The sequence below is a fragment of the Pogoniulus pusillus genome, chromosome 15 (assembly GCF_015220805.1).
Source record: "Pogoniulus pusillus isolate bPogPus1 chromosome 15, bPogPus1.pri, whole genome shotgun sequence".
NCBI classification, from domain to species: domain Eukaryota; kingdom Metazoa; phylum Chordata; class Aves; order Piciformes; family Lybiidae; genus Pogoniulus; species Pogoniulus pusillus.
In genome coordinates, this window is record NC_087278.1 from 17271629 (window position 1) to 17343717 (window position 72089).

General features: G+C 39.0%; 1 protein-coding gene across 1 annotated transcript; it reads left to right on the plus strand.

The window, feature by feature from the left end:
* Window positions 1-14314: 14314 nt before the first annotated feature.
* Window positions 14315-56312, plus strand: SYT10 (synaptotagmin 10). The gene is made up of 7 exons (XM_064155547.1): window positions 14315-14605; window positions 32412-32769; window positions 39697-40261; window positions 51543-51663; window positions 52020-52191; window positions 53613-53742; window positions 54731-56312. Exons 1-7 carry the CDS (start codon window positions 14455-14457, stop codon window positions 54800-54802), a joined length of 1569 nt encoding a protein of 522 aa, XP_064011617.1. The 5' UTR covers window positions 14315-14454; the 3' UTR covers window positions 54803-56312.
* The last annotated feature ends 15777 nt before the right edge of the window (window positions 56313-72089 follow it).

A 72089-nucleotide genomic window follows, 5' to 3' on the forward strand; every position in this document is an offset into this window, starting at 1 on the left:
TGTTGTGGTCTCTATCAAAGCTTATGCATATTTGGCAACTTCTTTGTGGGAGCAAGCAGTTACAATATCTCTGCATTACCACTTTTATTCATTTAGCTAAGCAAGTATGCATCTTAATAGAAAACCCTACATAGGACAGTTTACAGCTGTGATTAGATGAGAGGAATGACATATGAAGTCTAACAGGAACAGACATTTTGAAAAATAGTATTTTTAACAATGCAAAATCCATTCTGATTGAAAAAGGGGGGAAAAAAGCAAAAGCCTTCTCTTGATATTTCATTGTGTGACTGCATACAATGCAAAAGGAAAAAAGTTTCAGCAGCCATCATTAACATTTTATTTTTCAAGTAAAACTGATCACTCTTCCTGCGGTTATTATTATTTTAACAGTATAGGTGTTTATTTAAAACAGTCAAAAACTCTGTTTTCTCTTGCTGAGAAAGCATGCAGATCAAATTAGTCCTGAGCAAAAAGTGTAAAACCATTTCTAAGAAGATTAATTTGGTCTCCCAGTGCTTATAATCATGAATATTTCTGGGTTTGTATTTTACAGCAATCTTGCCCTTTTTATCAGAGATATACAAAACATTCAACTTTAAGGGACCACTGGAGAATACATTTTAAATCAATGAACACAACACAAATTTCAGCTATGAAATGCTTGTGTTAAACTGCCTCTGCATAGTTTATGGACCAAGAAGTACTAATGAGAATTTTTAAGATGCCTGAAGTACATAGATTTTAGCTTGTTTTGACTATGTCTGTATTACAAGTATGCTAGGAGAGCCCCATGGGGTGAAACCATGGTGCTGAAAACCCAGTGCTCGCATGATGCTTTTCAGGTTTAAGCTCTGGGCCCCTGATGAATGAACGATTAATGAATACTCATTAGTGGCTGCAGCACATTAAGCACACTCCTGGATCTCCTCTTCCAGGTTCATTTCTTTGGAAAGGAAACCAATTCATAGCTTTGAAAGTACCCTAAGATGCAAACCAAAACACAAAGAGAGGACAAAGCTGGAATGGACTCCTGAGCTGAAACAAAAATAGAGGTTGTAAGCATACCTTATGTGAGCATTGCATGTTGTCAGAATTTATAATGTAATGCACCTTTATGCAAAATAAACCATAAATAATCAATATTTCTATTTAGGTTGGGTTTTTTTTTTTACATAGTTCTAAGTATTATTGTGGTAGTCCAAAATACAAGTACCTATGCATAAAATACTGTACATGTAGTTCTGGTGGGAGATGTCTCTGCCTATGGCAGGAGGTGGAACTAGATGACCTTTGAGGTCCCTTCCAACCAAAACCACTCTACGATTCTATTCTATACATATTTCAAAGAACATAACCATACTTACTTATTTTCAGGCCACAGTCTTCTTCAAACATAATACACACATTTGTAAAACACATTTAAATGACTTTGTAATAAAGTGTTTTTTGGTTTTTTGTCTGTTAATACAGCTGCAGCACACACTAGCTTCTTTTTATGAGATATGGCATGTTACTTTAATTCCACAGTATGTACTTCTCTGACATGGAGGAGAGATAATACAATAAAGTTTCTTCTAGGATTATCATTAAAGTCAGTATCTAAATCACTAGGGTTATACATTTCGGAGAAACAAAATCCTTGAATTATGGTACACAGTGACACAGGACTGGCTGAACCTTTAGAGTTAGCAGTATGGTGGATTAGCTTCCTAGCTTTTCATCCCTAGAGAAGCTCCTCCTTCTGGAGACAGTTAAGCTCAGAAATAAAATGAGTTTACAATTTCCCTGCTAATACCTAGTTCAAAGAACTGGTAACTTGTTCAAGATGATTACCAGCATTGGTTTAATGGAAACTTATACCTAGAACAGCAGGGATAGTGCAATATTATGAGGTGCACAACATGGTAAAATAAATTAATAATATATATAGCTGGAGTCAGTACTTCTAATCACTCAAAAACACTGTGGTAATGATTCACCTTAGTATGACTGTTTTTCCAGAAGTCATACTCAGTAAAGCATTATCATGCAGACAGAATTTGTTTCTCCTCTAGCAGTTCAAATCTGAATCATCCTTGGGGGAAAGTATAAGAAAAATAACACCCTCATGCACCTCTTCTGTAGGTAAACAGAAACAGTTTTAGCATTCCACAAATATATATATATATATATATATATATATATATATATATATATATGTATTAAAAGATACAAAATTATGATTTGAATAAATAATTATAACTCTGTGACTGGCATTTCTTTATTTATAGCTATAGACAGACATCCCTCTCCACCTATTTTCTAGATTTAATCCAGACAAATTAGATAATAGACATTAATCTCCACATAAACACAGAAGTCTTTCCTCAACAAATACTAACTAAACCATATATTAATGGAATATTTTTGTGTGTATTAAAGTTGCGGACTCAGTTTAGTAACCATTAATTCACAATTGTTCATCAACTATAGAGATATATTTTAAGTTCAAGTAATTTTTATATAAAATTAAAACCATAAAATCCCCATAGCTTCTCTCTTCTATTTATAAGAAAATTTAATATGTATAGTATATGGAAGGCATTGAAAGTTTTCATACCTTAAATTTGTTGCATTTCACATCCCCTTGGAAATGAATGAAAAGCGACAAATTTTGATTCTTTTCTCTGATGTTATTTGTATTGGCATATTTTTAAAACCTCATTTGAATTTACAGTATTTCTTTATGAAATGTAATATAATCCAATTGCTTATCCAGATCCACACTGCATTATTTAATATTTTTTATAATTGTGCAATGCCCACATTCATCAGAGTTATACTGGCATAAAAGCCAGACCAAATCATCAAGGAATGAGGACTCTATCTTCTTTATTAACAGATTTTTTTTTGCTGTAAACAAAGACTGAATGTTTCCTACTTTGCATATTTTAAAATATCTGTACTGAAAAAAGGGAATAATAATTTAAAAAAGGACCTACACACATATATTTCGGACCTATGTCTGGAAAGAAAGGACAGACTTTGTTAATTTAAAAATTGGTGGTTTTTTTTTTTTAATTAGCTCCTATCTAGTTAATCCATAAAAATGAACAAACTGTTTTTTTCTCAAAATATAATAACTTTCTGACATCATTCTGTGAAATACGTAAGAACACACACAAGGCATGACTCAAGTTTTGCAAAGTTTTGTCTTTCCATCCTGCCTATCATATGAAACAGATGTAAATACATAGTAGTCTTGTTTAAGACATGGGAGTCTTCTTGACCAATGTTTCACATTGTTTACTGTCTTCTACACATTATTTTGATCTGTGATTTGTTCTGAGTGCCCTCTACTGAAAAGTAAGACAAAGTGATTATTTAGAACCCAAAGATGTAGCATCTACAAAAACCACATCAGACAGATGTACATTATTTTTAAGGAATACTGACATATATATATATATATATATATATATATATATGCATTGTTGTATGAAAGGCCTTAGAGCAAAATTACTGTTGCAGAGATATGCACAGGTGTACATATATATATAATACAAGGTAGTGTTTGTTCCTTCTGCTTCCAGTTTTCTGAAAATAGTTTTTTCTTTATCATATAGGATTATATAACAGCAGAAATCCAGTGCGTTTGTTGAGAGACATCTCTTGAGAGCTTGCTTCAAACCCCTGGAAGTCTACAAGAATCTTATCAAGTGCCTTTGAATTAGTCCTAAGTAGGTACTGTATACTAATCAGTTAGACAGCTTCAGGAGTATTGTGATGCTATAGGAAAATAAAAAAAAATAAGAAAGCCAAAGCAGTAGGTGACTGAAATTTGGACATTGCAAAAATGTGTATTATATATGTTTATATTAAAAAATAAAATGCACGACTTTCTCTGTAACAGTTAACTGTTCATCTTGAATGCTAATTGAATTCTTATTTCAACCATCTTCACATCAACTATGAATCATCATGACTATATTCAATTGAGATTAAACAATATTCAGAAATTATTATTGTATTTTTAAAGTGTTGAATTAAATATTATTTATTTTAACCAGTACTGAACCAGTGCACTCTCTCCAACATACAGTAATGTGATTTATCACCAACTCTTGAATCAAAACTAAGTGCCTCTGAACTTTATCAGCCAACTTCATTTATTCGCTTTCTACTCAATACACTGTTCACTAATATACTGGTATCAATCTCAGCCTCCTCTTCTAGACTGTTTTTCTGCTTTAGTTTCTATCTTAAAATTACCTTTTATGCAAAGTTTGCTGCTTTTGAGTTTTGGGTTTTTTTTACTAGTCAGAGCAGGCACAAATTCATGCATTCATTTATTTCCCTTGTACCTACCTTTTCTTTGATTCTATCTTTTCAAATGTTTTTCCTTAGTCCCCCTGAAGAACCTCTTCTGGTTCATAATTCTCACCACTCAAGTTGTTGACTGACTACAGTTCACATTCATGACAGTCTTTCTTCTATTTTACACTTTATTTTCATTAGATGTACTCACCAAATACCATGTAAATATTGTGTACTGCAAGTTTTTTTCCTAATGTTTTATAATAGATTCAATAGATGTCAGTCTCTGTTACATCTGCATGATGGTTTTTCCATGAAAACCACTTTCAGTTCATGAGCTTGACCATTACTTGATTAGTTCACTAGTTCCTAGTCTTACTGCCCTCTCTTAACAGGATCAGGCTATCTTACTATTTATAAATGATTTAATCTTATCTCATTTATGAAAATTGCTACAAAGATAATTGATATTTAGCTTTGTTCCTCATACACAAATTGTGCAACTTATACACAGGTACATTTGCAAGCATGTGCTGTGGTGGGCCTGTAGGCCCGAAAGCAGGCTTATTTATGCTTGCTCTGCCTGGACATGTCTCTCTGCCTGCACCAGGGGTAAACGAGCACAAAGGGGCACGACAGACCGGGGCCATAAAGTCAGTTGCCCAGGACACCTGATTGTGTAAGCCCCCACACGCCCAGCTCGTGTCTCCCTGGTGTAAGCCCGTGTGATCCCCATATTTGGGATAGTCCAGGCAAATGCCTTTTGCCTAGTATGGTAAGGTTTGGCTGACTGCCAACCTAATTGGTTATTCTAGTGGCCAATGAGATAATTAATTCTCGGCCCACATTTAATAAATAGGGGTACACGGGCTCACATGCAGCCTTCCCCACATTACTTGTGGCTCTGCCGTATTGCTTGCTTGCCTGCATACTTCCTTGCAGCTTTATGCATGCCTTTATATGATTGCCTGGTGTGTGCCATTGCCACAAGTTGCCAGGAGCAGACCCACTGGTCTGCATTCGATTGGCCTGAGGAGCAGCATTAGACCCGTGCTCAGACTGCACGGAATCCTGCCTCTGCACCTGGAGAGCCTGCCTGCGTACTCCTGGAGAGAGCCGACAGCAGAAAACAGCAGCAAGGTCAGAGACTCTTATTTCCCCTGAAACCAGAGGATTCCAGCCTCAAAGTCCACAGGCAGAGATTCTGAAGAATTGGACACTTGCAATAGGCTGTGACATAGTGCCAGAGGGTGTTTTTTTATTAATCCAAATTGTGAGTAAATACTTGAATGCCTCTGTAATTTCTATTACCTCTGCCATAAAGCAGAAAGCAGCTTTCAGCTCAGCTTTGCTGGGCAAATAGTATTAGACCCCAGGCAGCATTAAGCTGCAGGGAAAACTCTCTTTCCATTAATAGTTTGAATGTTTGCTACTTATTAGTAAGTTTCTGTAGATATATATTTCCATAATGTCTTCATAACTGTGTAAAAACAAATCCTTTTAATATTAAAGTTCAGTAGTTCTGGGTGGTGAGAGTTGGAATATTGGAAGTTAATAAATATATACATTTTTATAAAGATCTTCTTGCATTAATTAATTTCTCCCCTCCGCCACAACCAGCATACAGGCAGAATACCCCATCCACGACAGCATGCAGACACACACAGTTATTTTTTTCTTTTATTAAGGCTGTTCCAATCCAACCTATTCTAGTTCATTCTTTGAATAGACTTCATAGAGGGCACATTTATACTCATTACAAGTAATTCCACATAACCACACAGCAATACCAGATAGATCCATTGATATGTTTCATGGGTCAGATTCTCATACTCAGTTCAAACACTGCTGTCACTCAGGCAGCTTAGCAGATTAATGAATTTGTGATTCCTTCTAACTTCTCTAACACATTGCCATGCAACACCTAGAATATGTGGGTTCAGGAAAAGAATAGACTTCCAAAGTAGTTCCTCTTAGTTGACAAGGGTTGTAATTTCAAAGCCATTATATAAACATGTGGCTCTCTATGTGGCTCGATGATGCCAGTTGTACATGTTGCCCACATGGGCCTACACACATGTAGTATTACCTTTTGACTGCTAGGATCACAAAACCTGCATGAATCATCTGTTCATTGGATGGATAGCTAGTCACTGCCAGGGAGCTTCAGAAAGGGTGTGGTCTTAACCATATTTTTTAAGAGACCAAACCCTGCTCCTGTATGATAGCTCTATCTGTGTATTCTTTCTCAGGCAACTTAGAGAGGAGAATGTCTGTCTCCTGGTGAGGAAGGACAGTATGCAAATACCAGTATCTATATCAGTACTTAATAATCTAGTTGCTATAATAATACTAGGATCTGAAATGGAGCCTTTGTTTGTTCTTCAAGTCCCAGATATCAAGAAAAGCTGCCTGTAAACATTAGTGAACCACATGTTTTAGAGATTCAGATGTACTAGCAAGAATGTCTGGCTCTGCTCCCACCACTTAGTTTATTTAGACATTTATTAGAATTTGCTGGAATTCATTTATTTAAATATTATTTTTATATATATATATATATATATATATATATATATACACATATATGTCCTGTGTTTGGTGAGGATAGGGCTAATTTTCTTCACAAGAAGTTGGGATAGCCAGCTGAACCAATCTATGGGCTATTCAATTCTTTTTTATTGTTATTCTTGTTTGCTCTTTGTATTGTTCCCCTGTGCTCAGCAGTGGTGAGGTCACACCTCGAGTATTGTGTTCAGTTCTGCGCTCCTTACTATAGGAAGGACATCAAACTGCTGGAGGGTTTACAGGGAAGGGCAACAAGGCTCATGAAGGCTTTGCATGATGTTAACACATTGTCCTCTGACTGAAAACTAATTGGAGAGATGGAAAAAAATCCCTGAAAATGCTGATTATGCAAAATTTAAATTGTGTTAGTTAGAATTACCAGAGATTATCTCTTTTCTCTCACTGAAAGAAAATAACTAACTAAATAAACGTACATATTATTAGAGACTAGAAAACACTCTTCTAAGCCTAAGACAATTTATTTACATGACCCAGAAGGAAAACAGATTATCTCAGAATCAGCACATGATATATCACTTTATTATGATTGGGCACATTGCTCTGGTCTCATGGTCTAGACAATGCATTATGCAGCAGTTGTTAAAGCATGAAAGACTTGAGCATAGCAGGGAGGATCTAATAAAGTGTCAGTTACCACCAGCAGGAAGAATCCAATAAAGTGTCAGGCACCACTTTGGTTAAGGATGGCCAAAGAGTACTGCATTCCTGCTGCCACCATCACACCTTCAAAGAACCTATCTCACTGGGCAAGTAGCAAAAATGACTTGTAGGATGTGTGAGACATCCTGTTAGGGCAGCCCTCCATTTTTTATCCTAGTAGAGTAAGGGCAGGTGGTGAAAAGAGAAGGAAGATAGCAGGGCTAGACTTATGCACAGTTGAGTATTAAATGATACATTCTCACAGTAAAAATAAGTTTTCTGAGTTAATTTTCCAGCATCTGCTATGAACAAGGAAAGTGAATCATGAGCCACTGGTTAAAACATGAGGATTAAATTCAGTTCTGACACAAATGGACAGAATTTCTGTTGTGGGTAAACGGCCTTGTACCCACTTTAGCGAAAGGTGAATTGACCATAACATATAGGAAGCTCCAAACTAGGTATGACAGAGATAATTAAGGCATAATGGCAAGGGAATAGAACAATGTCACAGAATAAAGGTCTCCTGGCACTCAACGAATGCTGAAATGAGGCTCATTTATCATGAATGAATGTTGAGGCAGAGCTAGTGTCTTTCAAAAGCTTGAAGCTTTACTCTTTTGACAATGCTTAGTAGCAATTATTTGTTTATTATTATGTGGAACTAAGTGATTGATATAGGTGCAATAATTTTGTTCAGTGGGTACTGATAGTACAGGCAAACACGTGTTCAATAAACAGTTGAACTATTTTATTCTAATTAGCTTACACAGGAGATGTCTAATATATTGTATCAAAAGAATGTAGTCCTTCAAAACAAATGTTTTTCAAGTTTTGCATTACCACAAATTACTTCCATAGGTTTCATAGTGTTCCACTGGGACCTAATCATACACATTCACCAAACAGTGTTGCTGTGAGAGGGATAAAAAAAAAAATTCCTTAATTCATTTGGCTTTTAAAATGAAATGTTTTTCAAGTAAAATTTGGGGCTGTTATAGAAGGCATTCTACTGTAAAATGATCAAGCACAGAGAAAAAGCACCAGAATAAAAATTGGAGTCATCAAACAGATTGGTAGTAGTATTTGGAAATCCATAAGGAGCATACTCATAGCCATCTCACTAGAAGCTGCACCGAAACATAAGTTCATTAGATGCAGATGAATAGCCTGAATTCATTAGCAGAATCTGTTTGCATCTACTATTGAAGTAGCAAAACATCTTATTTCATAAAGGCTTACAGTTAGCTTGTATTGTGAGACATATTAGTTTGAGGAAGGTAGTCTTGATGAAAAAAAAAATTAAAAATCTGCTGAGAAATGAAAAAAAAATCATAATTCTATTATTCTGAGTCATTTAAACCCACCTGCTTTGCAAATCACAACATTATTTCAGCACGACTTCTTATGTACAGCTGAAGAGACTTCTCTATACCATTCATAACCTCATTCCCTAATAGGTGAAACTAAAAGAAAGAAGGGAAGGTAGCAAGAAGAAAAAAGGCAACAATTTTTTTAGGTTGCTACCATTCAATACAATAGGTTATTTTAACACACCACAACACACACACATACTTGAACGCAGTGCACTCTTTGTGACTTAGTCTTTCTTCTGTTTCAAACAATAGGTGAAAAACTATTAAAAGGAGGATGGCTGTTGTGATGCAGGTGATATAGACAGCTGCCACAGGGCAGAGATAAAGACAGTCTTCAGCTGAGAAATAGCAGTCATAAAAGGCTTATTAGGCCTCCAAAAGCACATATTTGGTTAAAAAACAAACAAACAAACAAACAGGGGAAACACTACAGATTGTTTTTCTCACCTCTTCCAACATGTAATTAGCCACCCACAGAACACGTTGTGTCATCAGCCTGGAGCCACCTCCTCACAGAGCACCAGATCTTGTTCAACCAGTCTCACTCACTGTCTCCATTTAGGACTGAAGATTAGCCAAATGAGGTTTTTCTAAGCACTCTCTAAGCACCCTTTATTTCCATCCAATAATAGGAATAATAATAATAATAATAATAATAATAATAATAATAATAATAATACCTTTGGTGTATCAACTGTCAGGGCCCTGAGCACTATCATGTCACATCACTATCACATCACATCATCCTCCCCCATGCTCTGGTGCTTGGGTCTGGTGGCCCAGGACCTAAGTTCTGCCTCCCTGGACCACCAGCCTCTGCCCCAGTGGCACTGCAGCAGGGCAGTCTTCACCTTCCACAGCCCTGCCTGGCAATGGTTTCCACCTGGTTGAGCCCATATACTGGCTTATTTTCAGCCCATATCCTGGCTTATCTTCAGCCCATCTCTGGCCATAGGCCCAGGACTGGGGCTGCACCCAGTGCCCCACAGCTGCCCTGCTCCTGGATGGAGGGTGGGAACGGGCCCTGTCTTTAAGCTTTTGCCCTGCTGCTCTCCAGATGAGGCACTACCATGATCCCTAAGTCTATCACCTTCAGGAGGTTGCAGCCTTTCCCAGAACTCTGTAGCAGCACACCTGTATATTTTGCGCTCATTAATCATTGAACATCCACAGTTTCTTTGCACATAACTGGGTAGGTAAGCATTAAAATTCTCACACAGAGCAAATTATGTGCCATACCACATAGCCATTCCAGGACAAGCTCTTGGAATTTGCTGACTTCACAATTGTTTCACTATTCTTTCTGCTCACAGAGCTACGGAAAAGACCACACAACATGCTACAAATCTACAATTACCAGCAAACAATTCACAAGATTCACTCTGAGACAGCAAAAACTTCTCCATCACATGTATCACTTACAAAGCACATCTTGAAATTAAATTATCCCTTTACCCTCTGTCCCTAACTAATTATTCTCAAAGAAGAAGAAGATATAAAATCTCCATAAATTATTTCATGCTATGCATCTTCTAAAAAACATTTCCACAGAACTGCATTTGTTACTTGCTGCTGATTCCCAGAAGTTTCTTCAGCTGCCTGTGCAGGTCCTCTAGGTCTCTCTTCGCTCAGATTTATAGTCTTAAGTACCAACTACACCAGATTATCAGGTACCAGGTAACTCCAGGTAATTTCTAATATCATTTGTACCACGGAACAAAAGTGAGAAGGGTAAACTGAGAAAAATGATAGGGAAAAAATAAGGGACAGTTAATTTTTTTCATATTACTTCTTAAACTAAGATGGGGCTCCTGTTCATTACTGTTCAAATCTGATGGAGACAAGAGAATAAGAGATACCAGAATGAGTTGCTGGCCTCATGTTACAGTTTGTAACTCAGAGGAATTAAGGATGCCTCCCAAAATGACATAGTGAGACAGCCTGAGAGTAGTTTCAAAAGGGAAATTGCTGGTTTTGTGGATACAGGGTACACCACACAACTGCATATTAATTTAAAAATTGTCAGGCTATTGAAAATCCAAACAGTGGGAGCTTAGACTAGAAAACATGCTTTTATGTCCTTTCACACACAAAGTAATTTTCCACTGAAAGAACATTCTGGAGAAAAATGCCATGATTTCTATCCTGAATTCGTAATTTGGACTAAACTCCTCAAAAGAAGTGTGAAGAATTTCCCTCATCAGTAATGTCACCCAACAACAAACACCTAGATCTGACTGAACATATCTTAACAGCAGAATCATTCATCTCCTAGTGGAACTCATCTCATAGTACTTAGGCTGAGAAATACCATTCTGTTGATTTATACTCATGGTGCTTACTGAAGAAAAGGATTTGGATAGTGACACATCCAATAAAAACATGGTGATACTACTTACTATGGCTGGTATTTTCTGTAAGCCTAAATCCATTTTTATAGTGCTCAGGACAGCTAAGAGAAGTACCACTTGAGCAGTCTTTGAATTTTTTTTTTATTATTATTAATCTAGAATATACCTACTTATACTTTTCTATATCTAGGTACTTATCAATGTTATCAACAGTAAGGGTAATGTTATGGTCTTCAGTGAAGTTCTTGTATGCAAAGGTGAACAACATAAGTATGTACCACAGCCTCACTAAAGTAAACAAGCAGGGCGACAAACTGATCCGTGTGAAACTTAGACTCTATAATAGAATCATAGAATAATACAATCGTTTTTGTTGGAAGAGACCTTGAAAATCATCAAGTTCAATGATTATTATCCTGTCACTGCCAAGTCACCACTAAACCATGTCACTCAGCACCAAATCTACACGTTTGTCAAATCCCTCCAGAGATGGTGATTCCACCACTTTCCTGGGTAGCCTTTGCAGAGGCAAAATATTTCACTTATGGACTATGTGATCTATCCATGGGCACAAAACCAGTCTGTAGCAAGGATCTGAAATAGAACAGCTTATATCTCTGACTTTAAATGCAGATACTTTACTCAAGTTAAAATCAGTTTCTGCTTAAGACTTCATTTATCAGTCTGTATATGTACCTCCTGATAGCTTCTGCTAGAGTTATGAATATGTTTCAAAGATAGATTGCTTAATTATTAGTTGGTGATGCATGACAGAATTTTGGAAACAGGACTGTAATGTCACATCAACCGTAATGATGTTAATATTTTGAAGTTTGGAAATAGACATCAGTTGCCTTCACTCTAGTGAAAATATGCACTTATTTTCTAATTGTTAGCAAGCCTATTGTCACAAGATGGTCATACAGATTTAGGTTCCTGTAAGGGCTAAATGACTATTGAAATAATACTACACAGTTCTGTGGTCTGACTAGTTATAGCCTACACATTCTGGGATTTGTCAGAACATTTTTCAGAAATAACAGAGCTTTGACAATGTTAGTCTCAGGAAATGCATGAAATAGGGAATGATTTCCTTAGTAGCATCCAATGTTTTCAAAATATGCAGCTCTGGAAAGGCTTTATGGAACAGAATTTCTGTTGATGATGCAGCTTGTATACAATAATCTATTACTATCCTAGATAAAAAAAAAATACATGTACATAAATTCATATGCATAAATGCTTGAGACTTCAAAATGCCAAATGGTTTATTTTCACAAGTATCCATACTATGTAAAGAACAGAATTTCAGAATGGAAAGTAGAATACACATTTCAGTATTATTTCATAATTTATAGTTCCTGATTGAATGTTATAAAGTCTTCAAATTTTAATCTTTGCAGATTGTTTGAGAGAATTATTAATTTTCCACGTAACAGATACACATTTTGAAGTATGGAGGGGAAAAAAACCAAAATACAGCAGTACACAAATTAACTCCTTATGGCTTATGAAACCAAGACACCGTAGCAGCAGAAGTGCAGGCAGTAAACTGCCAGGATACTGCCCTTCAGCTATGGCTAATTTGAATTAATCACTGAGACAGATATGTGCCATCGAAGTAGAAGCACAAATATAAAAATGTATCATGATTTCAGTAAGTATAAGAAAAACCGAGCAGTTTAAATCTTATTTGGCTACATGAAACAGTAACTAAAACAACCACTAGCAGTATAAACTGTACGATTTTAGAAGTATGCTCAAGCACAGGCAGTAGTTACTTGCTACTTTGTAATCTATTAAAACTCCCAAACTTTATACAACTCGAAAGAGACCGGACAATCATAAACGTTGTTTTAACCCTGTCATAAATAACAGGCATAAACTTGCGTTCATGCAAGTTCAGGCTTTAATAGAGCTGCAGGAATCAAGCAATGTACAGGCCTGGGTGCACGGGGAGACTCTGCTCTGCCCTAACGCACACCTTTTGTTTTCAGTTGTCTCTTTTTATATTCTGTTCTATTACATATTCATTACTAATTCTAAGAAAAGGTTGGGTTTTCCTTATCCGTTCTAAGAATGGGAGGTGTCTCTTCCACGCATGTCTCTTTTTATCCGGTGGTCGCTCTGGTGGTCTTCAGTGATGAAGTAAGGACTCTTCCTCAAGTGTCCTTTCCGTGAACTCCAAACTAGTCCTCGGTTTGCTCATGCACAAAGGCTGTCTCTTCCACCTGCCTCCCACCTTCACCAATCTTTCTGGCTTCTAATTATTTATTGCTATTATCTTAAGCCAAGTGTATGCTTTTGTGATGGTTGTGCAAGGAGGAGTGCAGCTCCACTCAAACCCCCCCTTCCTCCCTGTCTGTGGCCTCTTGCCACGAATGGATCGGATCAAACATGTATTTCTCACAACCCCTTTCACAAGTTAAAGAAACAGCTGACGTCAACTGTTACTGAAAAGTGCAGTGGAGATGAAGTTATCTGACGTTGCTTGGTAGACCATACTGAAGGGTACTCTACCTAGGTGACCTAAGAAATAACGTTCCGGGATAAACAACAGGTGGGGTGGGGAATAAACTCTGTTTCTCCTTTCTGGAGCGATGAGCTCCGCACGAAGCGCACCGCTGTCGCCGGGGCTCGGAGGTCGTGCTGTGAGGTGCCCCTTCGCACCGTTTCGCTAGTGCCTGCGCAGCCCCTGACCAAGCCCACTACCTGATCGGCTGCTCTCCAACCGGCGCCGGCATCCTGGGAATCGTCCCGGGTGCCACTGCTCTTGCCTGGCCGTAGAAAGGAGAAAGCAAAGTTTTCCCAGAGGACGCGAGGAGCCCCCCGCACCCCCTCCCCTGCCACCCGAGCCTCCCCGCTCTGGGCTGCCATTGGACGAGCAGCCTCCTGAAACCCGCTAGGCACAAAAGGCGGTGCTAAGTAGATGCTTATTCTTTACCTCTCTTTTTATTTTTTCCCTCTCTCTCTCCACTTTTTTTTCTTATCCCTCCTCCTCTTCTCTTCCTCCCCCTCCCGTCCTCTCCCTCCCTTCACTACTTCTCCGGTTCGCTCGAGCTGCGCCCGCCGCTCCGCTTTAGCAGCCGCCGCTGCTCCCCTGCGCTCCGCTCCCGCGGGAGACTGCGCGGGTCGGGGGCGGAGCTGTCCCGCGCCAGCCATGGCCTAGCGGGAGGCGGACAGGCTGTCCGGGGCAGAAGATGAGTTTCCCCGCGGAGGACGGTGTGGGCAGTCTCTGCCACAAGGCACTGCAGATCATCTCGGAGCTGTGTCTGGGCGGGCAGGTGGAGCGGGAGAAGTGCGCCGGTATCTTCCCCCTGGAGACCTCCCGACAGGGCATCAGCGGCACAGGTACCGGTACTGGCCCCTCCACCCCCGGCTCCGGCCGTCGCCCCGCCGTCCGTCCTAACGCGCCCGTCCTGCAGCCGCCACGAGTCGGGCGGCGCGGGCGTGGGCGGCTGGAAAGCGCTACTTTTTCTTTTGCTTCCCCTGCCTATGGAGGGGGCGGAAAGGGGGCCAGTCACACAGCCCGCTTTAAAATCGTCTCTTACTCTCAGCCCGCGGAAGCTTCCGGGAAGCAACGAGGGAAGAGCCGGGACCGCCGAGCCGCCAGCCTGGGGTGGAGGACAGCACGCCAGGGGCGACGGGCAAATGTGGGGCAGCGGGCAGGGATGCGGGTATGGGGACGGGGAGCACTGATAGGTGCCTAGTGGTGAGAAATCTCCACCGACGTGCGGAGCGCGCCGTCAGCTGGAGCCACACCGCTGGAGCCTGCTCCTTTCCTCCATAGCTCGCACGCTTGCCCCCCGCAGTTCGCTTCAGCTAGGTTTTTCTCGCGGTGGGAGTTTCTCTTTTTGCGAAATTCTGACCCGGCTATTGCGTGAGTTTGTGGAGCCGTAAGTGCTGGGAGCAGAGGAAAGAGCTTTCTTTGATGTCTCGCCCCGAGTGGACAGCATTTGCCGTGCGGCGGGTGTGCCACTCGGGATTTGCACCCGGTCGCCCTCTGTCTTCTTAGCCGGCCTTCTGCGCTCGGCGTGTCGCCTCGGTAGCCCCGAGCCTACGGCTGGAGGCGCCAAGGCAACGGATTGGGCGGAGGCGCGGCGCGGAAGAGGGCGAGGCGGGCGAGCAGAGGAGACCGGTGGAGGGGTGGACGTCAGTCGCCATGGTCCGGGGCGCACCCCGGGGTAGAGGCACAGCTTGCTAAACCGCGGCCTAAAGCATCGCTGCGGTGATAGTCAGCGTCGCTTTCAGGGAGGCATTCGTGATGGTTTAAATCTTCTCTGTTAACAGCTGCGGGTGCCAGGAGAGCTTTCTGATCGCCAGTGGGAACCTGTTGAGGCAGGACAGCTCTCCGGTCCAGTCTAAGACTTGTCCAGGGAAATTTGGCAGAGTGGGGAGAGAGTGGGAGGCAGAGGAGAGGGAGATGTAATTCAGGTTAATTTAAAAATCCCGAAGCCATAAAACTTACCAGGATTGAAAACGAGATTTAGACTCTTAGTGGTCTCATGGTTCTTTGAGAACTGCCTCTACACGTTAGTATTCTGCATTCTCTGGACCCCTTGCTTTCCGTGGTACTTGTTTCTAGGATGGAGCTGGAAAATTAGTCCCAAGTTACTTGCTTCAGTTCTACCAGAATCTATTCTGTTTGTCCGTAAATGTAAATAGACATCTTGCAATAAGGACAACAAATACCAAGCCTACAGTGCAAATTAACACCAAGTCGTGAAGAGCTTCAGGGCCTCAGCATGTGCCCCAGCAGTGCTGCAGCTACCACCACAGCTGTTACTCCTTTTTTCTTTCCCCCTCTCCTCTCCTCTCCTCTCCTCTCCTCTCCTCTCCTCTCCTCTCCTCTCCTCTCCTCTCCTCTCCTCTCCTCTCCTCTCCTCTCCTCTCCTCTCCTCTCCTCTCCTCTCCTCTCCTCTCCTCTCCTCTCCTCTCCTCTCCTCTCCTCTCCTCTCCTCTCCTCTCCTCTCCTCTCCTCTCCTCTCCTCTCCTCTCCTCTCCTCTCCTCTCCTCTCCTCTCCTCTCCTCTCCTCTCCTCCTTTCCTTTTCTCATGTCCACAGATTTTACTGCAATACCTGGGTTACTTGTAGCATCTCTGCACATTGCCTGAAATAGGAGCAATTCTTTCAGATCTCAGTATCAGCATGCTTCCTTCATGGCTTTGGGCTTTGAGCTTGAGGCAAGTGCTGTAAAAGCAAGAAGATATTTAAGTTGTGAGGAGGAGAGGGGGTGGCCCAGCTTGGATCACAGATTTGTTATGCTTTGTAAATGCCTACTACCAAGTACATTCCGATTGTGCAGTTGTACATTGTCTTGGTCTGAATCATAGAAGGTTGTATGAAGAAAAATTTACCCTAAGAAGCCTGGAAAATTTGCCCCTGAAAAGGTTGGTTTATCTGATTGTAGACACTACTGCACCAGGAGTCTGTGTTACATGTCATATAAAAACAAAATGAATCTATAAACAGGTGGAATGTGAAGGATAGAACAATGTCCCACAAGGCAAACAAAGTTTTGCTGTTTAGAAAATTGAAAGTCTTCAACACTTGCCTTGATACTGCATTGTAACAGGAGCTCCCTTTTTAGACATTTCTTCAAAGTCAACTGTCATTTTGGTTTTTCATTTGTAAACCTTAACTAATTTGAAATTATTGTATTAGAAAAAAACCTGATGATTGACAGACCAGAGACTTGAACCACTAGGTCCCACATCTCAGATGAGTTCCTAAATCTCAATTTTGCCTCCTTAGAATGAAACCATTATTAGATGATAGATACCGACTTTATTAGCATGCACATTATATTAAACATTGTCTCATTAATAACACTGCTAAAGACCATATAGTAATACTTTATGTCTCCAGAAGGAGAGACACACTGTTGTTGATAATTGACAATATATTAATATGCAAACAATTGGATAGACAAGACATAAATATCAACTCATATTACTTTTATGAACTAAAAGACTGTTAATATAGTTTCTAGACAAATAGAAATGTGGTCATCAAAAGGTGAATTGTGTCATCTCTTGAGCTTTTCAAATGCATGTAGATAATGTCTACTGTGTTGAACTTTTGTAGTTCCTGTCCACTAATGGTAAAAATATTAAGTGTTTTCCATGATAATACTGCAAATGAAGCCATAAATGTTTGCAGTTTTCTGATATATCTACATCTCATATATAGGGTCATAGAATCTGTTGTGAGAGTTCACATCATGTAGCCATATCCTTCTCTGGCTCAGTAAATTCTGCGGTTCCGGGGTCATGCAACTGTAGATGTATGTTAGTGAGGAGCAATGGCTAATTCAGCTCTGTCCCTTTTTTCTCATGTTCCAAGTGATGACACGAGAAACTTTTTCCCAGGAATTAGCTCCTGCGGTAAGCACTGAAGAGTATGGAAAGGAAACGACTGTATTAAGAGTAAGAAGTGAGAAGGACTTCTGGAAGATAGGGAGAAGATAAAAGGTTGTGAGATTGTTACAGAGTAACAGTTTATTATTGTATGTTCTTGTGTTATAGAATCACAGCTAAACTTACAATGAAAATCCAGAAAGTGAATAGTTCAGGTCACAGTGTAAAAAGGAGAGAAAAGAAAAAATAGTAATAGCTGTCTATATAGTGATAGCATATTCTGTCTTTAAATGGTGTGGGTTCACTCAGTTTTTCTCATCTCAAAAAGAAGCTGTCTAAAAGCGTCATAAAGAGATTCATATTTGGAAAGGAAAACAGAACAAACATTTCAGAAAGCAGAAGAGTAGAGGTTAGAAAGGAAAACAGACTATTCCTATTTAATAGAAGAATAAAAACATGCTCTGGAAGTTGAAAATGTTAGAAAAGGCAATGAACTACTGCTATGTGGTTATGTTGATGAATGTAACAATTACTTTCTGTTCAGCTAGACCCCAAAAATCAGCCAAGCTTCAATAAAGGAATCAGCTACCTGAGACAAAGGACTCATCACTCGGTCACAGTCTCAAAGCAAAATCTGAGACAATATTGACCTGATGACCCAGAGGCAAGCAGAGAGGCTGGGTAGTAGCTTTTAAAACAGTGTAACAGTCTAGATACAAGAAAGAAGCATAACAAGGAAAAGAAACTAAAACTCAGATAAGATGGAGCCAGAGACACTATCAGAACAAAAAGTTGAGAGTATGGCTTTGGGATGGCAGAGTACAAAATAAATCAACAAAGCAGAAAGGAGAGCTATTCAGATTTCCTGCTAACAACAACAATAACAACAAAAATGCAGACCAAAATAAACTAAAACAAACCAAACCCAACCCAAACAGATTCCCCAACTTCCATGTGTTTGATTCCTCTTATTTTCAGAGAAATAAGAGTTGTAATATTCTTTGTGGACAAACAGAGTTATGTAAAAGAAACAACTGATTACGCAGGATTTTTTTTCTCAGTGACAACACCATCACCTTAAGACCCTCGGTTACCGAGCACTGTTTGAGTCAAGAAGGCTAATCATATTTAGAGTAATGGGAAATTAGTCTATGGAACACATATCAAACAATCTTAGAGAAATCAATTATTTTGTAAATTTCTAAGAGCTTTAGACAATTAGTGAAGACAATCTGCTGTTATAATTTCTGCCCTGGTAATTAAAAGGGCTATTAATTCTGTCATCTCAAGGGAATGCTCAGTTGCAAAGATTAAGAAGCTTCATGGTAGTTTTATGCAGTAGATGGCTATGTATGCCTTGTTCTGAAGGGTGTTACATTTTTTGCAAAATGCTGAAATACAAGTGCAGATGCTTTTGTTTTGTACCTTTATTTCCAGTAGATTCATGCAATATTATTAAGATGTTTGTCAACTAATTGGTGGAGTTCAGCTCTAAACTCCCAAGTAAATTATTTTCTTAAGAGAGTCACTGATTCATACATGCAGCTTAGCTATAGCTGTACTTTGACTCAGGTTATCTGGTTAGTAAAGGACTCTTAACTCTTTTGTCCCTTCTTGTTTTCAAAGGAATCAAGCACATCAAAGTCTCCATTTGCACCATTTCTGAAAGTTAAGCCAAATGCACAGAGTGTAATGAGAGGAGCTGTGGCATCCTGCTCTAGAGACACATTTAAAGTTATTATGTGAGCTCTGCAAATGATGGGCACTTTTTGCTGTCTTTTTTTTTTTTTCCCCAGGCCTGCTGGTCCTGCAGAACTTCACAATCAGCTCTCATGGGAAACCACTGTTTATAACAAAGTTCAATCCCCCATTGCTTCACTTCTAGGAGGGTATATTTTAGCCATCTAGAATGGGTAGAGAGTGATGTTCACTCTTGCTCTTTTTCTAGTCAGACAGTATTTTTTTTAAGTTGGTCATACAAAGAGCATCAGCTTCCACAGGACTGTTTGTTATGTATCTAAATATTCCACTCACTATTATTTTATCAACATAATAGTTTAACATACCAAGCTTCTAACCCTGTTCCTGATTGACAGAGTACTATAGAAGCATCCAGGGAATAAGAAAACATGAGAGCATCTTGCCCATGGACACTCTACAGTTTTGAGCAACGTCTTGGATTATCCTGCTGGAGCTGGTATAAGTCTCCCATTTTCCATCTCCTCTCAAACAGCTGATGGCTTATTCAGTCCTGGTTCCTTTAAAGATGCATGTGAGCATACATGCAATTGCATATGCACACAGAGTATAAACTGTAGGTGTACTTGCACTGCCTGCAAACAGTGGAGTATGAAAGGGATCAGAAATGACTTGAACAAATGTGAAGATTACTGTAATCAGTATAAGACTCACACAAGAAAGCAATTTTTTTTTCATGAGAAGGTAATTGTGTGAAACAAGCATTCTGTTACAGAGAAATGTGATAAATAATAAACAGATCAAAAGTTAGCAGACAAAAAGAATAATTTAGAATATGGCTCATCACCTGATCAGAACAAAATTATTACCAGAGAGATATAGTTTAGTGGGAAAAAAGTGCAGGGTGACTGAAAAACATTTTACAACATCAATACTAACAAGCTGTGAAAACCAGAAATGCATCTAATTCAGCAGCAAAAGGCAGAACAACAGGGGTAAATACACCACAGGGACCATGTTTATTTACAAATGTGAAGATATTCACAACCAACAAAGTGCTCAACATGCAGACAGCAGTGATACACAGTGAAAACAATTTGATAAAAAGAATCTTCATACAAGCTTTGCAGAGAAATTGTGATGGGTTACTCACCACCCGCCCCTTATGAAATCACCCAGACTAGACTCAGCTGATCTGAAAATTAAGATGAAGCTTTATATTTACAGCTTAGCACAATATACAAGCAGATGTTTACAATATATACAGCTACATACAGTAATATACAAGTTAAAAAGTAATACAGAAACACAATACCCCTCCCAGAAACCAGAGTCCCCAAGAGGGGCTCCCAACCAGCTTTCCACCTCCCTTCCACCCCTCTACCTTATCCCAGACCTTGCCTTATGTTCAAGGTGAGTTTGGAGAATCGTCCAGGGGTTTCGAAAGCAGAAGAATTAGTTACACAGAGAGCAGGTTAGGGAGAAAAATGCAGGCAACATGAGCCAGAGAGCAACTGTGTTTGTGTTCTTGTTTTTATACATCTCAGCAAGCCTATGAGTGCAGTAGACATCACCATTGTTTTCTTTTCACAGCCTATAGTCTAATTCTTGTCACCAGAGTATTCCAGCAAGCTTCAAACTAGCACAATCTACCCCTGTCTATTTCACTCAGAGTTTGCTGAGAATTCTATGTCTAATCTAAAACAATATTTAAAATAATAAATATTACAAGTTCATGTTTTGTTTTGGCTGTCTTGGATGTAGGTGACTCAAAAGCTCAGAAAACAGCAAACAGTTTGTCTCCTCACAGATGAGATGACAAAAGGGACTCTTAGGTGACACTGGGTTTGTGCTCATGTACTGTAGATTCTCTCATAGATTCTGTCTTATTGGATGCCATGGAATACCTAGAATAGGAAATCTCCTAACAGCTTGTATTATACACTCTGGTGACTCTACTTTTGCAATTGCCTATTAATTAAAACAGCATTGCTAGAAGTTTGTGAAGTATCTAAATTCATTAAGCCACTAAGAGTGATCAAAGCACAACCATATCTCAGTATACACTCCAATGCACAGCCACCTGAGCAAGACCTCTGCTCACCACCATGAAAACAGGCTGCACATAACAAGCTGATACCCATCAAACAAACACAAGCACATTCATTTCCTAGACTAGAGTATTTTCGAATTTTTCCTTCTCTCTCCTTTCCTCTCTCCCCTCCTCCCCCCTTTTTTTTTTGTGAATGCAATGGTGTGCAATTAGCATAAGCATATCTTATGCTAAGTATAATATCTGAGCGTATAACTTGCATGAGTGTGATGGTATAATTGCAGTGGCCTGTCACAAGGCATCTCTTAAAGTGTGACATCATTTTATGCCACAGATAATGCCTAATCTGGTGTGAAAACTGGATCCGATACTCTTTGCCATATTAACCTTGCCACATGTTACCTCTCTATTTGTTTTGTGTTCACATGATCCTTATCCTTAAAAAGAAGGAACCTAAGAGATAAGAAAAAAGAATTCTATCATATCCCAATGATAAACTCTTGTCCTTAACTATGTTAATGCTAGAAATTGATAAACTAAAGGAAAATTTAACTGCCATTAAATCAGTCCTAAGAAAAAACAAAGAAATCCAAGATGTTACATTACATAGAGCTCTTTAGAACTGCTGGCATGTAGAAAAAAAAAACTCAAAATAAAAGGAAAAAAAATGTTATTCTATTGATTTTACCCTGGTAAGACAACTACAAACTTAATATTCTTACTCCAATATGCTATTACAATTAACAAGCACTTAACGTCTTATCCAATAACCTCTAAGGTCTATTACACTCAAAAGACTAAAAAGCATTATCAGTCTCTACATCAGTTAAGTACAGTCAGTAAAATAAAATATATGAATCTGTCACTTTGCCACAGAAGGAAATAAACTACAAGAAGGAGGGGGGGTGTGGGCCCCGCTGACCCGGCGCCAAGGGAGGGAGGCAGGGTGCTTGCCAGTGCCAGGCTGTGCTCAAGCTGGTGTGTGTGTGTGTATGTGTGAGAAGCTGTGTTGGGTGAGACGACAGGACACACAAAAAAACCCCAAAAAATAAACTGAGGACCAGCCCCCCCCCCCCCCCCCCAGACCTCGAAACAAATGGACTGCCACAATCTTCCATTGTTTCAGAGCTTTTAAGTCTTTTTTGCTGTAAACTTTATGATGTGATCCAAAGTGAAAAACTAGATCAGTCATTTCACTTCTGTGGGATCCTGTCCATTCCACTGTCTTCAAACCTTTAATCAGTCAGGGAAAAAATGGATATTTTTTTCAGTGATATTCTGTAAACAGAGCAGGAGTTGAGGAATTTAGCAATGCCTAGTGTGCCATTGTGGTGGTGATTTGTAACACCTTAGCTTGAAAACCTGTTGAATGCGAATAGCCTAGCTCTCTGAAGCATCCAGTCTTGACACAGACCCACTGCCTTCCCAGCGCACCCCCCGTAACCACAGGAAATGCTGATGGGAGCATGCCACAAGGTCCCAGGGGCCCGAGCTGCATTACACTCAGCCTTCTAACTTCTGGAGTCTGTCAGAAAGATCTTTCAGCAATGCATCTCTTCGACCTGTACGGTTTGTCCTCTTGAGGGTTTGTCCTCTTGAGGGGCGAGCTATGAGGTGTGGGAGATGGTAAGGGTGGATCTGGGACTGCTTTCCCTTGGAGCTGTTGTCACTGGAGGAGGACAAAGCGTCCGGTTCTTGAAGAGAATGATGGAAATGCTTCAGATAGCAGTTAATCATTCAGCCTGGATTCAGCCTATCAGTGGTTGCAATCACAAGTCTCCGAACAGAGGTAAACATTCCTGACATACCTTTGTGGCTTCTGCCACTGGCTTCCCATTACTCTCCCTGTCTTGTCTTTAAAGGCAATCTTAGGAGTCTTTGGAGCCCTCATTTACTTCTTTTTTCAGGGCCTGTCCCATCCTCTCCCAGGTGGCTGCTTCTAAGGCCACATACACTTCAGGGATCAAAAGTCACTCCTTTGTCCAGCAAAATAAAGCCTTCAACATCTCACAGAGACACCTCTCAGAGAGAGAAAACTTTCTGGGGGAGCTCCCACCGCTGCTTCTTCAAGTGTGGACCTTTTCTCACACACACACACACACACCCACCCCGACTGCTCACTTGATCAGGGTGAGACTCCTCAGACTCTTGTGTGCATGTCTTTAACCTGTCTCTGGGGCAGAGACCGCTTCAGTAAATAATAAGCTTTATTCAAATTTCCAGAGCTGGTTGAGTCTAGCCTGGTTGATATTTAAAGTGTGTGTGTGGGGGGGGGGGGGTGTAACACCCAAACCATCACATGCATCAATGTCCTGCCATAGATCAGCACACCAAATAGGCTGTCCTTTCCTCAGTCAACCATTCTTTTTCCAGTCTTCGAGCCAACCCCATAGAGCATTGCCTGCTATCCATGAGTCAGTGCAGAAGTAAAGGATAGGCCAATTTTCACATTCAGCCTCGTCAAGAGCAAGTTGGAGAGTTTTTCAATCAGTGAACTGACTGGATACACCTTCTCCATCTCTTGTTTCAGTAATTGTATATACTCTGGAGCTTTACCTTTCTCCAGTGCATTGTGGATGACTGAGTGACAGATCACTGAGCTGTGTTTCCACCCCTGAGGCAAACGGTTGAACTGGTACTGGATTCCTCTCCAGGTGAACGCAAACTGAGGCCTGCACTCCTTTGCTATGGGAATAGAGAAGAAAGCATTAGCAATGTCTATGGTAGCATACCATTTGGTCCTTCAATTCCAGTTCGTATTGGAGATCTAGCATGTCTGGCACAGTTGCACTCATGTGTGGAGTCACCTCGTTGAGGGCACGGAAGTGTACTGTGAGATGCCAATCTCCATTAGGCTTGCACAGAGGCCAGATGGGACTGTTGAAAGGTGAATGAGCTTTCTCGATGGCAGCCTGACTTTCCAGTTGATGAATCAGCTGATGAATTGGTAACAAAGAATCACAGTTCTGTGTACTGCCTGTAGTGCACAATTTGAGTAGTACTTGGCAGTTCCAGATCCTCTATGTCATGATGTCCCACAACTGCAGATTCATCTGAAAGTTCAGGTCTAATGGACAATTTCAATTTACTATCCTCAATCTCTACAGATACTATTCCAAAAGCCCATTTGTGACCCTTGGGATCTTTGAAACAACCTTGTCTCAAAAAGTCAATTCCCAGAAGGTAAGGCACATCAGGACCAGTTACAATAGTAAGTTTCTTCTACACTTGACCAGTTAAACTTATTTCAGCCTGCAACTTGGTCAACTCTTGAGATCCACCAGTGATTCCAGAAATAGTGATAGACTCTGTCCCTTTGCAATTTGAAGGCAGTAAAGTACACTGAGCACCTGTATCAACTAAAGCCCTGTATTTCCGAACTTTTGAACTGCCAGGCCACCTGATGAATACATTCCAAAAGCATTAGGGCTAAAACCAGAATTATTAGGACTATATTCAGACACTATAAATACAGTACTGTTCTGCGTGTGTAAAATTCACTACAGGGATTTGGCAAGTCTGTTCTAGGCAAAATTACTCACATTAAAGCTGTTGAATAAATTCTAGCAGTTGTATTATTTCCTGACTTATTGAAAAGAGAGTTGGCAACAATCTCAGTAATATTGAAGCCTACCCAGTGTAGAAGCTACACTCCAAAATTGAAAATCATTTGTTTAACCTTCTTCCACAGTAAATCAAACAGGAGGGAACCAAGCTTCACTGTGAAACAATGGTTAAAGAAAAAAACAGTAACTGGCCACACAACAGCCCACAGTAAACAAAATAGCTTCATTCTTAATTTCCAGACTTAATTAGCAATCATCAAATTTTATTACCTACCCCCCTTGGAAGTGCCAAAATGAAGGATGTGATGGTTTGTGTGTTACCCACGCTCCCCACTCCTATGAAATTACCCAGACTAGACTCAGCTGATCTGAAAATTAAGATGAAGCTTTGTATTTACAGCTTAGCACAATATACAAGCAGATATTTACAATATATACAGCTACATACAGTAATATACAAGTTAAAAAGTAATATAGAAACACAACACCTCCTCTCAGAAACCAGACTCCCCAGGAGGGGCTCCCAACCAGCCTTCCACCTCCCTTCCTTCCCCTCTACCTTATCCTAGACCTTGCCTTACATTCAAAACGAGTTTGGAGAATCGTCCAGGGGTTTCAAAAGCAGAAGAAATAGTTACACAGAGAGCAGGTCAGGGAGAAAAATGCAGGCAATGAGAGCCAGAGAGCAACTGTGTCATCTATGTTTGCGTTCTTATTTTTATACATCTCAGCAAGCCCATGAGTGCAGTAGACATCATCATAGTTTCCTTTTCACAGCCTATAGTCTAATTCTTCTCACAAGAATATTCCAGCTAGCTTCAAACTAGCACAGAAATGCAGATGAAAAATATTTGTAGCAGCTGGCAAAGCAATGTTTAATGAAGATAGACACAGTGTTTTCCTTGGTCTCAACATATGTGTGAAATGTTCATTATATAATGCTAAGAATCATAGAATCAGCCAGGTTGGAAGAGACCTCCAAGATCATCCAGTCCAACCTATCACCCAGCCCCATCCAGTCAACTAGACCATGGCACTAAGTGCCTCATCCAGTCTTTTCTTGAAGACCCCCAGGGACGGTGCCTCCACCACCTCCCTGGGCAGCCCATTCCAATGCTAATCACTCTCTCTGTGAAGAACTTCCTCCTAACATCCAGCCTATACCTACCCTGGCACAACTTGAGACTGTGTCCCCTTGTTCTATTGCTGGTTGCCTGGGAGAAGAGGCCACCCCCCACCTGGCTACAATGCCCCCTCAGGTAGTTGTAGACAGTAATAAGATCACCCCTGAGCCTCCTCTTCTCCAGGCTAAACAGGCCCAGCTCCCTCAACCTCTCCTCATAGGATTTGTGCTCCAGGCCCCTCGCCAGCTTTGTTGCCCTTCTCTGGACATGTTCCAGCACCTCAACATCTTTCTTGAATTGAGGGGCCCAGAACTGGACACAGTACTCAAGAATGACCATTCAAAAATTACTTTTGAGCTGCATGAACTTATGCTTATGATTAATGGCAGTCCAGTAGGCTTATGATGTGTTTTCTTTTAATTTTCTTGTCTGAGATAGGATAAGGAGAATTTCTTGCAGAGAGAGCCCCACAAGTGTGAGAGCAGCATGAGACCAAAACCGGTGGGATTTTTCAGTTCTCTTTTGTTGTTGATTTTTGTTTGTTTGCTTGTTTTTTCTTGATTAATGGAAAGCAAGACAGGCAGACATGGGTTCAGCAGAGATGGGAAGTATCTCCTGTTGAGATTAAGTGAGAGTTAAGAAGTAGAAAAGTAGGTAGGCTAGAAAAAGAGAGAAAGCAGAAGGCTAATAAGACATTGGTAAATACTCTGTACCTGTTGTGTATTGTATAGTCTAAAGTACCATACATTGCATTTGAAAAGGCAAAAGAGATTGTTCCATTTGTGGTTGGGCACACAGATTATCAGATGCATCAGTAGATAATATCATTTAGATAGCAAATTATGAATAATTTTATCTGCTAAAATCATCTGGTAAATCACAGTGATATCTGGCATTTTGTGTTTCCCTTACAGTCAAGAAACATATATGCCAAACTCTAGATGGTCATGTCTGTTTTGAACAGAATCAGACATCAGCCTGAATAAACGACCTAGGAGAGAACACATTCGTAACAAAGCTACAGGCAAAAGATTTGAGGAAGAGTACATTTGTCCATGAAAATAGAAGAGGTCACATGTAGACTTTTAAGTGAAAAACTACTTTTACTGTTCAAAATTTAAATGGGGTGTTTTGACATGTTCAGGTTATGAGAGAAAATATGTGACTCTGCATCTGCCACTTTCTGAGGCATGCTGAAGCATTATATGCCTATCTGCAGGAATCTGAATAAGACAGAGGCAATTGTGGAATACTTACCAATAGGTGAAGACCAGCAACATTTTACCCTTCTTCAAAATTCCCCAAGGAAAACTGAACAGCAGAAATGATGGGTTGAACTCACTAGTTCATACACATGGGGATAAGGTATATTTATTGGACTCAGACCTTTTACAATCAATAAAGCTTCCCTCAAAATCTTAGAAAATCAGAAATGTATTAATTTACCTGACTGAGCTGACTTCTGATATTTCAGTCACAAGAGTTTCCTTGTGAACTGTCACCATGGAAAGGGTAAATTTCCACATGACTGATGAACAAGAATAAAAATTAAAACTTCTTTTTTAAATGGTTGAAAAAACCTACAGTGGCATTGTGCTTAAATATCTAAGAGGATCAACATCAGATATAGAGTAAGATGTGGGTCAAAAAAGAATATGCCTCTTTTTTTTTTTTCTCCCAGATATTCCTTTCCCCCTGTTCCTTTGCTGACAAGAGTACATTTTCTTAAGTATGCTGGACTTCCAACATCTCCATATACAGATGGTCAGCTGTATGACAGCACTATCTGAGCTCTTTCTCCATTCAGGATCATGTATTTGTGGAGTACTGCTTTTCAGAGTTAAGCATCAAGGGACAGTGAATAAAATATAAATGAACTTAATTTGGTTTGGAATTGGAAGTCTGCCAATCTGAACATGGTCAGAACTTCTCCAAGACAAGTTTTGAACAATATATTGTTGGAAGGCATGGCACAGAAATATGTCAGGATTCAATCTAACTATTTATTGTATTATAAAGTGCAATGTGTGGGGTTGTTTATCAGAAAAACAACAAAAATGGGGACTATAATTTGTAAAAGCGTTGATGAATTAGCTACTTTGTTCTTGAGTCTTAAGATATTCTGTGTAATTATTTTAGGGCTATGAAATATTTTCTGCAAAGACTTAGGATTGACTTTGAATTTTAAACAGTTTAAAAGAAATACAGTAATGAATCTTAGAGAAGGTACAGGACTACATACTGAAAGGAGACACCAAGTTATCTTAAGGCTTGAAAAATGTCTTGTAGTGAAAAATGTGGAGGAGAATTGCCTAGAAATGCTTTGATGGAATGTTCTTCAGCTGATAGTATCTATTCATCAAATTGAAACTCTGATGGAAGGGATCAATTTTCATATTTCTGGTTTTGAAATGTTTCCATCACTTTCAAAGCTGCTAAAACATACTGTTTCAACTTTTTAAAAATGGAAAAGAAAATTACATTTTTTTTCTAAATGCCTTCCTTCCAAAGAGTAACTTCATTATGCCAGTCATCTCTAAACTGAGCTGGAAATATTGCAGATGACCCAAAATTTGGGGGTTTTTTTGGCGTTTTGGTTTGGTTTGGTTTATTTGGTTTATTATTTCTGATAGATCATCAACATTTTCAGGAGTTTTACTTTTGATCAGGCTTTGAGAATGAAAAAAAAAATCCACCTGGTTCAGTTTATCAAAAATATGGGGCATGTCTCTATTAATATATTCAATTAACTTATAATGACATATTTCATTTGTATGGCAAGGTTTGTTTGTGGGAGTAGCTTCTACTTCTATGAGAAGATGCTAGAAGCTTTACCTATGTCCAACAGACAGTGATGACCCCCTACTGCCCAATGCTGAGTCCAAAAGCAACAGTGTTCTCACCTCTGTGATAATATATTCAAGAAGGGGGGAGAAAAGCCCTGCAAAACTACAATCAAAGAGTGACAATATGTGATAGAAGCAACTCTGCAGACACCAAGGTCAGTAAAGGAGGGGGAGGAAGCACTCCAGGTGTCAGAGCACAGATTCCTCTGCAGCCTGTGATGAAGACTATGGTGAGGCAGACTGTCCCTTTGCACCCCACGGAGGTTAATGGCAGAGCAGATATCCACCTGTAGCCTGAGCAGGACCCAATGCCAGCACGTGTGGATGCCCCCAAACAAGGCTACGGTGTGTGGGAAACCACATTGGATCATGTTCTTAGCAAGACATGTGAGCCTGTGGCTTTCTGTGAGCTACTGCAGGCTTTCTGACAGGCCTTGTGACCTGCATGGGATCCATGCCAAAGGGCTGCATATTGCAGAAGGGATCCACACTCATGGGTTTGTGCAGTTCACGAAGAACTGCAGTCTGTGAGAAGGACTCATGTTGAAGAAGTTTGTGGAAGACTGTCTCCCGTGGGAGGGACCTCATACTGGAATAGGAGAAGAATGTGAGAGTAGAAAAGTTCTCCTGGGGAGGAAGGAGCAACAGAAAAAATGTGTGATAACTGACCACAACCTCTATTCCCCACTCACCTGCACTCCTGGAGGGGAGGAGGTAGACAAATTGAGAGTAAAGCTGAGCCTAAGAAGAAAGGAGGGGTGGGTGGTAGGGTTTTTCAAAGATTTGCAGTTATTTTACTCTATCCTACTCTGTTTTGGTTGCTAATAAATTAAAGGAATTTTTCCCCATGCTGTGTCTGTTCTGTCTGTGATGGTAATTGGTGAGCAATCTCTCTGTGTCCATATCTTGACTCATGAGCTTTTTGTTATATTTTCTCTCTCCTGTCCAGCTGAGACATCCAGTGAGGGTCAATCCACCACAGACCAATCTCTGGCAACAAGGCCAAATCATGCATAAAAGCATCTCTCAATACTATTATAAATGTGTCCTCTGTTGAAACAGAAGGGTCCAAATCCCCTCTTAAGAATGATCACTGACTTAATTCCTTATCCATGCCCAGGAATTAGCTGGGAGGATAATACAGTTTAAAACTATTCCAGGGGCTGGTATAGGAAATTTGTTTTCAAGCCCTGGGTTTGTTTCCTTGCACATTTTGTTTGTATTTTATACAAGCTCATCTTATGAAGCACATAATATCTCCTAACCTCTCATACAAAGACACGAAAGAAGCAATGGCTGTAAATTAGCAACTACAAAAACACAAATTAGAAATATGAATTTGCAACAAAGTGGTTAACCTTTGAAATGAGCTGTAAACAACATCTCAATGTCTCTCTTGTCAAGATAGGACAGACTGCTGCAGAAGGTAGACAAATCAAGTGAAAATTAACCTGGCTCAGAAAGGTTACCAGGGTAAACTGTAGACTGAAGTAAATAGCCTAATAATCCCTAGTGGGAATAAATTCTCTAGAAAGTTCATATCCAAAATTATTGTTTACTTCCTATGTTACTTTATTAGATATAGTAATGCATTCATTTATTCTGTGGAAGCATCTTAAATCAGAATTTGCCATATGAAATTTTCACTAAGCTGACTTAACATATTCCAAGGGCTACGTTTTGACATTTAACTACAAGGAGAAAAAGAGCACACCTTTCTCAAGACTGGCAGAAAATGATCAAGGAGGCTCAGGGGTGACCTTATTGCTGTCTACAACTACCTGAGGGGTGGTTGTGGCCAGGAGGAGGTTGCTCTCTTCTCTCAGGTGGCCAGCGACAGAACGAGAGGACACAGCCTCAGGCTGTGCCAGGGGAGATTTAGGCTGGAGGTGAGGAGAAAGTTCTTCACTGAGAGAGTCATTGGCTACTGGAATGGGCTGCCCGGGGAGGTGGTGGAGTCGCCGTCCCTGGAGCTGTTCAAGGCAAAGTTGGACGTGGCACTTGGTGCCATGGTCTAGCCTTGAGCTCTGTGGTGAAGGGTTGGACTTGATGATCTGTGAGGTCTTTTCCAACCCTGATAATACTGTGATACTGTGATACTGTCATTTCTGTTCAAGGCAGGGCACCATCTTGTGCCAAAGTCATTAAATCAAGAAGCACATCCTCTCCCAGTTACCTTGTGACACTGGCCAGGACATATATAAAGAAAGGTTAAGCAGAACCATATCTTTCAAATCTCAGGACTATAAATATTTTCTATTTGCTTTTGCTATTATCACAGATTTTCATGTCGAATGGGCAATAAGTTCAATATTTTTTACTGAGACATATATCCAGATATTTGATATTAGTAAAGCACATTCCCAAATTTTCAATTCATTCTTCAGAGGGAATTTTGAGGTACATACTGTTCTGTGGAGCTAATACATACCTAGAAGACTATTTTTGTTCCTGGAATCCCCTAGAAAAATAAGCTTAAACTCTCATTGTACTGTTCCACTCATTCACTTTAGTAGCCATTGCTTGAGGGACATTTAAGCAGAGCTTACTGAATACTTTTAAAGAATATAGAAAGCTCTTTTCAAAAGGAAAAGAGTGGGGGGTAGTTATAGTATTACAAAATACTGGGAAAAATCAAACTGAAATATGTCACATCAAATGATGCTCCTAATTAGGACTCAATTGGAATTGATGACGATCCACCATCTTTTAAAACACAAGTCTGTTGGTATGAAATCTGTTCTCCTGTCTTTATCCGTTCTACTGGATATGCTAGCTATTGGTGGCAGGAAAATTCAAATACAGGGCAGAAGGAGTAGCTGAGTGTACAGTACAGTCTCTGTACAACTCAGGACATTCTATAGAGTATTCTGAAGCTAGCTGCATTTTCAGAACAGAATTTTACATGCTAATGTATATGTGCTCCATGGCCAAACACAGTCTTGCTCCAGAGCTTAAAGTTTAACCCTAGGAATGCCTTTTTATGGCAGACTATATCCTGTTCATTTTCATCCTACTTAAAGTTTAGGCTTTACCATCTCTCTGAAGGGCTGCTTCTTGCACACAGAGTTTGGCAAATCAAGGATAAATTTGTGTATCAGTTTAGAATTGGTCTATCTCTACATACACCTGTAGAAAGTGTTGACTGTTATTTAACATTTTCGGTGAGGTGTGTTCCAGAGCAGACACTCTGACAACAGAGTCCATTTGGATAGTCCTTTACTTTCTGAAAATTCTGAATGACTGTGTGGCTAGTGATACAGATTCTGGGCCCTGACTTGAACAACAATTAATGGAGTATTTGTGAAATAGGTATTACAGAATTATAACATTTTAAAAGAACAAGTTTAGGTAACTAAAATGGAAAAAAATAACATTAAATAAGGCTGTAAAGCTCTACAGATGGTAATTATAAAAATGCTTCTACCTCCTTAAATGTGCAATTTTAAATATTTTTTTTTTCTCTCCATGTTTGTCTGTCATTATTATCTTTGTTTCTAATTCCCTGCAGACATTTCAGTCAGTCTCTTAGCAGTAGTCGTCAGCTTCTGTGGGCTCGCCTTGCTGGTAGTCTCGCTTTTTGTCTTTTGGAAGTTGTGTTGGCCCTGCTGGAGAAGCAAACCTCTCACTTCCAATGCCAGTAATGTCTCACAGGGCAACTCCAGTGCTCCTGCAGAGGTTTTTGAGAACAGTGAGAAAAAGGAAGTTAAAGAAAATGAGAAACCTACGACAAAAGTCCTTGAAGCTGCACTGAAGATTAGCCACACTTCACCTGATATACCAGCAGAGGTCCAGAATGCATTAAAAGAGCATCTAATGAGACAAGCACGCATGCAGCGGCAGATCACTGAGCCCACGTCATCATCAAGGTAAGTCAGAAACACTCACATTTGTGGCAGATGTCATGGGAACAGGTAGAGCCAGAATGCACTGCTGAAAATTTCCAGGATCCTGGACTATACCTAGTTCCTTAGCAGTTAGAGGTGAAACAGCAGTCATGTGAAAGGAAAGCTTCGGTGTGCTTTGAACAGAGTATTTGGGAACATGCAGAGCACTTTCAGTTACATCATTGTTGCAACATAAAAAGATCAAATCTACCTCTTCTAATACTTTGTAAATGCTTATGTTGCTGCTTTTAAGCATTTCACTTCTAGGGTTTGTGTGTAGGAAAATACCTTTTTAGTGGTTTATAATGTGCAAAAGGTATAAAGCTTTTAAAGTACTGTAAGCCTAGCTTTTCACAGAGTTATTTTTACAGATACAGCAGTTGCTTTTGCAGATTAAAGTTTCCCACTCCACTAAATGAATGACAGATTTGTCATTGATGACACATTTCTTTTAAGACAATGCTTATGACTTATAAAGGAATTAAAATTCTAGTCTAAGAATGCATTCTTATAGACTTCAAGTAATAGAGATTCTATACAGATCTTGAAATAAATGACAAGAATATTATATTCCTAAAGTTATTTCTTTTCTACTGAAGTGGAGGACACAAGTTATATTTTGTCTTAGGTACTGCTTTATACTGAAAAGCAGTGAAGATGTGTGCAGAGACCTGTACTTTTGAACTGTATTTTCTTCAGCCTGTCAACAAATTTAAGACATGCAAAACAAACAGTAAGCTGCAAAGGTAATATTTTACATTAAAAAAAAAAAAAAAAAAACCAAGAATGAGAAAATGAAGACTAAAGGAAGCACCTGAAGTATTGCATAATGCCATAGGTTAGGATAGAAATACTGTAGAGAAAGTAGCTTTCCCTCAATAAACCTTTCACTATCAAAGCCAAAACCTAAATAATAATTTAAAAAATAAGCTCACATTCACAGTAGTTATTGGAGGCAAAAGACTGGAGAAGATGTGCTATATATTTAGTGGGCACATAATTTGCTGGCCTTCAGTGAGTCCCTATGAGAATGTTTTACCAGTTTAGTGCACTCACTGAGGCAATGAGTGCTGAAGTGCTATCTCCCAGCTGTTCCAACAGTGTGGAATAAACAATAGATAACCACAGGAAACTCCCAAAAAACAAGAACACTCCTTCCAGGAGAGGTCTGCTTGACTTCAGTAGCTGAACCATCTCCTGAATTCTAAGCTCATAGAGCTGGCTTTAAGCCACATTGCCCTGATTATGTCTAGCTCCAGCTACCATATGCACCTGCTAAGAGAGTAAGCACAGTATCTCCAAGCCACTTTAAGGAATATTTCCAAAATATTGAGAGGACAACTTTGAAATTTTAAGTGTTAAACTAAAAACAGCTGATAAAAACTGACACTGATACAGTTTAGCATGACCATGATATTACACAACATTCTGCTGCCTGACTGTATATTAATTGGAAGAGTTTTCATGTGTGTGATGGTTTGGGTGTTACTCGCCCCCCCACACTTTAGAAATACCCAACTAGACTCAGCCAGGCTCTGGGAATATAAACGAAGCTATTTATTTACAGCTAGCACAATATACAAGCAGATATTTACAGTATATACAGTTATATACAGAAATATACAAATGAAAAGGTAATACAGAAACACAACTCCCCTCCCAGAAACCTGAGTCCCCAGGAGGGGCTCTCAACCACCCCTGCACCTTCCCCCTGCCCCTCTCAACCTTACCCCAGTCCTAAGGAAGAATAGAGGTTCAACAAAGAGGTTAAGAAGCAAAGGTGAGTGGAAGGTGAGGTTAGGGAGACGCAGCTCAGTCAGCAGCCAGAGTGAGAGAGTGACAAAATGGCAAGAGTGTTATCTAATGTTTTTGTTTCTTCAGCAAGACTCTGAGGGGAGTAGACATCACCATTGTTTTCCTTTCACAGCCTATCATCTAGTTCTTCTCACCAAAACATTCCAACTTGCTTCAAACTAGCACAATGTGTTAAATACCAACAGGTAATTCTGTAGGCAACCAAATTGTCTACTTTTCTGAACAGACTGAAAAAATAGCTGGCTAGCAAATGGACTCAAATAGACCCTGTGGGACTGTAGAGGAAGAAAGAAGTTCATGGAACATGATCCAATGTCACCTCAGGCTGCAGAAATATTCCCACAAACCTCTGGAGTGATTTGGACTGGGATCTAAATGCATATAAAATATGTACGAAGCCAAAGACAGATTTACAAAATTAAAACCTACCATCAAGCCTCCTCTTTCTGCATATGTTTGTAATTTTCTAAGGGATCTTTCCTTTTTTTCTTTCTTTTTTTTTTTTTTTTTTTTCATTCCCTCTAGGTTTTCAAGGTTAAATTTTCCTGAAAGGGACATTTTCATTTGTGTAGATTAACCTTGATTGTCCCACCTCAGCACTTAATAGCAAAGTGTTTGGAGACGTCACCTTACTTTTCAGTTTGCAGACAAAATCCACCCTTGGCATAAAATGTGTTTAAAATAAGGTGTGGGGTTTTTTTTTATTACTCAGAAATCATCCTTTCTGTGTTTGTAAATGTACTTTTTCCCCACACCTCTGTCTGCCTTAGGGGAGTCTTAACCTTCTAACAGCCTATATTAATTATTATGCCAAGAATGTTGTGTGCCCATATTAATTATTAGTGCTAAGTATACTATGTGTGAGCTGAAGACTGGACATTCAGGACAGCTTTCTGAGTTGCTCCTCCCTCATGAGTCTGGAGTGATCCAAATGCACTAATTCCTAACTGTATTTCATTGACAAAAGAGCTAAGAGAAATATTTCTCTGGATTGGATTGTCTCTTCTGCACTGATCTCATCTGAACGGGGGCCAAAAAAAGGGTTGCAACCAGTTTTGTGATAGATTCATGAAGCCATTAGATCTTAATAAAACAAATGGAATCATATGACATTGTGTTTGAAGCATAAGAGCCACTTAGAGCAGTAATAAATTGTGCCCAATCTCTTTTTACAGACTGCACATTTGACATGGAGATATATTAGTGTAGGGAAGCAATGTATTTTCTGCTTAATTAGAACTGTATAATTTTCATAGTTTTTGGTAAAAAGAGAAAACCTCCCTGTTAAAAAATGGAAAGAAAAAACCCAACAACAAAAACAACAACAAAAAAAAAACCCCAACCAAATAAAAAACCTCACAACTCTGAGGCACTTGTTTCCAGTTAACCAGTAAATTACAATAAAAGAATTTCTGTATCAGCAATGTTCATTTACAAAGATGTTTGCTGTGTTAGCAAGAACTACTCTTGATAGCATTTTTGAAAGCATTCTGTAATATAACTTCTGTGCTATTCCTTTCTTCAAATGCTCAACTGTATTTTCAAAAGACATACTTTCTGCTCTTTAGCATTAGGTGGGAGGGGAGCTTTCAGCTCTGTGAAGACTGAGTTCAATAAGAGGCACAAAGCCAAAAGTGATGAGCTTGGGAATATTAAGGTTAAAGAAAAACAAGTAGGTCTGTTGAATTTAGTGACTGCAAGGAGGAAACAGCATCCTCTGTCCTCTGAATCCCACAACTAATGATGTCCTTTCCTATACTTGGTCCAAAAGCCTGGTCTAATAGCATTTGTAAAAGCTAAAACACCACCTTATCTTTCAGTTTTGTTGCATATGTGGAATGCTTACTGAGTTAAAAATAAGCTTCATACTATCATTACTCCTGTCCAAGCACAATTTTATATGATATATTTACATACAGATATACTGTCTCTCAAAATGCATTCATTCTAAGTTATGTAAGGCATATGTATAACAGGAGTGCTATGTGTAAGAGCCAACAGAGATTGAAGGATGTGTTGATAGCTTCACATTTTCACAACCTGATTGCCTGACATCCTTGTACTTCATTATTACAGTCATTAATTCTTTTGTTGCTGCAGAACAAAAGAAGATAAATATGTTGCCATGACAACTATGAAGAATTTTAATAATTAACAGACCAATTAACTGCCTTGGTGAAATGCTGTGACTCAGAACAGATAGTAGGCACTCTGTAATTAAGACTTTGGCTTACTAGAGCAAAAGCACTGCTGGTTCTGATGGGGAACAACCATAGAGCTGCACTATTTTGCATAGTGACATCTTGCAACAATGACTACATTCACCAGAGGATGTGCATAAAGTTTGAAAATTTGAAAGCATGTTAGTCCTATAGAAATCATAGATTTGAGGCTTTATATGTTACTTTCATACTATTAACTCAAATCTTCATAATGCAAGAGAAGCTGAGGGAAAGAGAATGCATTGTGTATCCATTTTCAACCAAACAGGAAGCAGCATATGGCCAGCTTCACTGCTTGTCTACAGCAGGATTTGAGCATGATGATCTGAATGTCTCAGTGTAACAGCTGCAGGTGTGAGGAGCACTAAGGAAGGCCCTCTGTGCATAGATTTCATTAGCAGAAATGCAGGTAGCAGTAACACAGGTCTTCCTGGACTTTGTTATGAATTAAAGATAGTAAAGAGCTAGTGTCTAAATTGCTGTATGCTCAAATATTTATTGTGGCTACATTTTAGATGGAGTTCACTTCCTTCCCTATGTTTAGCACACTAACGTGGTTGTACTTCTCAGAAGATGAAGGCATAAGGCCAGCCCTGAAATTCCCTGAGGACAATATCATACTTTTCTGTTCACTCCTTGCTTCATTCCAGGGTAGAGGCTGCATACCACATATCCAGGAATTTTATTATTTAAGAGAAAATAAAATCTTTCAACTTGTCTGGAAAAAAAATAAACAACAACCAAATCAAACCACAAACAAACAAACAACAAAAAACCACCAAACCACCAAATCCAAACAAACACAAAAGAAAAACCTAAACCCCCAAAAACCCAAAGATAGCAGTATGAGGGGGTGTATTGTCCATCCAAATTTGAGTACGAAACACCTTGATTTTTTGGAGCTGCTTCAGATCTACTGTGGTGGTTTAGGTGTACCCCACCCCCCACACACTTTAGAAGTACCCAAACTAGACTCAGCCAGTTCTGGGAATATAAATGAAGCTATTTATTTACAGCTAGCACAATGTACAAGCAGCTATTTACAGTATATACAGTTATAGACAGAAATATACAAATGAAAAGGTAATACAGAAACACAACTCCCCTCCCAGAAACCTGAGTCCCCAGGAGGGGCTCTCAGCCACCCCTGCACCTTCCCCCTGCCCCTCTCAACCTTACCCCAGTCCTAAGGAAGATTAGAGGTTCAGCCAAGAGGTTAAGGAGCAAGGTTAGTGGCAGATGAGGTTAGGGAGATGCTGCTCAGTCAAAGCCCAGCCAGAAATTGCAGCAAAAATGGCGAAAGTGTTATCTGATGATTACATTCTTCTTCAGCAAGACTCTGAGGGAAGGAGACATCACAATTGCTTTCCTTTCACAGCCTATCATCTAGTTCTTTTCACCAAAACATTCTAGCCTGCTTCAAACTAGCACATCTACTCTATGAAGTTCTCCCTCTCCTGTGCCTGTACTGCATTAGGACTGCTGCTTCAACCTAGCAGCACTGTTACCCTTCTGTACATTTACTCAGCTGAACTGTGGTAGTTTTGTGCTTCATGCTTCCTGCAACCACTTCACTTACAGCAAAAATACAAATAATATCTACTAAATAAGTCCTGGTTGCTTTCAAGTGACAATTGACATTTCTGATTTAAAGAAAGAAACACAGCTGTGACAGCTCTTGTTTTCAGAACACACCACCAAAGGGAAACCAAGCAATAAAGCAAGTCTGCATTTGACAGCAAAAAGCAGAAGAAATTCTGATTTATTTTTTTTTAATGGACACTATGTATGCACACAGGAGGAAGCATTGAGCTTTTCCAGTACAGACTGTTGGAGTAGCGAAATACCAAGAAAATGTGAAGATGTCCCAAAATCAAACTGCTCAGTGGTGATAATGGTATCTCATGATGATTTATGAACAGTTTTTTTATACCACTCTCAGACAGTATGGCATGCCAGTCTTACTAGGAAAGGCCCAAATTCCCATTATGTTCCTGAATCAAGATAAGCCCATAAATACATATGCTTATGCAACACTCAGTTCAGAATTGCTAGACTTTATGCATACTGTTTCTTGCTAGGAGTACAGGAACCAGCTTTCTAATACACTAGAGAGCAAAGTGTGAGAAGAGAAAAGGGGGGGGGAAAAAAAGTTGATTCAAATGTTAAAATGTAATGCATCCAGAACAAAATGTTGCCAGTACTTCAGTGGGGGGTATTTATACAAGAATAATACAAGAATAATACAAGAAATATAATACAAGAAAATAATACAAGTAATAATACAAGAAAAGCCTGTACTTCAGTGTAACAAATACCAAGGTGTATGTAAAGTGCATAGGGTGGCTAAGTACTGTTCCAAAAACCTCCAGGCGCAGGCGCAGCTCTGTGTGCTTCCAGGCATTTTTTAGGGTGACTGATGTGAAGCGTGGTAAGTAATTAATTGGAAACTCACCCAAAACCTTCAAAAAATAGGAAGTACTCATAACAGTTCTGCAAGGGATTTTTTTTTTTTCCTGCTAGGCTATACTCTACTCGGGCCCTAGCACATTGGGATCATGCAGTGGTGGAGATGACAACCTTTTCTGAAAGACCCTTAATTCAGTTTAAGCTAGCCTGGAAACAAGTTTATAAATGCATGTATTGCTAGGATGCTAGCGGCCTTTCAGGCCAATAAGTCAATTCTGAACAATAATATCCTCTCAAGAAAGTTTTTTTTAATACTTGCAAAGCATTTAGGGGGCATTGAATTTAAAAATTATCTTAAAGAAAGAAACTCCTACTAATTTGCTTTTCTTGCATTTTCTACTTAGTAATAACCAGGTCTTTTCCCCACAGATAACTATTCCTCATTTTGTGTGTGTGTGTGCAGGCACAATTCTTTCAGGAGGCATTTGCCAAGGCAGATGCAAGTGTCCAGTGTTGATTTTAACATGGGGATGGATCCAGTTTTGCAAAGGGGAGAGACAACAACCAGCATTGGGAGAATAAAACCAGAACTCTACAAACAGAAGTCTGTGGATTCTGATGGACAAGAAGAAGATGTGAAAACATGTGGAAAACTTAACTTCACTCTCCATTATGATTATGAGAATGATCTTCTGGCTGTCACAATTGTCAAGGCCTTAGACCTGCCTGCTAAAGACTTCACAGGAACGTCTGATCCCTATGTTAAGATTTATCTGCTTCCAGATAGAAAAAAGAAGTTTCAGACACGAGTTCACAGAAAGACATTAAATCCTGTCTTTGATGAAACCTTTCAGTTTCCTGTAGCTTATGACCAACTCAGCAACAGGAAATTGCATTTCAGTGTTTATGATTTTGACAGATTTTCTAGACATGACATGATTGGGGAAGTTATTCTTGATAACCTTTTTGAAGTCTCAGATCTCTCCAGGGAAGCCAATGTATGGAAAGACATCCACTGTGCCACTACAGTAAGTAATATATTTCAGAAGCATTAATGTGATATTTTTGTTTCTCTTTCACAATTTGTGGCAGAGCATCCTGTTTTATCAGAAGTCTGAGGGGGAGAGGAAGTTTAAAAAAAGTTGTCAATATTGTTCTTTGAGTGAAGGGAAGAAGATGCTTAGGGAACTCTAAAATTTAACTACTCCAAATTCTCTGGGAGCATACTGTCACTCTTGTAGTCCATTACACACAAATAAATAAGATTTATAATTTAAATGGTACATCACAAAAGCCACTACTTAGCAAGAACAATTAACATTTTCCAGTTATCAAAATACCCTGCCTTTGAAAGTGACCCTCTATTAAAAAACAGGGCCCATCCTAATCTTGCTTTTAAAGGCTGGGATTTTCATAGTTTGGGAGTCTTGTGAAGGAAGAGGCTAAAAAAATGCTCAAAGTCAAAAAATACTCTTTGCTGGTTCCCTGGTGCTTAGGGCCTCCAGTAGATGTGCTGCTGCAGGCTACTAACAAAACATAAAAGAGGCACAAGCAACCAGAGTTAGGAAACAGATGTAATTTGTTTATTATTGCAAGCTAGAAGGATGCCTGTGACAGGATGAATTACAGGCTACTAGCAGGAAAACCACCACATTGTCTCTATTAACCTTGAATTTCAAACTCATCTTCTCGGGCTGTAATTTAGGGGAGGGGAGGGAATTGAATGGTGAGGTGCAGGGTTCTTTCTTGGGTTTGGCTTTCATTTTTTTAACCACTGTGCTATTTATGCAGATTTTTTGTTGTTGTTGAGAACTCTGGAGAGTTTTGGAGAACATTGAATAATCCCTAGGTTTGAGTATGGGCTGGACTTCCACAATCAGTACTAGACACTGCTTCATTGACAGAAGCTTCACCCCATCCCTTCAACAGAGATAGAGACATGTCTCTTTTTTCCAGGTGTTTTTGTGCTGTTCATGCCTGCTAGGAAGTGAAGCATAGGACTGTATTTCTAGAACAAAGGAAACAAAGAAAGTGTTTCCTCACTGATTTGAGCATAAGCAGTGTTTTTCCTAAGGAGAAATATTAGAAAACAGAGCATAATGGACATAGTTCATGTGTGAGAATTCACAAAAGCAGATATATATAGATATATATATATTAGAATCATAGAATCATAGAATAGAATCATAGAATCAGTCAGGGTTGGAAGAGACCACAAGGATCATCTAGTTCCAACCTCCCTGACATGGCCAGGGGCAGTCTACCCTAGATCAGGCTGGCCTCAACCAGCCTGGCCTTAAACACCTCAACCAACTCCCTGGGCAACCCATTCCAGGATCTCACCACTCTCATGTTGAAGAACTTCCTTCTCACATCCAGCCTGAACCTACCCATCTCCAGTTTCACTCCATTCCCCCTAGTCCTGTCATTCCCTGATATCCTGAAAAGTCCTTCCTCAGCTTTTTTATAGGCCCCCTTCAGATACTGAAAGGTCACAAAAAAGGTCACCTCAAAGCCTCCTCTTCTGGGTCTACCAAGCTGATATGAACAGCTTCTTGCACACCTTCAGAAAACTTCATCTGTGTATGCTTAGTTTGATCAAGATCAGAATTCAGGTAAATTTAAGAACTGTGTTCTTAGGCCTAAAATTTAATTTACCTTTAAGGTCTTGGAATAATAACCCAATAACAATTTATGAAATTTCTTTTAGCTTTGATATTATCTTCAATACTTCCGTATTGATTTAAATGCTTACTCTTCCTTTGCAATGGGGGTATGTGTGAGATTTTTAGTTGATAACTAGAATGGGTTTAGCAAATCAGAATCCCTGGACTGTTCATCACTGATTTTGAGCAGGTTGAAATGCTATGCCAAATTATGCAGTTGGGAAAGATGCTAATAGGGATATGAATTCAATGGTTGCTGATCTTAGTGATGAATTCTAATTCAAGCTTCCTGCTCACTAAGGTTAGTACATGGCATTACAGTACTTGATCCATTCTCCTGGTGTTTTACTATGTAGGAAGCTTAGGACAAAACATGAAGTTTTGGGATTTTAGATTTTCATTCAGTATAGTTAACTGTGCTCTGTGTGTTTGGATCAGTTGTTTCCACTTAAACCATTAACAATAAGCAGAGTAAATGGATTTGTCTTCTATTACTGGATGACAGCATCAGCTTTCACAACTTTACACTTTTCTCTGACCAATATGTAAGAAACTGATGGCCAAATGAAGTTCTGATATAAGTTGTCCTGTTACTGTATGTGTAATGTGCTCCCTTGTGTTTTACTTGAGCTATTTCATGTCTGCCACTTCAGAAACTGAGATCAGGGAGGCAATCCTACACAGGAATAAATTGTGCATAAGGTATTCAGCAGTTGGGAACTGGAGTCAAACACCAGATCTCAAGTTTACCAAAATCACTAACAAATAACTAATGGTTGTGAGAGTTAGTTTTACTTAGATGAAGCTTTGGGAAAATAAAGTCTATCTGGTTCTACAATAAGTGAAAAATAGCTGTACTCCAGGCAAACATGCTTTGTTATTCATAAAGATTTTTTTACATTTAAATAAGCTTGTGGTCTCAGTTTGTACTTGCACAGCAGAGCATAGGAACTGAGATGCCATTCTGCAAATATGTTTCTCTCCTGCTTTTTCCTTCTTCACCTCTGCTCTGTTTCATTGTATGTTCTGTGAAGTACACCTACTGGATCTATTTATCAAGAAAATAAACTGCAAAATTTTACCACTGAAGAAAGCTACAACAGTAAATGGAATTATAAAAATATTTGTTTGGACATCCACAGAGAGTTTTCTATTGGTACAGGACATAAACAACTTGGGGAAAATTAGACTGGATGCTTGTACTGAGTCATTTTTGGCATAAAAACAATTATTGTGGCTATCTACACTTTGGATGCCCTTTTCACCTTTTTTTTTCATAATAATTATTTGAAATTATTTCACAGAAGTGCAGGATTTGCCACCACCTTTACTCCTCCTGCCTCCAGGTTTATTATTATTTTCAACCATTGATATTTATTTTGTAGTTTGTGGGTTTTTTCCTTTCATTTTTCATTCATATCTTTGTATCTTTGTTACATGTCATGTAGAAAATCTACAGCTGTTTTATAATACGTAGCATGTACCAGTTGCAAGCGCTAAAACGTTTTCATTTCTTTATGTTAAATTATCAAGGCAAACTTGGTGTAAAATCCATTGTGGAAAAGAATCATCTGTCGTGGAGGGCCCATAGGCCCAAAATAGGCTGATTTATGCCTTTTCCTGCCTGGACATGTTTTTCTGCCCACAGCAGAGGTAAACACCTTAAGTGGATAAAGGGGGCATAAAAAACCTGGTGTCATAAACTCTGGCCTGCCCAGGGCCCCTGATTGTGTAACGTGGTTGTATAAGCCCATGTGCCCAGCTCATGTTTACTGGGTGCTAGGCCCATGCTATCCCCATATTTGGAAGGTCCAGGCTTGTGGCTTTCACCTAATATGGTATTGCTTTGGCTAACTGCCAAGCTGATTGGTCGTTCTAGTGGCCAAGGGGCCATAAATCTCAGCCCACATTTGATAAAAAGGGATACACAGGTAAACAACGTGCTCACTTAGACTCATCCGTACTGCTTTTTGCTTGTGCCTGCCTGTCTGCCAGTTTGCTTGCAGTGCATCTACTTTATTCTGCAGAGACAGAGTCTCCCAGCCAGCCGTGCACACCTTGCATGCCACTGTGGTGAGTTACCAGGACGAGATCCTGTACTGTCTGCCTTTTCCTATGGAGCTCAGACATGCACTCTATTACATGCCTGCTGCCTTATTATTGCCTGGTGTGCGCCACTGCCACAAGTTGCCAGGACTAGACTCTGGATTGTCTGCACACGATCGGCCTCTGCAGCCAGGTTGAGACTGTGCTGAGACTGCATGGCTTCGTAGTCCTTCTGCACCTGAAGGTCTTGCCTCTCTGGTCAGAGCGTCCAGATGAAGCCAGAAGAACAAGGTCAGAGACTGTCCTTTCCCCAGAAGCCAGGAAGATTCTCCTTTCCCCTCAAGCTGGGAGGATTCCAGCCGCAAAGTCCATGGGCAGAGTCCCCTGAAGATTGGACACTTGCATAGGCTGTGACATAGCCCTGAAGGGTGATTGATAATTAATAAGAATTTGTGAGTAAATGCTTTAATGCCTCTGTAATTTCTATGGCCTCCTGGCATAGAGCAGAAAGAGCCTTAGCCCACCTGCTGGTCAAGCAGCATATTGACCCTAAGTGGTATTTGCCATGGGGAAACTCCTCTCTCTGTTTAATAGTTTGAATGCATGCTAGTTATTAACAACTTACTGTTTGATATTATTCCTAGAATGTCTTTCATAATCATGTAGAACATATTAATATTAAAATTCAGTGGTTGGGGGTGGTGAGAGTTCAGAAGATTGAATTTAATAAATAATGTACTTTTATAAAAATATCCTCTCACACCAATTAATTTCTCCCCTCCTCCACAATTGGCATAGGTGGCAGAATCCCCTCTGCGACATCATCCTAGATAGATGATAATATTAACGCCCTGAAATTTTGCTTATAACATAGTGATTGAATTTTCAATAAATCATCTATATTTTACTTTTGTTTATTTGATTAAATAAAAGCATAAAAACTCAAGGCAGCTTGGGACCACCTGTGAAGATTGTTCAGTAGAATATTGTAATTCTTCATACACTTCAGGAAATTAAATCTGTAGCATCACAGGCAAAGAAATAATGTTGAATGGATTGTTTAGTCAACACATATAGCTTCTGTTTTTGCAAAGTTCTTGTGAGATTTGCATGCATTTCTGAGGTTTTGTTGCTGCCAAAATATACTGCATACTTTAAAAAAATGAAACAAGCACATAAGTGCAAATACTCAGTATTGTAAAATTAGGTACACAAAAAAGATCACGTCTTGTGATCTAACACTACCTGGATGTTAAAGCTTATTGACTTCCTGTTATGCTTTTCAAAATGATTGATTGCTTTATAAATCTCTGCCTCTAAAGTCATTGCCTCCAAAAATTGTCAAGGGATTGTCAAAACCAGTTTTTTCCCAAAAGTACTCTGTGACCCATTAGTGTAACCAATTCAAGGAAACTTTACAAGTGGGTGAAAAAATGGGGCTCATAACTTAGATGAAAGCCATTGCCAGCACACTGGTAGTCTTCTAGGGATGTTAGTCTTAGAACTGTCATATATTTGTAGCCTCTTGAATTATCTCATGTATATAGTTGGAACTTGATTATTATTTAGTTTTCTGACACCAGGCATTTCAGTGCTGCAATTTTCTTGTTTGGGAAATGAGATACAAAATAAAGTTTCATCAGGACACAGACTTAATGTGATGTCCATGATGTGTGTATCTATTTGTCCAAGTGATAACAAGGTACACAGCTTGACTGACTTCCTTAGCCCCAAATGCTCTGAGTTTCTCACTGCAAGTAGTATCTTTGCAGTACTGCTTCAGAAGACCACCTTTATGTTGGAACCTACATTTGGTTTCTTTCTGTGCCAATACATGACACAGTTACTTCACAGAGGTTCATCTATTCTCAGCTGTTCTGAAGCAGGAATGGGCTTCCTGCAAGAATGCCTGGCAAGATGAAACTACTGCCCTGGTGTAGAAGACAGATGGTTATGTGCAGAAAGACTGACAAAGAAGTATCCAGGAGGCTTCCCAGGATGCTACTGAGAGCATTCAGCCTTCTGGACCCAGAGTGCTATCTCAGGGATTCTTTTCTATGCAATCAGAACTGCAATCAGAAGCTTTGCTTATACAGAGCAATCAAGGTGCTGGGCAAAAACAAGCATTAGGCCTTCACAAGCAGAAGATGCTGTCATCATAGAGCAACAGACCTTACTGCTTCCATACTGTCTTCCACAGAAGGCAAGAGCAGGCACAAACCTCACTGATTCATTTCCCAGGACAGTATCCTAATAAATATGTGGAGCTGGAAGGAAGACAAAGAACTGGATTTTATATGCAAAGAATAACAGGAGAGAAATATATATGTATTATTATAAGGACAAAGTTTCAAAAGGAAAATCCCCTTGAGAGCTGGTAGAATTAGCTCTCCATTTCAATTTCCTGTAACAGTTGACAATTTCTGTGATAGCAAAAATACTAACGAATTATAGATGCATGTATCAGGAGACAGACAGACTGATAGCTTTCTGTACTGCTCTTTCCTATCTTTCTTTTAGCTCTTGATCTGTACCTCAAACCCAGAAGCATCTTAATATGTTTTCAGATGATGGGAAAGGTTTTCCTCTTCTTTCCACCCAACTCCAAAATTTATTGCTATGTTCTTTTATTTTATCTCTGATTCTTGAACATTAAGGTCAGTAGAGTAATTTTTATTGGAAAGAATGAATATATGTAATATGCTTCTAAACAGTACAAGAAAAAGGGAAATAAATCTGTCCCTTGGGGCAATTAATTTCCTGCAATACTCATGTTCTTCACAGAGAGAGTGATTTCCCATTGGAATGGGCTGCCCAGGGAGATGGTGGAGGCACCGTCCCTGGGGGTCTTCAAGAAAAGACTGGATGAGGCACTTAGTGCCGTGGTCTAGTTGACTGGATAGGGCTGGGTGATAGGTTGGACTGGATGATCTTGGAGGTCTCTTCCAACCTGGTTGATTCTATGATTCTATGATTCTATGTAATCCAAAGGTATGTTTGTGTCAATGCATTTTACTTTAAATTTACACACTGTAATGAATAGTAATTTTCAATGTGAATAAAGGAAGAGGTTCAAAGTCTAGGAATGTAACTATCTGAATTATTTCTTTGATGTCTAGAAAATTATTAGTAGTACAGACACTTACCCAAAATACTGCAGGAATTTGAAAAGTATTGTCAAGTTTGTTTGCAAATCAAGTACAAAAATTCATGCCTCCTGTAGTGTTTTTGCTATGTTATTCTCACATGCAATCTTTAAAACATTATTTAAATTTCAGTTAATAGGAAAATAATTATAGATATTTAAATAGAAATTAAGTATTAAACTGATTACTTACTGTGGATTATTATAATCTGAATGATGAAGTTTTGGAGGGAATTTAGCTTCTTACACAGTACTAATTGTGCAAATTCTTATTAACTGTGGAAATTAATGACACACAGATAGCAATAAAATTGTATACAGTTTTTAGTTCCAGTAACATTTACATAGCTAATGATTCCTTAGCTGCTCTTCTAAGACTTTGTTTGAATTGCAAAACTAGGGGAAAAGAAGAAATTAACATCAGTTTTAAAAATGGCCTACAGTTCATTAGTGATCAAAGAATTATGCACTAATGATACCTTATTTCAAATATCAGACCACTCATCCTGCTAGCATAGGAAACCAGTTAAATATTGGACTACAGGAAGGAGACGCCAGAAGTTCTTATACTGTCATTACAGTCTGAAAATAATTTTTCCTATGGGGTGGTGATACATGAAAAGAAACTACCCTGAACACAGAACTCTATCTAACTTCTCTCTGAATTTCTAGAAGATTTCTCTTCTATGGAATATAATGGGAAAAAATGGGAAGATTAATTAAAGTAAGAGACAGCAACACTTTCTACAGCAATGACAGTTCTAAAAATTCAGTCAAGCTAGTTGATGTTTCCCCTGCAAGATTCTCCTCACATCCCTCTCTTGTTTATAATGTGAGTAGAAAGCATAGACTTTGCAGAAATGCTGTTACTGCTACCATCATAAGTGTGAAAATAAAAAAGCACTGGTGTCTAGTTTGAGGAATAAAGGCCTATTTTAATATGAGTATGCCAACCCTGGACTTCTTCCCAAGAGCCCATAAAGCAGGAAATGCTTACAGATCATTGGTAACCTAATGGAACAAAAAATGCTTAGCACATCCATTTAGATGTAGTTGCTTGTGTGGGATAAGAATTACACTATTTGAAGAATGTGTATTCTGTAGCTAAAAAGAAACATATTCATCTCAATTGTTGACTTACACATTTGAGATCAGTGTTTTCTTTGGTTTATTTTGTTCAGGCCTATGAGAAAAATTCAAATCTCATGAGAGTTACTTAAGTAATGTGCAATTCCGGGTGAATATGTTATACATGTAAGCATAGGAAAAATTTTGCATTAACACTAACCACTGGGTTCAAGTCTGTATCTTCTGAGTTGCATTTTATCTGAGGTGGACTATAATGCAAATGGGATGGTTGAGTGCAGTCTGTGCCTTGCATTCCTCAGATTGTACTGGAAAGTTCTTGTCAGATTACTTGTGAGATCTTAATTATCTGATGTATCATAAAATTGGAAAGACACAAATTTTCTTCAGCAATGAGATTCTGAAGTAATTTAAATCCTATTTTTAAATTTCAATTACAATTAACCCAGGGCATTTAAAAATGTTACACACAATAATCAATGTGGTCGATCAAGTCTGATATGAGAAGTTTAAATGCTGAACCTTATTTTGTTCATTATCTAGGTCTGAAACGGTGTTTTCAGCTCCAAATTCATAAATGTTCAAGTTAACAGAAAAAGTGTATGGGAGGAAGTGATGATACCCTGGACACAGTCTCCAATGCTATCATATATGTGTGCACAATTTTAATATTAATATTTTAAAAAATCATAAAACTTGGACTTCACCCAGTGTGATTAATTTCCAAATAATATTTACCTTAATGGTGCATGTTAATATCACTTACCCTATCATTTGTAGAGGTTCTAATGAAATGTAGTCTCCACTCAAGTGTGAAGAAAGACCACCTATCACAGCAGATAGAGGAGAAACTGAGTAACAGTACTAGGACTCCTTACTTACCAAAAAGACACTGCATACAAAACTGCCAGCAAACAGCAGATTTCACAACCAGTAACAAATTCACTTTAAAAAGATAAAATCATCAGAGTTGCTTAAAGAATTCTGAAAGAATTTATGTTTTAATCTGAAGATCATGGAAGCTCATAGTCTGTGGTGGCAATCTATGACAGTGCTCTCCACTGGAAGGAAAGTTAAATAGTCTCTACAGACTAGCGCAGAATAACTGCTAATTCGATTTCCAGCCCTTTGATATTCCAACAAGTAATTCATAAATGTCTTTCATATAGACAAGAATGTTTATTTGAAAAATTACATATTCTAGTCTGCTTTGGAGTGTTGTTCCACAAGAAAATCAGACAATTTCAGAGCAGTGTAAGACATGTTTTTACCAGGTATATGTTATAAGCGTCAGAAAATGGCTGTAGAAACAGTGGAGAGGTAGAGAGCCTTTTCCCAATACTAAAATAATTCCATGTAAGCTACTCTCTGTAACAGGTTACAGAGCTCTGCTAAATTCAGTGCATCTGACCTTTGGAAGGTCTACTGTGTGGAGTGAAAAGATCTCTTTCCTTTGTTGTCCAAGTTTTTAAGCTGTTCTTAAGATGTATGGCAGCTATGACAAAAACTGCAAAATGTAACAGAGAGCAATTGTCACTATCAAGTCACACAAATGAAAATAATTTTATTCCATTTATTCAAGCTTTATTTATATTTCCTGAAATACAAAAGTGAATTTGTTAATGCACTCTGGCACAGAATTCTGCGCTTAGCATGGGAAAGAAGCAGTTTGGCTTAAGGAGATGTCGTATAGCTGTGTTTAACCTATGTGGACGGAACAGGCCTGAACATTTTGGAATTCTGAGAAATCTGAAATCCTGAGAAGCATGTAATTTGCCATAAAGCATATTCACATTCTTATCAATTTATTACTTCTCAAAACAGAATCCCAGCAAAATCGACTCGCCTGCAGAAAGCTAATGTTTTATTAACACTGCAACAGTGAATTTAAATCTCTTCTAAAACTAAATTCTTCAATCTAAAGTCAGTAATAAGTCTATCCTTAGATTTCACAGTATCACAGTATCATCAGAGTTGGAAGAGACCTCACAGATCATCAAGTCCAACCTTTTACACAGAAGTACCTATTTCAATTTAGATGGAGTATTAAGCAAAGGAAAGTAAAAAACAAACAAACAAACCAACAACTGTTCCTATAAGCAGCTGAAAAATGTGAACAAGAAACCCCAGTCTGTATTTGTCATCTCCACTGCAATCATTATTTTAGTATGTATCATTTAAAAATGCTTGCCTTCTGATATTAGAACAGTTGTATCCATAAATCCAACAGTTCTCAAACAAATTTGTACTCTTGGGGTAGCTGTAGGTTTGATGGATACAGTACTGGAGCTGAGATATTAAAAATAAGTTCTTTAGTAGTAGTCACAGAAGTCACTCCACATCACATTTGCATGCTTGAGAGTGACTTGCCTTATAGAAGTGACTGTTTATGTGATCTGTATAAGTTCATGTTTAAAATACCAGAGTTGTTCTTAATGTGCAGTTTTGTTTAAACCATTTTTGGGCAGGACTCAATTTCAAATCTTAGAAGTACAGGAACAACTTAGGATATAACCAATATCTCAGCAATAAACTTTTGTGATAGAATTATTATATGTCTGTAAGAAAAAAACAAAAAAACCACAACTGATGGAACCTCTTTTCCTTAGATAATATTTCTGAAGTGCTGTAGCATCAAGACTGTATAACATCATGTTGCATGGATTTGCAGCACGTTGTCTCAACAAAGAAAGTATGTCCTTGTGAAGATTAAGATCTGTGTACACTGTACATCTTTCAGAATATATTAACCATTAAAAAGTTACTCTCAAGCCAGGAAAGTTGTAGGTGGTACTTCTTTGCTTTGTTTTTCTTCTAGAACAGACCAACCCCTCAAGGCACAGTTTGAGAAATAAAGCTAATTAACTTTCACAATCTTCCTTTCAAAACACATAGACAGGATTATTTCATGTGCTTACACGTGTGCAGAAATAAATCTCCTACACGAATTCCAGTGGCTAAAATGAGGGTAAATGTTCCTCATCTAAATATCCCATCAGTTTTATTTCTAATGAGGATGTCTTTTCAAAAGTAGAATACAACATTCTATATACAGCACCTTTTTATTTTTGTGAATTCAACACAACATATTTGGAATCCAGAAATTTTTGGCCCTGCTTTCAATTTAATTTCACAGTTTAGTAGTTCTAAGTCCTGTCACTAAAGTATTATCCTGTTGGTACTTTTTTTTCTGTATTTTTAGAAATAATTTCTGAAAATTGTTTGTGACCTCTTCAAAATCATCCAAGGGTGCAAAAAAGTCTCTGCATGTTAAAAAAGAAATTCTTTTTTTTTTTTTTTTCCTTTATCTGAATTGTTGGCAGTATGGTCACATTTCTAATAATTGCCTTGTTTTTTTTTCTCTAGGAGAGCATAGACTTGGGTGAGATCATGTTTTCCCTTTGTTATTTGCCTACTGCTGGGAGAATGACATTAACAGTCATCAAATGTAGGAACCTGAAAGCAATGGATATAACTGGTGCATCAGGTGAATTTACTTCTTTTTTAAATAACAAAGCAGAGTCTATTAAGGAAGGGGGAATATGGAACTCCTTGGGTTTTGTCTGTTTAACATAATTGTGAAATGGAAGTACCAGGACAAGTACAGATCCTATTCAGACCTACTGGCTCTCTTTGGTCTGGGAGTCAGTATGACTGTTCAGAATGCCTGTACCTTTCATTTGCATTGACAGCATACTGAAAGCAGTGTTTGCCAGGGTCACTAAAATCTTTGTAATATTTTTATCTTATCAATGAAACATTCCTACAAAAAGCTTCACTCTTATACCTGATATGTGAATGACTTTCAGTCCAAATGCACACAACTGATTGTTTGTTACTCAGATCCCTATGTCAAAGTGTCACTGATGTGCGAGGGTCGAAGACTCAAAAAGCGGAAAACTACCACAAAGAAGAACACACTCAATCCTGTTTATAATGAGGCTATCATCTTTGATATCCCTCCAGAAAATGTGGACCAGGTCAGCCTTTCCATTGCAGTGATGGATTACGATCGGTAAGCATAGTTTTCTTTTAGACAATTAAACTTCAGTGAGAACTTCACTGCAAGCAACTGCCTTCTACTTCCTTTAACATTCAAGTAGGTTTAGTGTCACAAAAGACCTTTGGGTCTTTTCCTGACGCTTCTACATATTTTAGAGCTCAGGCCATTCTTATCTGTGCCATTAATAACTGTGGTAGAGAATAAACCACGGCTCAGTCTATTACAGGCCCGGCATACATTTCTATCTCCATCTGGTGGCTGGATTATGCAAAAGCTTCATAGGTCGATATTCCTCCCTGTTAAACAAGGACCTTCACAACCCTAATTTCTTCTTAAATGGCAGGTGTTGGAAAGAAAATAAAATAATTATATGTTAATTACTTTATTTGATCAACTAATAATTAATTATTTGGTTGAATTGTAACTTCTGTGTTTGCTCCTTGCTGATAACAAATCTGAGCCACAACTATCTGTATCCTTACTGAGAACTGACAGGAAGAACCTCCTACTTAGAACATCTCAAGGACTGCTGGTTAAATGAGACAGTGACTGGCAGAACCATGCCCAAGCCAAGTCTGCTTCACTCAAGTGCTATTAGTAATGAGCTCTTGAGATTGCAGGGCAAAGAAACAGTGAAAGTCCAATTTAGTAACACAAACCCTCGGACTGTTTTTCCTTGCCATCAGATTTCTGATCATCCTCCAGTATCTGTCAGGATGTGAAAGTCAGATTTCTCTGTCAGATGTGAAAGCAGCACTGCAATTCTGTTATGGAGAGAAGAGTACATCAACTTGCACGCTTTTAATCCTCTTCAGCTACTCCTTTCAAAGTGTCTGCTAAGAGGAAGTTAGAAAGCGTTATTCTAAGGTAAATTAGGCAGGGTGCAGGATGTTACTTTCCAGAGCCCCACAACAAATCTATGGCACAGCCAAGGGTATGAAGTATTAAGCCTATTAAGGCTTGGTCTCTTGCCTTTCATATTTTTGACTGAAGTTCCAATGACAACACAGTAACAGGTGGCAACCATAGTGTGAAATAATGTCTGAAGGATTTGCAGCAGGAAATGTATTCCACATATTCCTTCATATTCTTCTTCCACAAAATTTAAGCATAAGCATACTTTCCTCCTAGATCACATGGTGTATTATGGTCCTTTTCTATCCTTGTGTATTCTGGGTTGTAAATTTTTAATGACAAGGGTTATGTCCTCATTGCTATTTTTATAGCTGCTAGAAGTACTTTAGAGGGGTTTGATACCACCATTACAGGATTTAATATTACTATTCTCCACTAAAACTAATATCTGTAATAAATAATGTGAGAACTTTGATCATGTATTCTATACTGTGCTAAAGCAGTAAACAAAATTATACATTGGATGTTATTAAAACTATTTTCATTTTTTAAAAAATCTGCCTCTTTACAATTCTCAGAGTTGGGCACAATGAGGTCATTGGGGTATGTCGGACAGGAATTGATGCTGAAGGGCTTGGAAGAGATCATTGGAATGAAATGTTGGCTTACCCACGTAAACCAATAACTCACTGGCATCCACTAGTAGAGGTAAGAAGTAGCAAAATTTTCTCCTCAGTATATTGAATGTTTTTATGTCTTTCACACTTATTTGCTTCTGAGAATCATGAAAATCAATGCAACATCTATGGAGCAGCTATAAGATTCTGAGCACAACCTCAGCCAAGTTGCATGGGCTAACCATTTACTTAAATGTGCCAGTTAAAAGAAATGATGCACTGATGGTATTGTAGGAGTAAATTAAAACATTTAAATTTTCCAGAGATTATGATAAGTTTACATCCACTTAGAAATGATCATTTGCAAGTATCTCAAAAGCAATCATTTCCTATTCAAAAAATCTTTAGCATGAAAAGTTACATTGCTAAAATGTTAATTTGAAACTGGCCTTCTAACTACTAAACTGAGGCAATATGCCAGCAGCTACCTCCAGTGTTACTCAGACATTTACTGGAAGTGTATTCAAATGCATGGGAGATTATATCTACAAGCCTCTGGTCTACAAGCTTCCTTTTCAAAATCTTAATGGTTTTCTGTATGCTAGTGGCTTTTGATTTGGAAAGATTCATACTGAAGCCTCATACAAGAAGCAGTAGTCCCTGTTTTGGGACACAGAGGATATACTCTTTAAGCCCTGTCCAAAACCAATCTCTATAGAAAAATGAGTAGATGACTGAGATATCATAGGCCATATGATTTCCCCATTGCATGGACTGTACAGCAACAGAGAAAGCCCAAGAAGGCTTCAGTAAAACACCTTTAAAAGAGTGTATGGACAAGGAAGCTGAGTCAATTCATCAGAGAAGCCTTTTTTTAAAAGGTTTGTGTCCAACACATCAGAGACACTTTTAGGAGATCACTTTAGGAATTTCCACTATTAGTTCTGTCACAGACTTTTATACAGAAAAAGTTTAGATGAGATTTGGATTCATCTGTGAGGGAGTGTCTAATCCTCTGAAAGGAATGTAGTGCAGAGCCAGAGATTATGTAATTTTTAAAACTGACTCTTTTCTTGCAGTTACCTGGACGTGCAACCAGTTTTGATAGCCAGGGATCTGGATCATCACCCAAACCACTGCTTACACCCTAAAGAAAAAGAGTGGTCTCATCGTGTTCCATGCCCAAAGATTCCTTGTAACTCACTTCCACATAAACAGAAGGTTTGGCTTCTACAAATGAACAGTATCCATATTTTTTATTAAAATACATTTTTCCTATTCTAAATCTTATATTAGGGTTTGTAATTTCTTAACATAGAAATGAAGTTGACTTGAGCCAAATATAACCCTTATACAAATTTATTCATCTGTTTTGTCACTGGCATATATCCAGCATCATCCAAGCAGTGTTTCAATATGACCTATATCTTTGCATAGACAAAGAAGTCAGAAAAAAAATCCCTTAAGTAATTCAAAACCACTGCAGCTTGTAACACCTAATTCTGTTGAGGTAGAGTAAATAACCATATGTAGCTCATGAACTAAATTTCTTCTAAATTGCACTAAAACCTCTGTGACTTCTCAAGATAATTCTTGAAATGGAATGTTGCACAAAAAAAACCTGTTGTTGTGCTTTGAGTATTTGGAAAACCAGTTCATTCCTTGAGCAGGGAAGAAGGGCTGATCAAAAACACACTGAAGCCAACAAGAAGGACACTAGTGGCTTCACTGGGTTTTAGTTCAGCCTTTATGGAACAGGTCTCGCAACTGGATCTATGCAGTTATAATCTTCCATCAGTCATGATGATGGCTACCCCTAAAGTAACTCATTAGCCTGACCAGCAAAAACAACCAGGCACTTTTGTCCAGGTAAGCAGATGCACTCAGCAGCTGTTTTCTTTCAGCTACCTACCAGCTGATGAAGAGTTAGCTTGGATGTCTCTGCATGGCACTAGACTGTGCATATATGGGTACTGTGGAAAGCTAATGTGTCTGCAGTGAAAGGTGTGGAAGTTAATGCAGCTCCACAGAGAACTACACGTCTCCAGATGAAGTACATCCAACCTTTCTGAAGCAGCTCATTTGCTACTCTGAAGTAAAGAAAATGATTTATTGTATCACTGATGTTCAAAAAGAATTGACCAAAAACTACAGTTGCACACAATGTTTTTCTGATTCGTGATTTTCTGTGGCAGTGATATTTCTTTGAAGTTACTGTGTGTGTAATCGTATAGCTCATATGGAAAGGTTTCTGGTCCCTTGGATGCCTCTATAATTGTATGCTAGTTATTAATTCAATATACATTTTATGTCAATATGAGGAGAGAGAAATTGAAACACAGCTATTTTCTAAACTAGTATTGGAATACACAGTGACAGCAAATGGAATTAAAACCATTGGCTGAAGTGAGCTGCTTTAAAGACTAGAAGAGAACCACATATTGTTTGCAGATTTAACTCTTTTTTTTTAACACTGCAGTTTGCCTCAAATAGTTTTGTTTGTTTGTGTGTGCTTGTTTTTCTATTTTTTCTTATTTGTGAAGAGCACTGCAAGAACTGCATTATCAGGGCTGAGACTTTGAAAGCTGAAAAATGTTGAAGCAATGACTTTTATGTGTTTCTTTGTAAAGAAAACTGAGAATATAGTATTTTTGCAAAATACTTTTTTACAGGAAAAAAAATGTCATATACAAGAAAAATGCCCATGGAAGACTGATTTTCAGTTATGGAGAATTTATTTCAGTAAGGGAAGATTGATTTTCAGCAATGGAACCATTTGTGAGAATTAATCTAAAGGGAAAAGATAGTTTAGACAGACTCTGAAGAACCATATTGGCCTGATTAGTTCAGCCTGGTTGACAAAGAGTATGTTTATGAAGATCCAGTCTCTCCCTTCTGCTAACTGATCTCTAAGAGAGTCAAATACGCCTTGAGCTTTGAAGTGTTTTAGATGCTCCCAGAAAGTTAGGAAGGCTGTTCTTAACATTACAAGTGTTTCTAAGACAAAAAAAAAGAGGAGGCAGGTTTTGTATTTTGCATTGTGTTTCTACAACACAAGAAGCCAACAAATAAATAAAGCTTTAAGACATACTTTAAAAAGTTTAAAAAACAAACAACCAAAACAGCCCCAAAACCAAACAAACACCAAAACCAAAACTCAAGACAAAACCAACTTCAGTTTTTGAATGTCTGTTCCAGATTGTCTAGGCAGAAAGTTTTGCCACAAGGTTTGCAATGCTGAGCACAGATCCTTCCTATTCAAGACTGTATTTTCATCATGATAAACACAGAGAAGTTCATTTCTGCTTGTTCTGGATCATTTTTTAAATACGAGCTTGTCTCTGTGGGTTATCATTGTTAGATTCTGTGTCCTATGGAACTTTCATCACGATTTTGCAAGGTTGATATAGAAAGAGGTATATATACATGTGGAGACAGAAAAAACATTTTGTATATACATTTATCTTAACATAGATTATATCAGCAGTGACCTTTGTGGCCTAAAAAACACTTTTTGTAATGTGGTACTGTAACAGTTAAATATTCTTTGCACTTTTTTTGCACCTAATATCCAAAAAGCTAACAATTTCATGATGAAATGTAGCATAAGTGTTCAACAATGAGCAACATCTTTTTAACTATTTTCTCGTTCTCAGTGAGTATCCTGTGTGTTTCATTATAAGTAGTAAAGTATTTTGGATTTTCTTTTCTTAAATTGAAATTGTCAAACACCAAAGGAATACTATCTTAGTTTGTGTTCTCTTGTTGTGTTATTTATGGTGCTGTTAATAACAGTAGTGGACAACTTCTGTGTCTAAACCTGATTTATGGGTGCTCTATGTCTACAAGAAATTAGACTGAAAAATTACCATGATATCTAACTTCAAAAATAATTCCCTAATTAATTATTTGTAGTCTGTTGTCAGTGATTAATTGAATTAATGCAAATGATGATATTTTCCCCACCACCGCAGCTCTCTTAGTTACCTCACAAGACATATTTAATATAACCAATCCACTGGCTTTAGAGCCTGGTCCACATGTTACTCTCTGAGCATACTCACAGACGCACCCAGTGAAAGGCTAGCACAGATTTAGTCAGTGAATACATTGCTTTATATATCCCTTAAGAAATTTCACACGTTTTAATTCGGGGAAGTTGTAAATTCCCTGCTCCTATCCTGAATGTTTTGGGTTTTTTGCTTATCCACATTTCTGCCGTATCACAAACATTAGCCATTTTGCAAATGTTTGGTGTAAAATATATTGTTAGTAATCTTACAAGAGTTTGAAAATCTCATGTTCCTAAAAGCCTGTGCCATTTTTACTGCAATTATTTACTGGAAACAGTAGCAGCACTTAATAAGAATTGTGTTTTGCACTGCAGAGCTTTTTTATAGTTTCACAACAGTAAACCACAAAACTGTACAGAGAAAGTACATGATGGATTAAGTGGTTCCAGGGGAGCTCTTGCATTTTTGTATTTATCTTCAATAATCTACTGTAAAGTGAAAAGGCCCACATACAAATGTATCTAATGAGCCATTCTAGTCTTTTGGGTAAATACTGTTTTCAAGCAATTGTTTCCCTTCCCCTCATTAAATAAGTTTTCAGAGACCAGTGAATTTGCTCTACGTAACCATAAAATTGTTATTAGGTCTACGCAAAATATTAAACAGGACCCCAAACCACAGGTAGATTAAGGATTCTAGTGGCACTGCAGCAATAACATAGGTGAGCATATGCTCAACAAGATGTAAGTCACATATTGTACTCCATGATCTCAACTCTATCACAGTATCACAGTATCATCAGGGTTGGAAGAGACCTCACAGATCATCAAGTCCAACCCTTCACCACAGAGCTCAAGGCTAGACCATGGCACCAAGTGCCACGTCCAATCCTGCCTTGAACAGCCCCAGGGACGGTGACTCCACCACCTCCCCGGGCAGCCCATTCCAGTGTCCAATGACTCTCTCAGTGAAGAACTTTCTCCTCACCTCCAGCCTAAATCTCCCCTGGCACAGCCTGAGGCTGTGTCCTCTTGTTCTGGCGCTGGCCACCTGAGAGAAGAGAGCAACCTCCTCCTGGCCACAACCACCTCTCAGATAGTTGTAGACAGCAATAAGGTCTCCCCTGAGCCTCCTCTTCTCCAGGCGAACCAATCCCAGCTCCCTCAGCCTCTCCTCGTAGGGCTGTGCTCGAGGCCTCTCCCCAGCCTCGTCGCCCTTCTCTGGACACGCTCAAGCTTCTCAATGTCCCTCCTAAACTGGAGGGCCCAGAACTGAACACAGTACTCAAGGTGTGGTCTAACCAGTGCAGAGTACAGGGGCAGAATGACCTCCCTGCTCCTGCTGACCACACCATTCCTGATGCAGGCCAGGATGCCACTGGCTCTCTTGGCCACCTGGGCACACTGTTGGCTCATGTTCAAATGAGTATCAATCAGCACCCCCAGATCCCTTTCTGTTTGGCTGCTCTCCAGCCACTCCGACCCCAGCCTGTATCTCTGCATGGGGTTGTTGTGGCCAAAGTGCAGCACCCTGCACTTGGAGCTATTGAACCCCATCCCATTGGACTCTGCCCATCTGTCCAGGCGGTCAAGGTCCCACTGCAGAGCCCTTCTGCCCTCCAACCCAGCCACATCTGCCCCCAGCTTAGTGTCATCTGCAAACTTGCTGATGACTGACTCGATGCCCTCATCCAGATCATCTATGAAGATGTTAAAGAGCATGAGGCCCAGCACTGATCCTTGAGGGACACCAATCGCTGTATTGCATCTTTCTGCTGAATATTTCCCTTCCCCTCACTCTCCCAGCAAGTAACCATCTCTTTCACCATCTCTTTCTATATTCGGCTTCTGTTCAAACAGTAAAGCTCTGACTCTTATTTTTGTCTGCAGTGCTGCAAGCTAAGTCCTGACCTTAAAAAAATTGGTAAACCTGTGGATCTTGACCAAAATGTGTGAGATAGCTAAATCACTCACTTTCCTGCTACACAAAGCTAGCTGTCTTCTTTGCAGTCCCTTACAATCATCAGAAATACAGACATTACTAATTGATAGGGTGGGGTGTTTGGTTGGTTGGTTGGTTGGTTTCTAACAAGTACTAAAAGAGCAATATACATATCTCAGGGATATGTATATTGATCAGGGACAGAGAAAGTGGCCAGAACCAGTAAGAGAAAACAAAACTTAGTGTATCAGGACAAAAGCTTTCCTTCAAGATTTCTTCTTCAATGTATGGAATTGTTTTGACTTCTTCTGTTCAAGTAAAAAATACATTTTTTCTTTCAGAATCATAACCACATTCAATATTTTTGAAGAAAATATTTGAGCAGACATGAAATGTTTTGATTGAGTTCATTTTTTTTCCTAAGGGAAAAACCAATTGCTTTCTAATTTCTTTCTATGGGTGCAGTTTTTGAGCAATATTAAGAAAACTCTAAATTTTCCAGAAAAAGGACTTGATTCATTAATTTCTTCTATTTCTCAGTTTTGTAATTTTGATGCCATCATCTTGAAAGTTTTTAACATATGATATACAACAAATACTTGAGAATCTAATTCCAATATTATCTTACTATATCTTTCTAATCAATTAATCGCTTTATCCTATTGTTTATACATGCTAACTTTTTATTACAATCCATTTCTTTAGGAAGTTTTACACGTTTGAAATAATTGTACTGTATTTTGAAGTGTGTAAACCTTGAGCTCTGTGGTAAAGGGTTGGACTTGATGATCTGTGAGGTCTCTTCTAACCCTGATGATACTGTGATACTGTGATACTGTAATTATTTTAGAACTCAATGAAAGAGTACTTCTCTTGCTGAAAACAACATTTTTCAGAGGTCCATAAATGCACCTGAAAAATTTAAAAAACACCTTATTAGAGCATACAAAAACCTAGATTTGCACATACAAGTATTTGTACTTACAAAACAAATGACCATTATTATTTAGCACTTCTATTTCAACAGAATACCCACACTTAGTCAGAAACATGTTTCAGCTCATGCTAAGTATTGAACAAATCTATACTGAGTGACAGTTCCTTGACCAGAAAAATATGGTTGGCAATTTTGTAATCTTTTAAATATGACTCTATGTTAATTAGACAGTGAGCAGATTTTTGGACAAAGCTGTTCTCCTTAGCCCCAGCTGGAAATTGGCAGGTTTTTAACAGCACATGGGGAACTGAGAAATGGAACTCTTAAGAGAAAGTGAAGCTGAAGCTGGGATTTAAACATCACGGGGGAATCTGGCCAGGAAAATAGAACACTTTAAATCTTGTGCTGAGTGCTAGAGGATGCTTGATGATAGCAAGTGCCCAGAGGTGTGATTTTATTTTTTTTAATCTGATAGTACCTCTACAACTTTACTGTTGCTGGGAAACCTTTTCTTTGCTGCCTCAGAGAGGAAACTGCCTCTGCTATTACTCTGCAAAACTTTTCCACCCAAGTACAGACTGTGACTCTTATATTACATGATATTCAGTTTCCCAGAAGGGCAAAAAAATCATGTTCAATTTGCAAAGAAAGTTTGACAAGAAAAAAAATCATTTAAAGCTTTGCACTCTACCCTCTAGATGGCTATTCACTTTATTGATACCAAGGACAAGCACTGATACCTTAGTGATCCAAGGGAAAGCATTTAGTACAGTACTGTATTGCTCAGCCTGTGTTGGGGAACCATGTTTGGCAGTATCAACACTGTCAAAATATAACCATTAAACCAATAAATAAAAATACAGGTTATCTAGGTTATATAAGTAAACAACTTTCTACTGGTAAGAACATATCAATTAGGTGATACATAATTCAAGACAGTGTGCTCAAAAAGTTGGATCTGCAGGAGGTCACATAGCTGCTGTGATGAAAGTGGAGCTGCTTTGTAATAGTTTTTGAATACAATATGTTGACTTGGCTATTGATTTTAAATTAGGTGAGTTCAATAAATAGGCTTTAGGGCATGAAAAAGAACAACAGATTAAAAAATGTTTGACAAGGGAGTACCTCTTCAAAAAAAGTGAGATTTACAACATGTTAGTGTCCACCCTGGTAGCCCTCTACCTCACAGATTCTGATCCCTGAGGATTCAGAGTGCAAAGAGCACCGGTAGCTCATGGCACATTGCTGGCCTACAGCCAGATGCATCCCTCTCAAGATGCTCTAATGGCCTCCTATTTATTTGCACCTCGAGCAGGTAGGAAAATCTCCAACAGAAGAAAAATCATTTTTATGTAATGCCATCTCTTCACATTTTCAGAGTTTTTGACAATCAGTACTTGAATTACTAACAGGAAACACCTCTGAAAATGCTGCTGTTGTACAGAAGGTACTGGCTTTATTTTCAAATCAAGCCTAAACTAATGTCACACAATGGCAGACAAGTCACTGAGCTGTTGCAGGTGCTAGTTCTCCAATGACTCACAAAACTGAAGTCTTAATTATGCTGTATATCTCTCCTAATACCCCACAGGTCTTTGTGTATAGAAAGGGACCTGAAGCTGTTGCTCCAGATAAACTCCATTTCCTCCTGCTCTTCCTATTCATGGAGGTTCAGCTGAATAATGAATTCTTATCCCATTGCCCTTAATTGTCACATGGTACTGTACTATAATTGTTTCACCCTGGAAGTGGCAGCCTCTTACTGAAAATCAGTATGCTCAATAGAGGACCATTACTTCTCTCATCATGGTTTTCTGAAGCTTAATTGCATAATAGTAGTTATGAGGGATATGACTGTATAGCTGAATTATTATTGGCCAATGTATGCATGTGTGTATGGGTGCATTTTTTTTTCTTTATGTAAACAGAGATTTGGCTACCATGAAAAACAAAAAAGGAGATTGCTTAGGCTCTCCAAAGAGGACTTTACACTCTTACATTCTTTCATTCCTTTCGAACCTTGTTTAAGGATCTTCATTATCCTCATCGCACAAGAACTTGATTTAAACATACAATCTTTCTAGATGTCAGTCTAGGTAACTTTGTGCCAGAGAATCAAAATTACTAACAAAAACCCCTTTTTTTTTAATACAGCAACTGAATCTGCACAGCTAGATCTGCACAGCTTCTCTAAAATGGAACCTGGCATTACAGAGCTAAAGTTACTTGCCACTAGCAGACAGAAAATTGCAGGCCATAGTCAGGTTTTAGAGAAGCTTTGTGGATGATACTCTAAAATACTGAGTGTGATTCCATATGCCCTCCAGAAAAAGGGCAGCCAAGGAAGCGCAGTCCTATGTAAAGAGGACTTGATAACAAGCAATATGCGCTGAGAAGAGAGATTTTGTTCAGATTATTCCAAGGCATTTTTAAGAATTTCTAACCTTGCTTTCTGTACTGTTATTTTTTTTCTCAAGACAAAACCTTATAATCTCTAACACAGCAAAAAGTGGTACTAAAGTACCTATCTAATCATACACTGAAAATAATATGGATGGAAAAAAAAATTGAAAAGCCTTTAGCAAAAATATTTGTGGCAGCAAAATATAAACATGGTAATAAAACAGCATTTTACTTTTTCCATTATTATTTTCTTAAATAAAATTGAAATCTCTTGCCTCCCTTTGATGGACTATGCCAAGAAGAACACAGAATAGTAAATACATCTAATGTAGGTTTAGCAATTCTAGAAATAAGATAGCCCAGGAAAGAAATATTCAGTTCAGCCTTTTAAGGTGTAATTTTAAGAGTACACATTTCTAAATTTTGCATTACTACAGCAGCTTACTGAAATCAGTTTATTACCTTATTTCCAATACACAAGAATTACAGCGTGCTTTCAAAAAGAGCTTTATTTTAGGTCTGTCATTTCCTGAGTTATAAGGAAATTGTTCTTGTGGTAATTTTTTTTTAAATGAAATGCTAACAGATCATTAAATATATCCAGCAAAATTACTCTGTAGGTCTTTTTAGGATGTAGTTTCATTTCTAAGCATTACATACCTGACCATCCTACAACTGAAAACTAGCAGGAGCACTGCATTGGGTTGCATGCAATGATGTATCAAAGCATAGCATTAAGTTAAGCTGGTAAGCAATCCCAAGGCAAGCAGAATAAATTCTCTTCTATTCATCATGGGTTATTGTTGCTTGCTGACAATTCGAAATATACCAAAAGTCTTTAGTGCATCTCCAGGACATAATCTATTATTGTAAATGCTAATTTTACTAACAGCAATTTAAAAACAAAAATTAAAACCCCAAGAAGCCACAGATGCCTAATTTGGTAAGTAAATATGTCTGGTCTCTGTAGTCAGGCATGGAGGTCAGATTTATCTTTACCAGATTTTCCCTTCTCAGCAATGGCCTACAGTTTTCTGCACGATTCCATTTTGCTGCTGAAGGTCAGAGGAAGTCTGCATAGACTAAACATTTAATATGTAACATTTAGACAGTCTTGTTGCACATCAGATATAAAGTACTTCTTGTCATTCTATATCTCTACAAAAAATATTGAACAAAATTTACTTTTGCTAAATAAAAAAACTATGTTTTAAGAAAATGAAAATAGATAGATAGATATTTAATATTGATTCCTGTTTCTTTTTTTTTTTCCAATTACAAATCTAAATTCTTTCTATTCTTCTGTATTTAGGTAAGTAGACTCAACAGGATACGTAGGACTGAAATGCACATGGAAGTCTATGGGTGGGATATGGCTAGTTCTCTGCCTTACATGTTGGTTGCTGTTGGTGCCCTGATATGATGATACATCTCTTTCTGGTGGAGATCTTGTTAAGCAAACCAGGTTAAATATTTTTAAACTATGGCCTACAATTAAGTCCCTATGAAGTCATGATGGCTTGCACATGCACTCTGACAGAACAGCCACTCAGGTGATTTGCTGCAACAGAGTGATGTGGGTAGTCTCACAGCAAGTCTATGATAAAAGCACACCCCAGCACCTCCCATGCTAGTATAGCTGTGCTTGCTGGAATTAGAGCAGTAAGAGTCAAATTGCATTTAACAGTCCTGCTCTGCCTATTTCTCACCACCTCAGGCAACAGGACTAAAGCTCTGACTCCTCTGTGGGTTAGCCGTATGGTCCTCTAGACACTTGCAAGGACAGTCCCAAGGACAATCTTCTTTCTTCTCATTAGCTTGCACTGTGTTCAAGCCAATTGGTTTCAGTATGCTCCTCTTGAGAACTGAAGCAGGGGAAGTACAATCCAGAAACTAGCCACATGTTCAGCATAGGACATTGCATTTTCATAGCACATGGTTTTTTTCCTGGGGAAAGCATTCTCTACAGTGTATGCTTCAAAAGGTAGGAAGTTAAATTTGAGTTCCTGGCCACTGGAAACACTGACAACAAAAGAACAACCAACCAAAAAAAAAGCCAACCAACCAAAAACTCAACCAATATTTAAACAATCAGAATTTTGAAACACTAAAGGAAAGCACCCGTTACAATCCTTGTTAGAACAGGCATCTTTGCTGTGACAATGTGGGGATTTGGTCTAGGCCCTAACTGGTTCATGCTCTAACAGAGTTCTCTACCTTTAAAATAATCTTTATTAGATCAAAAATGTTGCCAAGTCTATGTAGCTTTCAAAGAACTGAAGAGTTCTTCTAAGATTTTGTCTCTTCTTGCTATCTGGTGTTGGCTGACCAAGATCTAATGTTCAATACCTGACTGTTTTAGTACTTTTTATTCAGTGTTCCTGCTGTGACTTTTTAAATGAAGTCTGTGATTTGATACATAATCAATATTCTTGGATTCTTCATTATAGACCGAATAAAACAAAACTTTTTGAACTTGTGTTTTTGGCTTTTTGTATGTGCTCAATGGCCATTTGTGAAACTTGACAGCATAAAATTGTACTACTGATAGTAAACAGGGTTTTTTGCACTAGCTTTTGAGACTTGTAACACATTTCAGTATTTTTACCATGTGTTCTCTAGAAAGTGTGAATGTATTTGTCAGTTCTGAAAAAAAAGGTAACAATGAAAAATCAAAAGATGTTATGAAGTGTACAGTTTGTGATAATTTTATATTGGAAATACAAAGAAAAGAAAATAACTAATTTGAAATTATTTTATTCTAATTGTTTCATATGTATTTTGAACAAGAAATAAAGTGATGTAAACTATTCTCTTTTTTATCTTTCTTTCAAAACAAACCGTTCAAAGTAGAATAGAGATCAGTGCTTTATACTGACAGAGATCATCTTTTGTCTATTTATTCTCTCCCTTTTCCATGCCTGAATTTCTTGTGCACCTATGGCATATTCCAATTGGCATGATGTCTTAAGATAACTGTAAAAGAGAAAAATTTTCATAACCATGAACTTTTTTGGTCCCACATTGAGTATCCCTGCCTGTACGCAATTATCATTACAGAATGTCTTCTTCAGTAGTTTGTTACTTGAATATTCTACATCATGAAGAAGTGTAGGATATTTTTTGCCATCACCCTTTCAGGGCTGAAGATAGAGTATCTTTGAATGAAAAAAATTAGGTCAAACAGCTCCATTATTAACTAGTACTTTGTATAATGCTTTTTACACTATGTTCCATTTTCTGCTGTGATATTGTTTACAGTAACCTTAAAAGTCATTATATCATATTTTAAATAATGGCTTAATTACTCAGTTTAAAATTATCAAAATATTTATGATTACTGGAGTATTTCACTTAGAAATACTGATCATTGCCTGATCACTTAGATCACCAGGGTAGAGTAGAGGGGGAGGAGAACCTCCCTTGATCTGCTGGACACACTCCTCCTGATACACCCCATACTATATTAGGCAAAGCCATAGGCTCACTTTTCCCTAATTTGGTAAAAGCATGGGCCTTGCACTAGCTAAGTGTGTGTACCTTACACCACAGGACCCTGGGCAGGCCAGACTCCTCTAAATAACTGCAGCCCTGCCATTGAGCAGCTGTAGAAGATAGTGTGTGGTGATAATTTATCTTCTTGCACTGTGTAAGACCTTATCCTGTCTTCAAAGCAACGGCTGCACTGAGCTTCAATATTTCACACAAAAGATTCATGCCACCAACACAACCCAGAACACTTCCAACTTAACTAGAATGACAAGGAGTCGGGGGGGTGGGGAGGGAGGAGGAAGAAAAAGAGAAGGAAATGGAACATGATAAATCTGAGTGAAAATAACACAGTTTTGATTCTGTAAGTGTACCACAGCTAGTATTCTTCACACATCTTTATGTGTTTAACACTGCAGACCAACAGGTCCTTCTATATAACTGTTTTATTCAAAGAAGTTGAATTTAAAAATGGAACTATCTTTAAAACTGACTATGCAAGGTGAGATGCTAAAGAATAAGGATATGTTATTTCAAATCTTCAAGACCAGTTACAGCTGGTTATCTGATGAGTGATGGCTCTTGCCAAATGCTGGCTTCAGTCCTAGGCTCAGGAGAAATACACCAAAAATACATTTCTGTGTTGTGTTCAGGCTGCCTGCTACTGTCACTGCTGAATTAGTCACCAGAATATGTTATTCTTTTGGTCCACTGGCACAGGGCTTGATGATGCCAATATGAATCAAAATGCCCTAGAGCAAGAATAGAGGAACGCAGGCACATTTCCTTCAACTGTTTACTTAGGAAACAGAAAAAGTCAATGAACTTCGTCATCCATCTTCACTGGTAATGCTTGGTGACAGCAGTCAGACAAATTATGTTGAGTGTTTAGTGTCACTTTGTGCTATTTAAATTTAATAAACCAGTGTAGCTCCTTAGTTTGAATTTACCTCCAAATTGCAAGCATTTTTATTCAAATATAACTATACTTTTCAGAGAAACAAGTGAGTTATACTGAAAGGTATAACATCTTTGTACATGCAAAGGTGTATTTTCCCCTGGAAGAGGAGTGTTCTTTTTCCCTGCATCCAAAGGACAGTTATTGAACATGCAGGTAGATTCATTGCTGTTCACAGTCCTGATTGTTTCTGAAATAATCATGTTGCCCTCTGTGATGAGAAAGGCCAAGCTAACATTGTTCAGTTCTTGTTTCTGAGGAGCCCTGGTGCACTAGCATGCAGCACTGCTGCTGGGGGTTCAATTGAAAAGATTTCATAATCCTGTATCAAGATCACTACAGCCTTTGTTTTAACCTTGGTATAGAGCTTTTATCTGTACAAGGTACAAGTTAAAACACAGACCTAGTCCTTAGAAATCCTCAGGATTTTTTCTGAGGGGATTTTCTCATTTTGTTTCCCAAAACTTTAGCCTTTTACTTCACAAGAAAGTGCTTAGGTGTTAAGCATTTATTCAAGCAAATATTATCATTATTGTGCTGTAAATTTGAAAGTGCAGCTGAAGCATACCTGAAAAGCTACAAATTCAGATACGTGTAGATGTTGACATTCGACATCCCCAAGTATATAGCTCATAAGTCTTTAAATAGTTCTGTGAATTTGTAGCTATTTAGGCTGTGACTGTTGCATTTCCACTCCTGAAAAGCCTGTTGTTTCTTTCACATTTAAAGTAATATGGTAACTAATGCTAAGGATCTGTTGGATTGATTATATATGCAAGAGTTTGTGTGATATCTGATTCTCTATGAAAGGCAGAACTAAACTTCCTGAGCAGTAGAGAGTGTGAGCAGAGCCATGGTTATCTAAATTGTTCCCTCTTCTACCCATCTGTGCGGACAAGTAGTTCCTGTTCTACTCATACCTGAAATTTAAACTATTTCTCATAGCAGTAGCCTCCAAAGTATCTCAGTCCCTCTCTGTCTCCCATGTTCCTCAACCTGCTGAGCACATATTCAACAAATGTAAAAGTGGAATCTTCTCCTTTTGTCACAGAAAAAAATAGCCCTTTCCTTTTGCTCTATCTCCTCTTGTATGCAAAGCTCAGAACACAGACAGAGCTGCCCTCTACGTGTCCCCATACTCTGATAATGTTGATTATTTCTAAGTTCCAATCAACTAGACCATGGCACTAAGGGCTTCATCCATTTATTTTTTTTTTACACCTCCAGGTACGGCCACTCCACCATCTCCCTGTGCAGCCCATTCCAATGGCAAATCCCTCTCTGTGAAGAACTTCCTCCTAATATCAAGCCTATACCTTCCCTGGCACAACTTGAGACTGTCCCCTGGTTTTGTTGCTGATTGCCTGGGAGAAGAGACCAACCTCCACCTGGCTACAGCCTCCCTTCAGGTAGTTGTAGACAGCAATGAGGTCACCTCTCAGCCTCCTCTTCTCCAGGCTAAACAACCCCAGCTCCCTCAGCCTCTCCTCATAGGGTTTGTGTTACAGGACTCTCAGAAGCTTAACCACCCTTCTCTGGACATGTTCCAGTATCTCAACATCTCTCTTGAATTGAGTAGCCCAGAACTGCACACAGTACTCAAGTTGTGGCCTGATCAGTGTTGAGTATAGGGGAAGAATAACCTCCCTTGTCCTACTGGCCACACGGTTCCTGATCCAGGCCAGGATGCCATTGGCTCTCCTGGCCACCTAGGCACCTGGGCACACTGATGGCTCATGTTCAGCCTACTATCTACCAGTACCCCCAGGTCCCTTTCTTCCTGGCTGCTCTCCACCCACTCTGTCCCCAGACTATAGAGCTGCTTGGGGTTGTGGCCAAAGTGTAGAAGCCTGCACTTAACCTTGTTAAATTTCATCCCATTGGCCTCTGCCCACCCACCCAGCTTGTCTGGGTCCCTCTACAGGGCTCTCCTACCTTCCAACAGGTCAACACCTGCTCCTAGCTTGGTGTCATCTGCAAACTTACTGATGCTGGACTCAATCCCCTGGTCTGAAGCATCAATAAAGATATTGAACAGGACTGAGCCCAGAACTGATCCTTGGAGAACACCACTAGTGACTGGCTGCCAACTGGATGTGGCACCATTCACCACCACTCTCTGGGCCCAGCACTCCAGCCAGTTCTTGACCCATATCAGAGTGAATTTTTTCAAGCCATGAGTTGCCAGCTTTGCCAGGGCGTTTGCTGTGGCAGATGGTGTCAAAGGCTTTGCTGAAGTCCAGGTAGACTACATCCACAGCCTTCTCCGCATTCACCAGGTGGGTAACATGATCATAAAAGGAGATCAGGTTGGTCAGGCAGGACCTGCCCTTCCTAAACCTGTGTTGGCTAAGCCTGATCCCTTGGCTATCCTGTAGGTGCTTTGTGATGGCACTCAAGATGACCTGTTCTATGACCTTGCCTGGCACTGAGATCAGGCTGACAGGTCTGTAATTTCCCAGTTCCCCCTGCCGGCCCTTCTTGTGGATGGGCATCACACTGGCCAGCTTCCAATATCCAGGGACCTCTCCAGTGAGAGTCTACATCTTTGCTGCAAAGTATAGGCTCAGATACAGCCATGCCTGTCTCTGCTCCTCCTAGAAAGAATAAGCACAGACTATGAGACCTGTGATTATCTGCTGTCCTCAGCCCATTTATTCTAAAAAAACTACCCAGGACAGTGTGAGACAAGCATGTAAAAGCTACTTCAGAAAATGTAATGCCATTTTCAAAACAAAATAAGAAATCTAATTTATTTAGATGCATTTATATGTTCTTTCTTCTAAGATAAATGGTGTCAAACAACTGTCCACATAATGTACTTTAGTCTCATACTGTGCAGCTATCTGCAGTGACTAGTATCTTGTTGCCCATCACCTAAGCTATTACAATGCCAGATATGCTAATTACTTCCTTGAATGTGCAGTACAAAATGTGCTTGGCTTGAAACCATTTTTTAGACAAGTAAAACATGTATTTTTTTTTCCTGGCACTTTAATTGCACAACTGTCAGCTGGATCACAGCAAACATCTTTTCCTTGCTCATCTTTCATGTCATAGTCTATCTTTTTGTAGCGTGCTTGTAATTTCTAAGTAAGGGGAAGGAAATGAAGAAGAAAAGAAAGCATTTAAAGCTTACCAAGCTACATATCTGGTCTTCAGGAAAAGAAAGTAGTCTGAAGCCATTGATAATAATCCAAACTTCCCTATTTCTCTGACCATTATTGGTATAACCACCCTATGACTGCACTAAGGTCACAGACATAAAAGAGACCATTTACACTGACAAAAGTTAGTGTTTGGTTTGCCTACATCAAAAACAAGATACATTGCATTCACCCATGCAAAGGCCTTGCACAGTGTTTAAGAACTGCTTTGCAAATGGGTGGGGATGGATGGGTGGGGATGGATGGGTGGGGATGGAGGTCAACTGAATGGCTGGTTGCTAAGTGTTGCCAAGAAACATCACAGAGGCTAGACTAGGAATATGGCTCATTGAAGAGCAAGGGCAAGTGTCAATATTGGCTGTGTGGAGTCATCCAAAATACTCCTATTTTTTATAAATGTTATAAGATACAGACTCACTAGTTAGAAATACCTAGCTCATAATTTTAGGTGCACAGGATAGTAGTTTTTAACTCCAAACAACACTGTTCTGCCATTTTAAAATCAGTTTTCTTTAAGAGAAATCCTACTTTATCTTTGGCAAACAACTTTCCCTCTCTTCCCTACCTCCTTTACTCTCCCAGACAAAAATGGAAAGTCCTCAGAGTTGACCTCATCTTTAGGAAAGAATCCCTGCCTATTTCTACATCACTATATTAGAAAACTATCAAGATTTAGGACAAGTTCTTCATCAATTTCATCTACCTCCAGCAGCACCCTCGTTACACATTAAAAAAAAAAAAAAACTTCATGTGCCAAATATCTAAACTGTTTTTCACTCTGTCTGGCCCAACAGCTGCTTTCTAAACTCTCTGTATGCATGCTGGTGTCCTGTTACCAGCCCCAGGTGGACTGTCTGGTGTGTTATTCTGCTAAAAAAGGATGAAAAGATAGCTGTGGTCTGTAATCTTCATGAGCATCAGTTGCCAATAAGAGATATGGACATGAGATGCCAGTATCCAGAGTAAGCTAGGTGTTCAAACTGCTTTGAGGTGCTGGCACGTGTCCAGAGAAGGGCAACAAGGCTGGTGAAGAGCCTGCGACACAAACCCTATGAGGAGAGGCTGAGGGAGCTTGGGTTGTTTAGCCTGGAGAAGAGGAGGCTCAGGGGGGACCTCATTGCTGTCTACAACTACCTGAAGGGAGATTGTAGCCAGGTGGGGTAGGTCTCTTTTCCCAGACAACCAGCAACAGAACGAGGGGACACAGTCTCAAGTTGTGCTGGGGGAAGTATAGGCTGGATGTTAGGAGGAAGTTCTTCACAGAGAGAGTGATTTGCCATTGGAATGGGCTGCACAGGGAGGTGGTGGAGTCACCATCCCTGGAGGTGTTCAAGAGAAGACTGGATGAGGCACTTAGTGCCATGGTCCAGTTGACTGGCTAGGGCTGGGTGCTAGGTTGGACTGGATGATCTTGGAGGTCTCTTCCAACCTGGTTGATTCTATGATTCTATGATTCAGTTTCAGATCTAATGTGAACATAGTTTAGATGCCTTCTCTGTGTTTTTCATGCATACAGAGGACAAAAAAATG

What these genes read in the sequence shown, in the direction of transcription:
- SYT10 (XM_064155547.1), top strand. Translation starts at nt 14,455, where the DNA reads ATGAGTTTCCCCGCGGAGGACGGTGTGGGCAGTCTCTGCCACAAGGCA. An exon ending in GAGCCCACGTCATCATCAAG is followed by an intron (nt 32,770 to 39,696) that starts GTAAGTCAGAAA and finishes GTGTGTGTGCAG; the next exon opens with GCACAATTCTTTCAGGAGGC. An exon ending in GGATATAACTGGTGCATCAG is followed by an intron (nt 51,664 to 52,019) that starts GTGAATTTACTT and finishes TTTGTTACTCAG; the next exon opens with ATCCCTATGTCAAAGTGTCA.